At 35.8% G+C, this 72089-nt stretch overlaps 1 long non-coding RNA gene and 1 pseudogene across 5 annotated transcripts; both read right to left on the bottom strand.

Annotated features, from left to right (window-relative positions):
- Positions 1–14591: 14591 nt before the first annotated feature.
- On the bottom strand, positions 14592–69255 carry LOC141488310 (uncharacterized). Of its 5 annotated transcripts, XR_012468642.1 has the most exons (7): positions 69056–69252; positions 34107–34193; positions 32000–32243; positions 31517–31745; positions 18390–18512; positions 18015–18129; positions 14592–15727 (listed from the first exon to the last, which is right to left on the bottom strand). It is a non-coding gene; the product is annotated as an uncharacterized LOC141488310 (long non-coding RNA). The 5 variants fall into 5 exon arrangements; XR_012468641.1 differs by having other exon boundaries at positions 31517–32243; positions 69056–69255; XR_012468645.1 differs by lacking the exon at positions 18390–18512 and having other exon boundaries at positions 31517–32243; positions 69056–69255.
- Positions 69256–70133: 878 nt separating this feature from the next.
- LOC141490015 (V-type proton ATPase subunit d 1 pseudogene) lies at positions 70134–71275 on the bottom strand (annotated as a pseudogene).
- Positions 71276–72089: the final 814 nt, after the last annotated feature.

The raw sequence follows: 72089 nt of genomic DNA, 5'->3' as shown, positions 1-72089 counted from the left end.
AAAACAAATTTTGAGCCTTTCAATGACCAATATATTTTTATTCATAATGTTATCAAATCCTTTTGGTCATCTTTGCCACATCTATTCTTTATGAAATCATCAAAGTAAACATGATCTCAGCAATCCTGCAGATTGAAACCTCTGCATGTCTCAGTAGGAAGTTTTATTGAATAGTTGTGGCCAAAAACATTCATCACATAGTGGTCCACTTCTTACTCACGAGCCTTTTGTATGCTAGAGCCCAGTTAACAGATAAACAGTTCTTTAGCAGATAGATATCAAAAGTATTATCCTCACAGTATATCATGCCAGAGTTTGTACTCTAGTGCAGAGATTGAAGACCTCAGGATCATTTCCAACTTATGTCAGGTTAGCTTAAGAAAAATCCTTCATTTGCCTTTGCTAATATCTACAATTACAATTCTGTATCTCAAGCTAACAATCTTAAAATACAAACCTATAGCTCTTCTTTTCATAGCCAAATGCCTACTTTTATTATTATTTGATTATTTTGGTATTGTTTATTCTCCACATTTTAAGCCCAGGATTCTGGTTTCTGGATTTTAGTTAGTCACTTAAGAGACTAGTCTCTTAAAGACCACCAAAGATCTCTTAACAGCTGCTTCAATGACCTTGGTTTAAAATTTCATCTCCAATCACCTGGGCAGTTGATATCTCTGCCTCCATCTCCCTCTTCAATCTCCATCCTTTATATAGCTGCTCAAGGGGGTATCTAAAGAATAGATCTGACCATGTTAACTGAACTCAGTGACCTTCAGTGGTTCTATACTACTTCTAGGATCAAATCTACATTCCTGTATTCATCATTTAAAATCCTTTACCTGGCTCCAACTTCCCTTTTCAAACTTATTATAGACCACTCCCTTTCATGTACTTTGTTAGTCAAATTGGTCTTATTGAACTTAAAGTCCTATCATGCCTTGTATACTTACACAGGCTACCTTCATTACCTAGAATGTGCTCCTCCCTCCCCTCTATCTCTTAGAATCCTTTTTGTTTTTCAGTGATCCCATTTGTGATTTTCTTTGCAAAGATCCTGGAATGGTTTGTCATTTCCTTCTCCATCTAATTTTACAAATGAAGAAAGTGAGGCAAATAGGATTAAGTGACTTACCTAAGGTTACACAGCTCTTAAGCATCTGAGGCTGGATTTGAACTCAGGAAGATGAGCCTTTCTGATTCCAGACCTGACACTCTAACCACTGTACTACCTACCTAAGAATCCTTAGTTTCTCTCAAAGGTCAGCCCTGCCAGCATCTACATGAAGTCTTTCCTTGATCACTCTCCATCCCTCCAACCCACTTGGGTCTTTCGCATATGCCTATGTATTCATGTAGTCTGTCATTATAAAATGTAATTTATATGAGGGCAGGAATTGTTTCATTTCCCCAGAGCACATAGCAGATATATATATAAAATCCTTGTTTACTGGCTGGTTTGTTTTTTTGTAGATCATAGGATCAGAAATTTGAAATCAAAACAGATCACAGATTTCATTACTCTAATCCTCTCATTTTCACATGAGAAAACTGATTTTCAGAGAGTTTAAGTGATTTGACTAACAAAAGGCAAGCAAAATTAAAATTTAAAAGTAAATGTATGCACTGGTCTGTCTTTGATCCTTTTCAGTTTTCCTTTCTCTTCTATGACATAACAACTTCTCTGACCATATTACTCTCTAATTTAAAAGCCTTTCACTTTCCACATGTTTGCAGATAGAATTCTGGCTTCATTTTCATTTGTTTTAACTGTCTTAAACATTTTGACCCCAGTTCTTGCTAAGATTTATATCAGTTAGGAAATATCTTAATGCTGTATTCTGTTTCTATACAGAAGTATAGCTCTACTGGTTAGACTTCCAGGAATTTTGTCAAAGAGGTGAAATTTACTTGAAGCATCCAATTTCCCTTTTTTGCCTTAGTAGCATCTACTCCCAAAGGAGGTCTTAGGCCTGCCTGTTTTCCAATTCACTTCCTCTAAGAAAACAGCCAAAAATCTGCCATCACAAACAATTTGACTGAAATTCACTGAACCTGCTGGTTTGCTTTGCAGATTATTTACATCTTAAGTTCTTTAATCTTTTTTAAAAAAAAAAAACAGGCAGGATGAGGATGATGATGGTGAAGAGCTCACATTCATACATCATTTTAATATTGACAAAGCATTTTTCCCCATAACAACCAGTTAGGTAAGTAGTATTATTATCCATAGTATACAGATGAGGTTACCTAGAGCTTGAAAAATTTAAGGGATTAAGCCCAAATCCTACAGTTAATAAATTCCAGAGCCTAAATTTTAGCTTATATCTCTACCTCTAGCTTATACTTCTACCATGCCATACTTCTTTTATAAATAAAAGTTTATAACAAATCCAAAGAATTTCAGAACATAAAGGGGATAGAAGTCTCTTCTGGAATAGAAGAGGGCATAGAGTCACACTGTATTTAAAAACTGATCCTGAAGAAAGTCCTACTTTAGTAATTTCAAGTTACCTGAAAGAACCATGTCAAACAAGTGTTTTATAAATCTTAAAGAGATTTTAAAAAGTTAACTTTGATTCATATTATAAAAACTACAATATCTGGGTTGAAACCCATCCTTTATTTTCACTTAACCTAACTCTCACCCTCTAATCCCTCTACTCCTAAACTACCAGATTTTTTTTAAAGTTAGACATATTTATTTTCTTAAGATTTACCATAAAAATCTATAGATGGAGGCCATAATGGTAATGGCCATACTTGAACAGAGAGAGGAGAAAGTATTTTTACATAAATAAGGATAAGGAAAAGCATAAACCTACTTGCAGGCCTGTCTATTAAGTTGCACAATTTCTTGTCAAAGAATAATATCCTTATACAATACTATCTGGTCTAAAACCATGGTTGAACATTGGTCACTTGGTTCTGAGAGATAGGCCAGCACTATTCTGAATGGCTCTGTTGCACTCAGCTGATGGAAAGGGAATTGGGTTCAGATGCTGGAATCTGGAGTGGAGGAGACGGGTGCTACAAGGCATCCAGTGCAGAAATAGGACTGATCCTGGAGAAACCAATGGGAGCCCCACAGAAGAGATCTCTTTGCTTTTCTTTTTATTTATTTCTATTTTTTTAATCCATAAATACATGTATATTTTTGAGTTTCAAAATTTCATTCCACCACTCTCCACCCCTCAGGTATGAACAGTCAAGTTAGCATTGTATAAACAAATTTTTGATAAACATGTTTACAGATTGATCATTTTCAGTATAAGGAATTAGGATTAAGAGAGATACACATGTGATAATTTTTATAAAGTGGTCATCAGATTCTGAAGGGGTTTTTTTTGTTTTGTTTTATTTTTCTTCCTCTGGATAGGGATTACTTTGTCCATAGGTGGTCTAATACAGTTGTTTTAGCTCTCTGCTAGAGGAGCTCTGAGAGGAGCTGCTTCCATCAAGGTTGATCATCTCACAATGCTGTTGTTGATGTGTACATTGTTCTCTTGGCTCTACTCCCTTCGCTTAGCATCAGATCTTGTAAGTCATTTCATGCTTCCCTAGAGTCCAACCATTTATGCTTTCTTATAGAACAATAATATTCCATAGTATTCATGTACCATTATTTGTTTAGCCATTCCCCAACTGATAGGCATCCCCACAATTTCCAGTTATTTCCCACTACAAAAAGAGCTGCTATGAATATTTTGGAATGTAGGAATTTTCCTATTTTTCATGATTTCTTCTGGATATAGACCTAGAATTGGAATTGCTGGGTCAAAGGGTTGAACATTTTTATTGCTCTTTGGGCATAGTTTCATATTGCTCTCTAGAAAGGTTGGATATGATCAGAACTTCACCAGCAATGCATCAATGTCTCAATCCTCCCACAATCGCTCCAATATTGATCATTTTTCCTTTTTATCATCTTGGCCAATCTAATAGTTGTGAGGTGACACCTCATAGTTGTTTTAATTTGCATTTCTCTAATCAGTAATGATTGGAGTCTTTTTTCATATGACTATATAAAGTTTTAATTTATTCATTTGAAAACTATTTATTCATATTCTTTGACCATTTATCAATTGGGGAATGACTTGTAACCTCATATAAATTTGATGCAATTCTCTATATATTTTAGAAATAAGACCTTTATCAGAACTCCTAGTTGTGAAATTGTTTCCTAACTTTCTGCATTCCTTCTAATTTTGGTAGCATTGATTTTATTAGTGTAAAATCTTTTTAATTTAATATAATCAAAAGCATTCATTTTGAATTTTTTTACATTTTAACACTTTATTTGTTTTCCAATTATATACAATAGTAATATGTACCCATCATTTTTTGTAAGGCTCTGAATTCTACAATTTTCCCCCCCTTCCCCCCCCCACAGAAGGCTGTCTGATAGTCTCTACATTGTTTCCATGCCATACATTGATGTAAATTGAATGTGTTATGAGTAAACATAAACCCCCTCCCCCCCCCCCCCCAAGAAGATGAGAAACCTCAAAAATAGAGAGAGAGAGGAAAAAAAATTGTACTTCAGTCTGTGTTCAAATTTCAATGGCTCTGTCTCTGGTGTGAGTTGCTTTCTTTATCATAAGTCCACAAGAGAAGTTGCTTCAATATTTTTCCCACAGTTGCTATTACTAGCTGTACCTCCACTCTATTTCTCCCCACTCTCATTTATTCTATTGTCTTTCTCCTTTCATCATGGCCCTGTCCAAAAGTGTAATCTGGGTACCCTCTCCCTCATTCTTCCCTCTCTTCTATCACCTATTCCCCCCCTCTTCCCTCCCCCCATTCCCCCCATCTAGTACCTTTCCTCCTATCCTTCTCCAGGGCAAGATAGATTTCTTCACCTTATGAAGTGTGTTTGTGTGTGTGTGTGTGTGTGTGTGTGTGTGATTTCCTCTCTGAGCTATTTCTGATAAGAATGAAGGCTTACTCATAACCCCCTTGCCATTGAAAAAGCATTTTCTTGACTATTACGTGAAATCTCTCAGCTTCTTCTTCATCTTTTCCTTCCTCCCAGTACTTTCCCCCATCACCCATTGACTCCATCCCTTTACCACATCATACCATTATATTCTGGTCCTTCCTATGTCTTGTCTATAAATGTCCTTCTAACAGTTCTTATAAATAAGAAAGTTCATATGAGTTATCAATATCTTCTTCCCATGCAGGAATACAAACAGTTCAACATCATCAAGTTCCTCATAGTTAGTCCTTCTCTTTCACTCCCTCTATGGTTCACCAGAGTCCAGTACTTGGAGATCAAACTTTTTGTTCAGCTCTGGTCATCTCAATAGGAAAGTTTGAAAGTCTCCTGTTTCATTGAAAGTCCATCTTTTCCCCTGAAAGAGGATGTTCAGTTTTGCTGTGTAGTTGATTCTTGGTTGCAAATCAAGATCTTTTGCCTTCCAGAATATCATATTCCAATCCCTAAGAGTACTTAATGTAGATGCTGCCAAATCCTGTGTAATCCTGACTATGGAGCCTTGGTAGTTGAATTGTTTGTTTCTGGCAGCTTTTAGAATTTTCTCTTTGATTTTGGAGTTTTTGAATTTGGCTATAATATTCCTGGAAGTTTTTTTGGGGGGATCTCTTTCAGGGGGTGACTGGTGAATTCTCTTGATTTCTATTTTACCCTCAGCTTCTAGGATCTCAGGGAAATTTTGCTGTATTATTTCTTGAAAAATGAAGTCTAGGCTCTTCTCCTGGTCATGGCTTTCAGATAGCCCAATAATTTTTAAATTATTTCTTCTGGATCTGTTTTGGAGGTCAATTGTTTTTCCAATGAGCTATTTCACATTTTCTTCTATTTTTGGCTTTTTTGGAAGAGTTTTATTTCTTCCTGATTTCTTTTTTTCTCTTTTTTTTTTCTTCTTGATTTCTTGCAAAGTCATCAGCTTCCTTTAGTTCCATTCTGCATTTGAAGGAGTTATTTTCTTCAGAGAGCTTTTTTATCTCCTTTTTCAGCTGGCCAATTCTGCTTTTTAAGACATTCTTCTCATTTACCTTTTGTTTTGCTTTTTCCATTAGGCCTAAACTAGTTTTTAACATATTATTTTCTTCAGTATTTTTTTTTGTATATCTTTCACCAAGCTACTGATTTGGTTTTCATGATTTTTCTGCATTGCTCTCATTTCTCCTCCCAATTTTCCTCCACCTCCCTAAATTGCTTTTCAAATTCATCCATAGTCTGAGCCCATTTTCTATTTCTCTCGGAGGTTTTGGATATGGAAGTTTTGATTTTGTCATCAACTGAGTATGTGTTTTGATCTCCCATGGGACTAAAGTAATTCTCTATGGTCAGATTCTTCTTTTTCTGTTGTTTACTCATTTCCTCAGCCCAAGACTAATTTACAGCACTTCCAAGGCACTGGGGTTGGGTTTTTTTGGGGGGCACCACACTGGAACTTTTATTCCTCCAAGGTCTTATGCTCTCTAGCCTGTGCTTTGATATGTAAATGGACCCCATGCTTACCTCTCTGCCCAGGGGCTATAAGGAGGGATCCAGGTTGGTTATTTAGCATGGAAGCCCAAACTGCAATATCTGAGTGTAGGCAAACAGCAGAGTCCTACCCCAGGGACAGCAGAGAAATCTCTGCAGACTTACCCTACCATCTCTGGGGGGTGCAGACCACTTTCTCCAGATTCTGGCTGCAGATTCTGCAGCCTGTGCTCCTCACTCCACACTCATTCTGGAGTAGCGGAGTTCTCTCACCACCCCTTCAAGTTGTTGTGGGTGATCTCTGGGCTGGGCTGGATTTTACAGTTTATAATGTACTCTAATTCTTGTTTGGTCATAAATTTATTTCCTTTCGATAGATCTGATAGAGGATTTCTTAGTCTATTAATTTATCTATGGTGTCTAAATCCTGTACCCATTTAGACCTTATTTTGGTATAGGGTGTGAGATGTGGGTCTATGCCTAGTTTTTGCCATACTATTTTTCAGTTTTCCCAACAATTTTTGTCAAATAGTGAGTTCTTGTCCAAGAAGCTAATGTCTTTTGATTTGTCAAACAGTAGCCACACAGCTAGGTGATTATTAAGTGCCTGAGGCCAGATTTGAACTCAGGTACTCCTGACTCCAGGGCCAGTGCTCTATCCACTGCACCACCTAGCCACCCCCTATCCCTCTATTTCTTAACCAGTACCAGGTAGTTTTGATGAATGTTGCTTTTTAGTGTAGTTTTAGATTTGGTAGACCTAGATCATCTTTCTTTACTTTTTTTTTCCATTAGTTCTCTTGCTATTTTTGATCTTTTGTTGCTCCACATGAATTTTGTTACTATTTTTTCTAGTATAGTAAAATAGTTATTTGATAGTTTGATTGGTATGCCGCTGAATAAGTAATTTAATTTGGGTAGAATTGTCATTTTTATTACATTAGCTCAACCTCACAATAAACAATTAACATTTTTCCAATTATTTATATCTAACTTTATTTGGGTGAGAAGTGCTTATAATTTTGTTCATACAGTTTCTGGTTTTGTCTTGGGAGGTGGATTCCCAAGTATTTAATGCTATCTATAGTTACTTTAAAAAGAATTTCTCTTTCTATCTCTTGCTCTTGGGCTTTGTTGTTCATATATAGAAATGCTGATGATTTATTTGGGTTTATTTTATATCCTACTACTTTGCTAAATTTGTTAATTATTTCAAGGAGTTTTTTAGATTATTTTCTCAGATTCTTTAATTATATCATCATACTATCTACAAAGAGTGAGAGCTTTGCTTCCTCATTGCCAATTCTGATTCCTTCAATTTCTTTTTCTTCTCTTATTGCTACAACTAATATTTCTAATACTAAATTGAATAGTAATGGTGATAATGGGCATCCTTGTTTCACCCCTGATTTTATTAGAATTGCTTTGAGTTTATTCCCATTACATATATTTGTTGATGGTTTTAAATAGATATTATTTATTATTTTAAGGAAAACTTCACTTATCCTAAACTTTCTAGTGTTTTTTAATAGGAATGGATGTTGCAATTTATCAAAGATTTTTCAGCATCTATTGAAATAATCATATCATTTCTGTTGATTTTGCTATTGATATGTTCAATTATGTTGGGTTTTTTCCTAATGTTGAACCATCCCTGCCTACCTAATATGAATTCTACTGATCATGATATATTATCCTAGTAATGACTTGCTGTAGTCTCATTGCTAAAATTTTATTTAACATTTTTGCATCAATATTCATTAGGAAGATTGATCTATAATTTTCTTTGTCTGTTTTTGTTCTTCCTGATTTAGGTATTAGCACTGTATTAGTGTCATGAAAGCAGTTTGGTAGAACACCTAGTTTTTTAAATAGTTTAAGTAGAATAGGAATTAATTGTTCCTCTTTCTTTTTCTTTTTCTTTTTTTCCTTTTCTTAAAGAGTTTATTGATGGTTTCTTCAATTTCTTTTTCTGAAATGGGGTTGTTTAAGCAATTTATTTTCTCTTTTGACAATCTGGGCAGTTTGTATTTTTGTAAATATTCATCCATTTCACTCAGGTTATTCAATTCATTGACATAGAGTTCAGCAAAGTAGCTCTGAATTATCTCTTTAATTTCTTCCTCATTGTTGGTTAGTTCACCTTTTTCATTTTTTTTAAAGGTTTTTGCAAGGCAATGGAGTTAAGTGGCTTGCCCAAGGCCACACAGCTAGGTAATTATTAAGTGTCTGAGGCCGGATTTGAACTCAGGTACTCCTGACTCCAAGGCCAGTGCTCTATCCACTGTGCCACCTAGCTGCCCCCTCATCTTTTTCATTTATGATACTGGTAATTTGGTTATTTTCTTTCTTTGTTAACCAAAGGTTTTATTGGCTTTTTCATAAAACCAACTCTTAGTCTTATTTATGAGATCAATGGTTTTCTTGCTTTCAATTTTATTCATTTCTCCCTTGATTTTCAGAATTCTAATTTGGTATTCAATGGGGATCTTTAATTTGTTCTTTTTCCAGCTTTTTTTAGTTGCATACCCAATTCATTGATCTCTTCTTTCTCTATTTTACTCATATAGGCATTTAGAGATATAAAGTTTCCCCTTAGAACTGCCTTGCCTGCATTCCATAAATTTTGGCATGATATCTCATTAGTATGATTTTCTTTGATATAATTATCGATCATTTCTATTATTTGCTCTTTGATCCACCCATTATTTAGGATAAAGTTATTTGATTTCCAATTAGTTTTTGATTTATTTTTCCACAACCCTTTATTACATATAATTTTTATTGCATCATGGTCTGAGAAATGTGTATATATTATTTCTGCCTTTCTGCATTTGATTATAATATTTTTGTGCCCTAGTACATGATCAGTTTTGGTATAGGTGCCATGTATTGCTGAGAAAAAGGTATATTCTTTTCTATATCCATTAAGTTTTCTCCAGAGGTCTATCAATCTAAGTTTTCTAAGATTTCATTCATCTTTTTAACTTCCTTTATTTTGTGGTTAGATGTATCTAATTCTGATAGAGGGAGATTGAGGGAGACTATTCAAGTTTTGCTGTATATGTCTCCTTGTAATTCACTCAGCTTTCCTCTTGGAATTTGGATGCTATGCCACTAGCGTGTTTAGTAATGATATAGCTTCATTACCAATGATGCCTTTTAAGAAGATGTAGTTTCCTTAATTATCCCTTTTAATGAGATCAGTTTTGCTTTTTCTTTATTTGAGATCAGGTTTGCTATCCCTGATTTTTTTTTACTTCAGTTGAGACATAACATATTTTGCTCCAACCTTTTACCTTTACCCTATATATATCTCTCTGTTTCAAAGTATTTCTTGTAAACAACATATTCTAGTTTTTAGGATTCTGGTTTTTAATCCATTCTGCTGTTTCTGTTTTATAGGACAGTTCATCCCATTCACATTTATAGTAAAGATTACTAATTCTGTATTTCCCTCCATGCTATCTTTCTCCATTTATTTTTCGTTTATTTCCTCTTATTCCTCCTCACCAAAATTTTATTCTTTTCCCTTTGACTTTTCTTTTAAAATTTAACTTTCAGCTTTTTTTCACTTATACCTTTGCCTCTGCCTTCCCTTTTATCAATCTCTTCTTCCTTTATCTTTCCCTTCCCCCATCCCCCCCTCTCTATATATTAGGATAGATTTTTAAATCCAAGTGGAGATGTATTTTATTCCTTCTCTGGGTCAAATCTATTTAATAGAATTTACTCAGCATTCACACTCTCCCCTCTTTCTCTCTAAAAGTTTAAATATCCATGCCTCTTCACCTAGTGTTATTTATCATTCTAGTACTATTAATTAGGTATCATCAATCCCAATTTGATTATTCAATTGCTTGATAAGCTTACATTGTTATCAAAGTATCATCACAGATTGCTTGCTTGATTGCATGATAAGCAGCATTGACTCAAATTGCATCAGATTAATTGTAATCATTTTTTACCTTACCCCTTTTAAAGTATCTTTCAAGTACACAAATTATCCTCATGAGCCAAAGTATCATCCAAAGCCATATCATTTCTTGAACTATTTGTACCTCTCCCCCAGGCCTATTTTCTCTTACATTTTAAACTCCCAGATATTCTGGTTCCAATCCAGAGTTTTCTTTCCTGCCCTGGGCCATGACCCCTAGTCAGGATCTTTTTACCCAAGGCCTGTAGTAACATCCCAAATCCAATGCAGTTTCCAATATATCACCTCTCCCACCCACAATGGACAATCCACAGCTTCCAAAACTAGAATTCCTGTCTCTAGGCTACTAACATTCATCATGGCAGGATGTAGGGAGCCACTCCTCAAGGCTGGCTCTGGTGAGAGAAGTGCAGTTTGAGGGAAGAGACTGGTTGGATACTGGGACATGGGTGAATTAGGTATGGGGCATGAAGAAAAAGTAAGTTCAAGTTTTTATTGGTGAATCTATGTCAGTATCATCAATGTGAGATGACAATGGCTAAATAATATAATATAAGATTATCAAGTAAAACTATTGCTGATAAAAGATTACATTCAGATCCTGAAGAACAAATAAAGTAAAAATTAAAAAACTAATAGTTTGACTTTGTTTATAAAACAATGATTATAGTCTTTATGCACTACCTATCATGTATACATCATTATTCAGACAGAATGAATGAATGCATGCTAGGACAAACACTATTCATATATATTCAGTCTCTGGAGTTTACTGTCCCTATAGGATTGTTCATTAAGGATAATTGTCTGCTCACAACTTTAAATAAATTACAAGGAGATTTTCCTATAGACCTTTGTTTCTGCTTTTATTGTCTTGTTTTATTTTTTTCCAAAGGATACAGTATTTCTTTCTGGAACTCTTGTATTCAATGAGATTGATTCTAAACAGTTTTCCTATCTTTTATTACATTACTACCAACAAAAACCCTAGTGTATGGACTCAATTCTTATAAAAATCCTAATTCAAAATCATGCTCATCCTACTAAAATTAGTCCATCTTTCCAATGGATATAAATTATTACCTATAAATAGCCAACATCAACATTCCTGTTGTTATTGAATCCATTTCAGTATGTCTGACTCTTTGTAACACCATTTGAGGTTTTCTTGGCAAAAATACTAGAATGGTTTGCCATTTTCTTCTCCAGATCATTTGATAGAAGAGGAACTGAAGTTAAAAGGGTGAAATGACTTAGTCAGGTTCATACAACTGCTCATATGGGAGACTTCCTGACTCCAGGCCTAGTGCTTTATCCAATGTACTACCAAGCTGTCTTATGTTCCTAGTCTCAATCTAAAAACAGCTGATCAACTGTATGAGCACTAAGATTAAATCTGAGCTCAAGGCAAAAATATTTTTCAATAGGGCTGGTGCAGAGGATACAGAGCACTAGGCCTGAAATCAGGAAGACTCAATTTCCTGAGTTCAAATCCTGCCTCATATATTAACTAGCTTTATACTTAACCCTCTTGCTTCAGTTTCCTCACCTTAAAAATGAGCTGGAGAAGAAAATGGCAAACCACTCCATTAACTTTGCCAAGAAAAAACCCAAATGGGTTCATAAAGAGTTGGAAACAACTAATACAACTGAATAATAAGAACCATCAGAAGGGTAAAAACAAACAAAAACTGGCTTTTTTGTTATTTTTTAATGAAGATTTCCATTATCTTTAATTACTACAAACTATTTTGGTGAGGATAAAATAATAATATCCATAAAAGTAACAATATTAAGTGAGCAAGTTTTCATTTTAATAATAAGACAATTATTTTTGGCAAACAAAGGAATAATGATAACAACTCTATATGTCTTTCTTGGTTCTCATACAACTTTAAATATATTATTAGATTATATATAATATATATTAATAATAAATAAATATAATGCTTTGCTACATGAGTGAAGATAGGAAGAAAACAAAACAAAACAAATCTTAAGAATCTTAAGAAAATAATAGAATATAACACATAAAACTTCCTAAAGCTGACACATGTTCCAGTTCATACTTCAATCAAGATATTACTTCCTGTAAAGATAAGTCAATATAACTTGGTTTTTTCATGGCTTTGATTACCTTTCCTTATATGGATGCTGTGGTAACTATGTGGATTCTGGATGTCATGAACAAATTATAAGTTGTGAGTTGTATTTGCCTTGGCCACTTAACATTGGAATTTTGCCACCCAACAACCAGGATTTTCCTGTTAAACCTTTAATCTATTTCTCAACAGTTTTCTTGTAATAAAAGAGTCATATCTTTTTTGTTATATTTTGAAACAAATTTTAGCTTAGTTTGTGGGTAAATTGTACTAAGTCTTCTTGGAATTCACTAGTTACAAATTCCAATTCCTGCCAAAATGTACGAGTCTATGCTGCCAAGAGCTCAACTCTTCCCTCAGTCTCTTCATCCCTGATCAGAGAAAAAGTAAATATTCATGGAAATTACAAATCAAAAAGATTTAAGGCCTGTCCTAATCCTACTTCAAAAGAAAAAGGCATACTAATAACACAAAACAATATTCCAAAGAAAGATATGGTAAAGCTAACAACCAAATCAATGAATCACTTAAAAATATTATTCTTGAGTTGAAGTGAGTTGAAGTATATTTGAATCAACATTCTAAAACAATGCAAAAAATCCCAGCTGAAAGAATATTTTAGTTCTTATCAAGGTCCTTTAGAAATTCAAAAGAAAGTTTCATTAACTGATACACAACTTGCTTTTAAAAGCAGCCACATATTCATTTGTACTATTTCATGACCATCAACAGGCACAGAATGAGGGCCCTCATCATCATTGTGCTTCATTGCTTGGGTTTAGTCTTTGTATTAATCTATATGTGTGAGAAAAATCATCTGTTGATGATGGGGATCCTTGATTTACAGAAGGGGGAAAAAATCCCTCTGATTCCACCACCCCTTAAAGTTTCTCCTTCTTTTCCATCTACTGATAAGCTTTTGCTGCTTTCATTTTCAAACTAATGATTAAAAGTATCACAAAAAGCTCAGATTTGGATGAGATCCCAGAGGCTATTTGGTCTAAAACTTCACTGAACAAGACCCCCCACCCCCACCCTACATCATCCTGTAAGGTTGCTGTCCAACCTCTACCTGAAACCTTTAGTGAGAAGGAGCCCACCACTTTCCGAAGCAGCCCATTGCACTTTTGGTTGGCTCTTATTGTTAGAAAGTGTCTCCTTAACATCTTGTCTAAATCCATCTTTGTGTGACTTCAAGCCATTAATCCTAGTTCTGCTGTTTGGAGCCAAGCAAAATAAGTTCAATCTCTTCTCCATATGATAACTCATTTTATATTTGAAGATAACTATCATGCTCCTGTTAAGTTGCTCCTATTTCAGGTCAAAGGTATCTTAATTCTTTCAGTTTCAGTATGCAGTTTCCAATCCCCTCAACATCCTGATCACCATTCTCTGGGTGCTATCTGGTTTGTCAATGACTTTCCCACAATGTGGCACGGAAAACAGAACCTGATGGGGAAAACATTTATGTGATGATTACAATGTGCTTAGCATTAGTAAGCTTTTTACAAATATTTCATTTGATCCTCACAACAAACCATGAAGCAGGAACTATTTATCCCCATTTTATAGTTGAGAAAACTGAGGCAAACAGAGGTTAAATGATTTGCCCAGAGTCAAACACTAATGTCTAAGATAGGTCTTCCTGGCTCTTTACCCAATCTCTATCCACTGTGCTATCAACTGCCTCTAATACTCTAAAACTCCAGATGAGATCTGACTGAGAAGGGTATGCTGAGGTCACCTCCTTCATTCCAATCGATATGCCTTACTTAATATAGTCTAAAAATGTGTTAGCTTTTTTAGCGGCTTTGTCACAGTGCAGACTTTTATTGGGTTTGCAGTTAATGCAAGTTAGCATATTTTTTTTAGAGGAAATGGTATCTAACCATGCCTTCTCCATCTTGTATTTATTAAAGGATATCTCATTTCAAATTTTATGTTTATCTCAATCAAGTGGGATCCTGTTTGATTTAGTCCATCATTTGAGACTATTGACATCTTTTTGGATTCTGACTCTAACATCCCACATTCACTTCAACTACAAAGTTGGTAAGGGTACCTAATTTATCTCTTCATCCAAGTCTTTGATAAAAATCTTTAATTTCTTTTCTTCCTCCATTCCTTCCTCTCTTCTTTCTTCCTTTTTTTCTCCTTCCCTTCCTCCCTCCTCTCCCTTCCTTTTCTCCTTTCCCTTCCTTCCATCCTTTTTTCCTTCCTTCCTTTCGTTCTACTTAATCTCCCTTTAAGGATCAAGAAATTTTGTTTTGCTTGTGATTGTTACTTCCTGGCTAAATTCCCTATCAAGTTTGTTGTATTTCTAAATAAAATTATCTATGTATTTATGTATGTTCAACCCTCTTTTGTTCATTTCAAATAAAATTCCCCTCATTCTGTGTTTGTATAATCTAATATATCCCAAATATCAAGACCTACCTCTTTGTTCCTTTTTTCTACTCTAGCATATTTCTTCTTTTATTGTCCCTTCTATTTCGCCTCTTAAAACTCTCAGAATAAAACTAATATACACTAGATCCTCTGGTTTTCTTATTTAATTACCTCATTGCTCTTGGAAAACATTAAAGTTCTAAAGGGATGCTTATTTATCCTCTCCTTTTAAGACATTAATGTTCCATCATTATAGAGCTACACATAATTGTACATACATTTTTCTAGTTTCTCCACACTCTTCATGTTTGTATTTCAAATTTCCTATTCAGATCTGATTTTTCCATTAGAAATACTTGAAAATTCTTTTTTCTTTTACAGGCCTTTTCAGCATCTGTGTGATTTTTACTTAGTTTTATGGAGAAACATTCTAGGCTTTAAGTCTATGGATATGAGATTTTATGGGTGGAGGTAGAATCAATAAGATTTAGTAACTGATTCTATATGCAAGTTAAGTTAGAATAGGAAGTTAAACAGGACTGTAACATGGGAAACTTTAGTGATTGGGAAGATGGTGCCCTTCAAAAATAGCTGAGTTTAGAAGAGGAAACATGATGAATGAGAAATGAGGTAAATGCCTTTATCACCCTCCTTTGATGGTGGAGGATCTGGGAAGTATTCTCTGTTGTCAGACTTCCACCCCTTCTAACCAGAGGGAGAATAGAATCCCAGGGGCAATGGGTGCAGTGTAGGTGTGACTTTCAGAGTTAATTTAATCTTGCAGAACAATGAAGTCCACTGGAGCATCCATGTAGGAAATAATGGGGAACCAGAAAAGGCATCCTGCACAAAGTAAAATTTGAGAAAAGTTTTTATTAAAGAGAAACCAAGAGGCAGAAACAAAGAGGGAAAGTATTCTAAGAATGGTAGCTAATCAATGAAAAATTATGGAGTGGGGAAATGGAGGTCAGTCAAAAAAGGCTAATGTAGCTGGAATGTAGAGTACAAGGAGAGGACTAAATATAAAAAGAGAGGAAAAGTATGAAGGATCCAGGTTGTCACAAACAGGATTTCATATTTGATCCTGGAAGAAGAGGGACACATTGGAGTTTATTGAGAGGAGGAACAATATGGTCAGACTAGTGACTTAAGAGTCTGAGCAACCTCACTACCTTACCCCTGAATGATTCCAAGGTTATTAAAATCATTCAGGGTATAAAGTAATGAGGACCTTCCCCACTGGAGTCACTGTGTAAATGGAGCAGAGGACATAAGAGAAGTGTTTTGAGGTAGAGAAGAGAAAATTAAGAGAATAGGTTTTGATCTGAGAAGATGGAAGAAAATGGCTGAAGAGGTTTGTAGGGTATAGTTAAGTTTTTTGTATTTGTTTTTAAGGGCACTCTTTTTTTTTTTTAGGTTTTTGCAGGCAAATAGGGTTAAGTGGCTTGCCCAAGGCCACACAGCTAGGTAATTATTAAGTGTCTGAGACCAGATTTGAACCCAGGTACTCCTGACTCCAAGGCTGGTACTTTACCCACTATGCCACCTAGCTGCCCCTTAAGGGCACTCTTGAAGGCAACAGAGGAGGAAAAAGTAACTGGGGAGAGACTGAAAATTAGAGAGAAGGAATGATAGAGAGGGCAATCTAAAGAAATAAAGAAAATGAGATGGGAGATAATAGGGTCAAACATATCCCTAGAGGGGATGGTAAGGAGAAGGGTCATATTTGGAATATCGGGAGATCACACAAATAGAGTTAACTTAATAATTGAACTACATAAGAATGATAATGAATGTTTTAAGAGATTATTTTCTAGATGCTGAGAAAAGTGATCTCATCAGTTGCTCCCATTTAGTAATATCTTATAAAATGGGAAAAGTCATTTATACTTATTTCCTTAACTGACTATTTTACTGAGGAAGATCATTAACTATGCAGCTAAAGTGATTCTCATAGACAAATGAAAATTTAATATCAAAAAGAGAGAATAAAAGCTTCAATATATTAATCACTGATACTTTTTTTAAAAAGCTAAGTGGAGATAGGTTTCAAAGGGAGAGGGTGATTTTGAAAGTAGTTCTGATAATCTAACATATTTCCTGGGGGAAAAACAACCACAACTAGAAAAGCTTTTCTTACTAATAGATTATGCAAAAATTATATTAATGCTGTATAAATTGGGTGTCCTATATGTAAGAGACAGATTGCAGGCGAGTTTTTAAAAATCTAGAAAAGTTCAAACCAAGATACCAGACCACAGTTTGCAGATTTGGGGGGGGTGGTATTCAACTTTTTTAAAAGTGGCATAAATAGTGGCCTCTTCCAGTCCCTCCACTTATTATCCATGATCTTCCAAAAGAACATTGTTAATGACTCTGTAGTCATATCTATTAATTCTTTAAATACCTTGATCTGCGTTATGTGCTTGTCTATTAACTCATGCAAGCAAGTAAGGTGTTCTCTTACCCTAGGCAAAACATCAAAAATATTGCCAAGATTGGGCAATCATCTGGGAGTTTGGAAATGATCCTCTCAGCAGAAACAGAGAAGTTCAGAAGAGGAGTGAGTTTGAGAGGAAAAGTGATGAGGCAATTAAATGGCAGAGTGAACAAAGTACTTAGTTTAAAGGAAGACCCGAGTTCAAATCTTGCTGTAAATACTTGCTGGCTTTGTGATTTGAACAAATCACCCCTCCTTTTAGTACTCTGGCCAACCTTTTGTTTTTTTGTTTTGCTTTTGTTTTTTTGCAAGGCAATGGGGTTAAATGACTTGCTCAAGGTCATACAGCTAAGTAATTATTAAGTATCTGAGGTCAAATTTGAACTCAGGTCGTCCTGAGTCTAGGGCCGGTGTTGTCTCCACTGTGCCACCTAGCTGTCACTGACTAACTCTCAAGATTACAAACTGGAGAGAAGAAACTAATCTGCAATGGCTAGCAACTCCCTGTACTAATGATATCACAGATATAGTTCCTTTTATAATCCTTTGAAGATTCAGGGGAATTCATTGGCTAGAATAGACCTAGGATCATCCTTTGGATAGTATTTTCTGATCTTGTGATTGTTCTGTCAACTTGGTCTTGGAATACATTAAAAACTTGCAGCAGCCTCAGATAAAGGTGGCTCTTACCTGAGGAAGAATCCATGATAGGTGAGTTCTTATAATTAGCCAACATAAACAGTGATCTTCAGAGGTGGCTATTATCCTAGGGTTGGCATCCTCAGTTTAGGTCCTAACAATTATCCTGAGAATGACCATAAAAGAAGTTAATATTATTTTGGGGCAGGGAGAAATTTGCTCAGTTATTTGTTTTTATTTTTTTGGTAAAAATTACAAAAAATAAAAATCTATAGAATTTTTGTATATAAAGTATGAGGTTAGAAATAACTATATGTCAAAGAAAACTTAAACGCAATGAAAAAGGATTATAATAAATGATATTGAATTCAAATGTGTCTTTTAATTTTGATTCTTCTGAGGAAGGCAGTTCTTTTGGAGTAGTACCTGCTATGGTGTACATAGTATTGTAGAACTGGAAGAAGGAAATCCTGGGTTCAAATCTTGCTTCAGACACTTATAAGTCACCACATTGTGATTTTTAACCATTCTCAACCTCAGTTTCTTCATCTATTCAAAAAGAGGGTTGAACTCAATTACTTCTAAGGTACTTGTCAGCTCTAAATTGATGAGGCTTTATATTATTACCAGGAGGATATCGATATTAAAATATGAATTTTTATTATGGTGAGTAGCTTGATATCATTGAAATTGTTATGAAATATGCCAAATGCAATCAAGAATTCATTTCTCTAATCATTTTCTTTTTTATGCCCAGGTCAACCACAATTTCTTTACACACATACATATGCGTATGCATATCTATATCTATGTATTCCACTTATTCATATGTATATATGCAGTCCATCATTGTGGACATACACACAGAGAAGCATTTATATTGGTGGAGTAAGTCAAAGGGTTTCTCTTTTAATTGAATGCCATAATCTGAACAATATACATTTCTTTTTCATGCTTTGTTTTCTTCATTGTGGATAATTAGTCTGTGATTTCTTTAGAGAGATTATTAATTCAAATGACTAAGTTTTATAGTTTTTCAGGGCCTGGTACAACTAGTACAATGTCAACTATAGGACAAGCCTTTGGAAAACAATGACATCAATAAGGAATCCTTCTATTTAAGCCTTGAAGAGAATCAAAAAATTATGTAGCACTTTAAGATTTAAAGTACTCATATCAGCTCTAGGAGATAGTTACTATTATTATACACATTTAACAAGTGAAGAAATTGAGGTTGTTAGAGCTTAAGTGATTTGGACAATTATCATCTTTCTTGTTCTGTACTTTATGACTTTTTTAACTCAGACTAAAATTTGTTAGCTTTTTTGGTTGCTACAATGCACTGCTGTCCCATATTTGAGCCAGCTGTTCCTCTAAAATTTTTTACATGGATTTTCCACAAAATATGCTTTTATACCATGTATTTGGAAAGCTATTTTAAAAAGTTTAAGACTTCATATTTGTCCTCTGTTAAGATTTATCTCATTAGATGTGGTACATTTTCACTGGCAAGAAAATTTGGATTCTGCTTCTATCAATTAATGTATTAGCTGTGTCTCCTAATTAGGTCACTTGGAAATCTGCCAAACATGCAATCTTTAGGTTCTATCCAAGCTGTTGATAAGAACACTCATTAAAGCCAAGTACAGTCTCTTGGGATGTTCCAGATATAAGATATTGCCAATCCATTAACAGCTACTCATTGAATTCATTCAACCACTTTCAAATTCTTCCAAATATATATGTATAGCTGTTTATACATATATACATATTCATATATCCATCTTTTATTATTTAGTTGTTTCAGCAATGTCCAACACTTTATGACCCTCAAGGAGGTTTTCTGGCTAAAGATGCTCCAATGGTTTGCCATTTCCTTCTCTAGTTCATTTTACAAATGAGGAAACTGAGTCAAACAGGATTAAGTGGCTTATCTGGAATCACACAGCTAGTAAAGTGTCTAAGGCCAGATTTGAACTCAGGAAGATGAGTCTCTCTGACTCCAGGACTGGCACTCTATCCATTGTATCACCTAGTTGATTTTACATATATACTGTACATATAATATATATATATATATATATATATACATATATATATATAAATTCATGCATGCATACATATATATGTATACAATGCATACAAATAGATGTCAAACAAAACACATGTGTCTATATACAGAACAAACGTGTATATACACAGGTAAATATGCATATAAAAACATGGACATACATACACAAGATACAAGCATATGTATATTGTATAAGTTTGTATACCTAACCTCTTTCTTGAATTAGTAACCTTTTACCCATCTGTTCAACATTTCTACCCAGGTGAGCTATATTTATTTTAAATTCCACTTACTCATATAATAAAATGAAATTCAATAAGGACAAATATAATTTTATTCTTGAGTACCAAAATTTTTTTTTAAAAAACATCTCTACAAAGTAGAGGAGCCAAAGTTAAGCATCATTTTTTTTTTCTGAGAAAGATCTATGGTTTTTTATCAGACCAATCAGAGTCAGCAGGGTGATGTGGTTGTCAGAAAAGGGATAATGATGTTTTATGTTCCACTGGGAGAAAGATAACTTCCAGAAATAAAGATTGTGATAGTCCCTCTGCACTCTACCCTGTCAAACCTGAGATTAGGGTACTATAATTAAACAAATGTTGATAAACTGGAAAATATCCGAACAGAGTATCTAGGATAACAGAGTCTTGAGTCCTTGTCATATGAGGATTAGTTGAAGGAATTGGAGGTATTTACCCTGGAGAAGATTCAAGAAGACATAAATCCATGTTCCTATATTTAGAGGGGTATCAAATGGAAGGAGAATTCGATAGATTTTTTCTATTTGGCCCCAGTGGGTAAGAACACAAGCAATGGGTGGGTAGAAGTTGCAAAGAGGCAAATGTAGGGTAGATATCAAGATAAACTTCGCAACAACAAAATCTGACCAAAAATGGAAAGACTGCTAATTGGGGAGAGGGGTTAAGACTTCTTTTGAGAGCTTCAAGCCAGACCTGGATAACTACCTGTCTCAACTATTACAGCAGGGATTCCTTTTGAATATAAGGATAAGATAGATATTGAGGAATCTTCTAACTCTCAAATTTTGTGATTCTGTGATATGTTTAGAATAGAAAGCATATTTCCTCCAAAATTTCTATTTCTGCTGATAGCACCACTCTCCTTCCAGTCTACACATTCACAACCTTAGAGCAATCCTTGCCTCTGCCCTCTCTCTTGTTGCCAACATCTAAGCAATTGCCAACCTTTTTTTTTTATTCTACCTCCAAATCTCTTTCATCCTCCATAATCTCATACCAATCCTAGCTTCATTAAACCTCCTTGGACCTCAGACATGTTCGAAAAGAAGGGACTGAATTAGATGGCCTCTATGATGATTCTTTACTGGAGTTAAGCAACGACTGAATGAACAGTTGTTGGGGGTGTTATAGAGGAGATTCAGTCAGGTGTGCAGCAGATATCCTCTAATGTCACCTCTTCTTAAATTCTATGCTAGATAGTTCGAGGCTGAGAGAGAAGTAAAGGGTAGGGGGATTAGGGGCACCATAAAGAAGAGCTTGGCATGGGAATGCAAGGCTAAGGGAAAGGTAGAAAGGCAACAGACTGTAATCAGATAAGAGACTTTAGAATTTATAAACATACAAGTGGGGTGCTTGTGGGTGATTTCAAGATCAAGGGTGTGTCCACCTCTGAAACAGTATCAGTAAGTATATTATGAGAGAAGGAGGTAAGAAGGAGAGAGAAAATGTGAGTCAGACAGATCCTGATCTCATTGGAGAAAGAAAGACATGTTCTAGAGGTCAGTGGATAATAGCCATTAGAACCTTCCTTAGGTGATATATATATGGACTGAGGAAACATCAAAAAAAGGAGATGTCTTGATAGAGATAGAGGAAAAACCTGAAAGTGGCAGGGAGGAGGAAGGAGAATTCAAAGTCACCTCCTTGACTTGCTGGGAGAGGGAATCAATCCTATGAAAGTGTCCTCAAAACTGGAAAGGGTGGCCAAGGAAGTTGTGTAATCAGGAGGGAGCCAGGTCTCAGTGGCAAAGGATAAGATTAAAGATGGTATGAAAATTTTAATACATAGGAGTAGTAACTCTGGAAGTAGCAGATAGCTTTGGAGTGGGACATTGGGGAGGGGGTTTATGTGGAGGGGGGACAGAAATAAGTGAGTAGGTGGTGGATGAAGGAGAATAGATTATTCTCCTTCTGAAGGTTCAGAATCACTGAGATAGGGTTTGTAGGATGGAAGTTTGTTAACCACTGAGGAATAAGTTCAGGTGGGTTAACAACATCCTTAAGGGTTTGGTTTCATAGAATCCTCTCAAGGAATAAGATAGTGTGTAACTAGAAAACTGAAATTTCAGAAAGACAGATTCAGGTAACCGATGGAGGGAATGTGATGAAATGGTATTGCCCTCATTCCCTAGAATAATCCAGTTTATTAGGCGGCAAACTGTATGAGGACCACAGAATCTGTCTCTCTCCTTCCATTTGCCAGTCTATCATCTATAAATATAATAATAAATATGCTGACTCTCTAGCTATCTAACAAATTTTACAAGTCAGTGACCTGCCTACAAATAGAAGAGGCGTTGGCAGAAGGATGAGAAAAGTTGGTCTTATGTAGAGGGAGGAGACTTCAGTGGCTGGCCACAGCATCCTGGTTGATCACACTGATGGTTTTCTGGCTAGACTTGCTATTGTAGTTCACTCAGTACATTCAGAATGCCCAAGTACAGTCTGAAATTGGTGAAAATCAAGGTTTCTGCTTACTGACACCTTTAGTTTTTTAGTGAATGCTCCCTTCTTACTATGGAGTTAGAATTAAATAGGCTTAATGGGATCTTCTCCCCATTCTTTCAAATCCAGAAATATTTTCATATGTCTTTAACTCAAGCCCCTTCACATCTAGTTTAGAGGTAGCTAGGTAATTTAGTGGGTAGAATGCTGAGCCTGGAGTCAGGAAGACCCAAGTTGAAATCTAGCCTCATATACTTAGTTATGTGATGCTGGATAAGTAATTTAACCTGCCTCAGTTTCCTCAAAAAACTATATGAGGATAATACTAGCACCTGCCTTTCCAGGTTGTTGAAAGAAAATGGATCAAATAAAATATTTTAAAATCAATTAACATAGTTCCTGGCATGGTTATGGGCTTAATAAATACTTCCTTATTTCTCTTTCCTTCCCTTTTTCCCTCCCTCCCTCCCTCCCTCCCTCCCTCCCTTCCTTCCTTCCTTCCTTCCTTCCTTCCTTCCTTCCTTCCTTCCTTCCTTCCTTCCTTCCTTCCTTCCTTCCTTCCTTCCTCCCTTCCCTCCTTCCCTCCTTCCCTCCTTCCTTCCTCCCTTCCATCTTTCCTCTTTTCCTCCCCTTCTTCCTTCCTAGAACTGACCACCATATTCCAGAGCAGAGAATAGCAGAACTATCATCTCTTATCTTTTAAATACTATCCTACTCTTGATGTAGCCTAAGATGGTCCCAGATGCAATGACACTGATCTTTTAAAAGTCAGGTCTTTCCCCAGTCACAGTTTGACTGAAGAAACTCCCATTGGTCATTAAAGTTCAGTAAGAGTGAAATGAGGACAAAAGGTCAAGAAAAATCAATATGGGAGGGAAAGACCTTCAGGATTTCTAGTCAAAACAAAAACAATTACTATTTATATTCACTTTGAACCAATCAGGGTCTAAACAACCAAGAAATGATACCCATTGTGGGCCAATCAAGGAGAGCCAGAGGCTCTGAAGGAGAAAGTGAGGCTGAGGATTTTGCTCAGCACCAACCTCACACAAATCAATTTACTTGCTTGTCATGTCACCACCTCTCTGATGTCATGGTCTTCTTTGAGAATGAAGGATAAGCCTCACAATCAATCAATCATCAATCAAAATAGCAATAAATCTCTTGGCTACTTAGGCTACAATATTGAGCTTGCTAAAAAAGTCTTAGATGTTTTGCATATGAACTGTTCATGTTAATCTCTTTCCCCATCCTATATTTATAAAATGGGTCTTATTTGTAATAAGAGCCAATATTTATATAACTATTTATATATGTTTTCCCAATTCTTACAACTCTATGAAGTAGGTGCTATTTTTAATCACCATTTTATGGATGAAGAAACTGAGGCCAACTGACTTGCCCAGGCTCATACAACTACTATATGTCAGACAGGATTTGAACTCAGGTCTTCTGACTCCAAATTCAGTCTGTTACTCATTCATTATCTCATCTACCTGCCTTTATACTCACCTCTATTGGATTTTTTTCTTCAATTTTATATATTACTGTAGCCCTTTTGATTCCATCATTTGAAAATTGACTAAGATGCTAGTTTTGCCTTCATCGAGGTCATTTAGTTTATGTTGTTTGCAAGAATACCATGAAATATTGACAACATTTCTGGTGTAATTTTTTTAGTGCAGTTTAAGTAAATGATATCTATGGCTTATCTTGATTTATCCATCAGCCTGATAACCCTAGTCAGAAAAGGAAAGACCTGGCACAGTCTTGCTTCCTCAGGAAGTTTCCACAAAACAGCTTAGCAAATACTATGGATTCAGATTTTGCCAAGAATTGAAGTCAAGCTTACTGGCCAAGTTTTTATTCTTTTTACAAACTCAGTTCTCTAACCTTTTGTGAAAAGTTCTCTCAAAACATGTTAGTTAATTAAAATTTTCAAAATGTATCTATAAAGCATCTGTACAAGATATCTTAGTCTATTTGATGTGAAATTCTTAGGAAAGATCCTGACTTTTTAGCTTAAATTTGACCTGAACTAATATAGAAATCTCTCACCATCATAGAATCTCTCTCTCTCTCTCTCTCTCTCTCTCTCTCTCTCTCTCTCTCTCTCTCTCGCAAGGCAATAGGATTAAGTGGCTTGCCCAAGGCCACACAGCTAGGTAATTATGAAGTGTCTGAGGCCGGATTTGAACTCAGGTACTCCTGACTCCAGGGCCGATGCTCTATCTACTGCACCACCTAGCCACCCCTATCATAGAATCTCTTGCTAGATAATATTCATTTTCACTGAATTCATCTTGAAGAGTCCTTGCCTCAATCTGAATTAACTTTAGCTGGAAATGATAATTACAGAGTGAAGAGTTAGCATCAGGGTTCATTTTGCAGCATTCAATGATATGCCAGTTTAATGACCCTTTACCCTCAAAAATACCCCATCAAACTTCCAAAGCTAATACATCTATCAATGTTAAAATCTATAATAGACTCATAAACTTAGAGTCAAAATGAACCTTGAAGATAGTCTAGCCCAATCCCTCCAATTTACAGATAAGGAAATTGAGGTCTAGGGATGTTACATATCTTGCCCACAGGTGATAGAGTCAATATTTTAACCCAGATCTTCTGACTCCTGTACAAGTCATACTTCCTTTGGACCACACTGTCCCACAACCTAAGTTAATCTTGCCACAGAGTTATCAGAAGAAGACCACTTTACTTTTGCTATGTGTAGCATAAAAGAGTGATGACCATGATAATGATAGCTAATATTTACACAGCACTTGCTATTTCATTGCTTTGATCAGAGTTCTAAAGACTTTCAAGGTTGTTTTCTACACAATGTTGTCTTTGCATTTACATTTTGCTACCAGTTCCATTTATTTCCCTCTTATCAGTTCATACTGCCCAGGAGGTAGTCCTATTTTAAAAATATTTCTCAAATTCAACTGGAAATGTAACAAAAGTAAGTTGATTCTTTTACTAACTCCCATTAACTTTGAGACTTGTGTCACAATCAAAGGTAAACTGGGTTAAATGATGTAAATAGTTTAAAGTTTTAACAAACCAGTTTTTTTTAATCCAGAGATGAATTTACTAATGCAGTTTTAAATAGTTCTTATAAACAATAACCTTCAAAATGAAGAATGTGTTTTTCGCCCCTTCATCACATATTGACTTTATCTGATCAAAAGGGTGTGGTACAAGATCCACAATAACCACTAAACTGCTCATGAAGCAGTCTGGGTAGTAAGTGTATTTCAATGTCGTTGACACCCTAAAATTTGACTCTTTCTGTTAACTGTACATTAATGAGCTAATACAATAAGATATGAACCCTATTTTACAAATGACTATGATGGTTGTTTAAATTAAACAGTCAGCATTTAAATATGCCTTTAGGTGTGTCTATGGGGAAGGAAAAAAAAAACCCACCACCATCATAGATATACAGTACGTATGCTTTGTTCTGTTTTAGTTTCCACCACCACCCTCACCCCACTGGGGCACCAGACCTTTGAGTTCCCATCCAGTTTAAGACCTACTTTCCTCCTATCACATTTAAAAAATGGTCAGATTTCCTTTAACCCCGACAGTTGAGAATTCTAGGGCACCTCTGAAAAGAAGAATGGGTATCCTTCGAGGAAGGGAGGAACTGACCAAACCGACCTAAGTTGGGGAGCTCTGTGGTTATCTGTCAAAGGCAGCTGCCGTGTGTTTTGGGAACAATGCAGCTGAATACTGATAAAAAAAAACAAAAAACAAAGTCTGATGTATAGGAAAGGCAAGGTTAAGCATGTCAACATTTCACAAAGAAAATGAATGTGACCTATTGCATATTCCATTAGAGAGAAGGAAGATAGAGTGGTTATGTTTTTTTTCTTCTTCTATCCTACAGGAAAGAAAAAAAAATTCCTACCCAACCCAGGAATAGGAGAGAAAAGAAATATTCTCTTGAGAACTGAAATGTATCACTAAGAAAATGAAAAAAATAATTTATACATATATATGTATATATATATATATATATATATACATATACATATATAGGTTCAAGGCTTGCAGAACTTCCTCTAAAAGAAGTTATGAAGGTGTGGTTGACAATAGTATGAAGTCAGACTATTTCAGGAGTCTGGGATTGAAGAGGCAGGGAAGAGATAAGCATATGAAAGAGGAAGTATAACTTTGTTTTTACTTAAGCCAAGATAGATGCCATTTTTCAGAAGCCTGGTAATATCAAATCAGTCCTTCGGGGGGTTAAAAAATTCAATAGTTTTTCAAAGGTTCAAGGCAAATTTAATTTCCTTTCCCTTTGATCTTTTACCTATTTATTAATACTGTATCAAGGATAAATTATCTTCTTATGGAAGATAATTGCTTAGAGGTAGGACCTTAGAAATTATCTAATTTAATTCCCTAATTTAACAAATGACAAATTTAACAAAAGCCATTTCAGTGAGATCCATTGAAATGATTTTCACTGAAATGGCTTAACCAGACATCAACAGTTTGAAGGATAAAACTTTATTAAAATTCCTATTTAGCCAAGGTATTTTTCTTTTTAGGAAAACTTTTATTTCTGTTATGGGTCAGGAAAGATATCAATTTTTACACCTTAGTTTGACAATATACTTATATGTCACTTATCATTTCCATTAGAAACTATGGAATTTTAAATTCTAATCATAGACTAACAGGAAATGAAAGTTATGGTATAAATAAGAGTTGTATGAGATACAAAGCCATGATTGTATGGTTTGTATAATATATAAAACATGACTTAAATAAACTCAAAGCTACCCAATTGTGTATATGTATTTCACTAGTAAGTATCATTACCTATTAGAGCAGTGAGCAGGTTAGACACCATAAATAGAACTGGGAACTGAGATCTACCTGACTGTAAGGGTTTAGTTGAACTTCAGTTTCCTGAACCTATTATTCATTTTAATATTCTTCACTATTTTGAGATTTTTTTTGCCAGAGTCTAAAGCATCATACTATCATTTTTTTCTTTAAGATATCACAGAATATGATGCATGATGTAATAAATACTATAAAGGTAGCACCATTATCTATTACCCCAGAAAATCAAGAATTGTCTGTAACATCTCTCCTCTGGGACATTGCCACAAGTTGCTTTTGTTATGACATGGCAACCCTAAGTTAACCTTTATTAAAGAACTTATCTTTGTCACTGGGGAAGAGAAGACTGCAAAGTAGATGGAGAAGATGATGACATATCAATATAGTTAAATAACTAGACAGTAAGGGGATAAACTGTTTTATTGAAATGGACAGTTAAAAAGTCATACTATATTTTTAAGGCAGGCCAAGATAAATAATGTCAAAAAAACCTGAAATTAATAGGTGACAAAAATATAAATTTGTAGCTTTATTTTAGTTTAGGAAATTTTAAAATTGTAACTAAAAATTTGCTATGCTATTTAATCACTTGTTTTTCACTAAATTCCCATTCTGAAGTCTCATATCACAGGTATCATTATATTGAGAAAAGGTGTTAGTCCTGTGACTAAGGAATAGGACATGCTGATTAATTGTATTTTTAAAGTAATATTAGCAAGAAAATCCTTTTCTTTTTGTTGCAATATTTGTTCAAGTTATTTTCTTTAGTGTTTTTCACTTTCCTGCCTTATTACATATAATATCATAACAATAGATAGCATTTGTATAACTCTTTATGGTTTACATATGTTATTTGTTCTCATTATTTTATAACTTTTATTTCATTTGATCCTGCCAACAACACTGTGAAGTAAGTGCTAGTATTCCCAAATTTTCTGAGAAGGAAACTAAGTCAGAAGTTAAATGGTGTGCCATACAATTACCAAGGGCCTAAGGTAGTATTTGCACTCTTTACCCAAATGCAGGGCTCTCTTCAATGCATCACCTAGCTGCATTAATGATTCTGAATCTTATAGTGCCTCAAGGTCATTACTGACCAGTTCTCTGTACAAGAATGTAATTGAGTAGTATATAGGGTAGAAGGCAGTATAAAAATTGAACTGGTTCACTCTAAACTCAAGATTTGAAAGAATTTAAGGGAGGAAAGGGAGACTCATGGAAGGAAAATTTTGGAATGTTAATGCAAATGTTATATCCACATAGAGAGAGTTGTCTGAATCTTTTCCCAGTACCAGCACCTAGAATAGTGCTATGCTCATTGGAAGACTCATCTTACTGAGTTCAAATCTTAACTCAGATACTTCTAATCAATATCACTCTGGGCAAGTCACTTAACCCTTTTTTGCCTCAATTTCCTTATCAACAAAAATGAACTTGAGAAGGAAGTGGAAACTCCCAATGAGGTTATCAAGAGTCAGACACAACTGAAAAATGACTCAACAATAACAACAAATATTTGCTAAATGAATGAACAAGAGAAAGAAAGGCAAAAATACATTAAGAAGAAGAAGAAGAACCTCCACAAAAGGTCAAAGAATTGAGTGTTGGCAACCAGAGGAAGAATTGAAGGGGGCCCATTTCCTTGGCATCCAGTGTCTGGTATAATTACATCTTTTTTTGCCTCCTCCTGGACCCATCATTCAGGCTACCATCATTAGCTCTGAAACAGGGATTCCTATCCTAAAGTTTATGAACTTGTTAAAAAAAATTTGACAACTATATATCAATATTTGTCTATTTTTATATACTTTTTTATTCATTTAATGACATTATTCTGAGAAGAAATCTATAGGTTTCACCAGACTAACAAAAGAATCCATGACAAATCGTTGAGCACTACACAGACTCGTATGAAGAAACCATTGGTAAACTCAAAGAAAAGCAATCTATTGTTCTTTGTCTCCACTTATAATTCCTGTGATGGTCTAGAATATAACATCAAAAAAGTTCAAACAAATGAAAAGTACGTTATGGGCAGCTAGGTGGCACAGTAGATAGATCCCTGGCACTGGAGTCAAAAGAACCTGAGTTCAAATCTAGGCTCAGACACTTCCTGGCTATGTGATGCTGGCTAAGTCATTTAACTCTCTTTGCCTCAATTTCCTCATCTGTAAAATGAGCTGGAGAAGGAAATCACAAAACATCCCATTATTTTTGTCAAGAAAACCCCAAATGGGGTCACAGAAATTCAGATATGACTCAATAAATAATAACAAAGTATGATAATAAATAACAACATAAACCAAAATAGTTTCCTCTGGCCACCACACTCATGTGTTACATTGTTCTACTAGAATTAGAGCTCTTTGAGGACTCCTTTATCCCTGAGTAATGAGGCAAATCTTAGATGGAGATGAGCTGCATCAGCAGGATGCTTTGAAAAATGCATTATTACTACTACTGGAAAATTTTTCACTTGACATCTCCTTGGAAAGCAAGTAAATGTGCCATAAGTATCTCAGAACTAAGAGGTTGCAGGTCAGTCTGTTAACACAGTCATTTAGGTAAAAAGAGTATTAGGATAGTGACTGAAACGGTGATGTCATTGGTATAGGGAAACCTAAAGGGGGAAGTTCCATCAACCAATAAGTCAACATCTTCTCTGCCATGGATAGTCTCAGGTAGTTGCCTAGAAAGTGTAAGTTACTCACCTTGGGTCACACAGCCGGTAGATGTTGCAGTGGAAGAGAGTATTAAGAATAGTGAATATTTTTTAGTTTAGATATTCTATTTTCTCACCCAAATTAGAATTTAGAGATTAAAAATTCCATTACAAAAGGTTATATAATATTGAATCTGTGTTCTTAATTTATAAATTACATAATACAAACTATATATTAAGATACTATTTAGCAAGGGATACTCTAAGATATAGGTTATTCACACTGAAGACTTCTCATTTCTCATGTGATTACTAATTTAAACCACAACTTTCTGTTTAACAGGTATTTAAAAACACCACTGTGGCTTACCACAGGATCTAGGAGGGGACTTTTCAATAGTTATGAAGGCTGCCACCTATCTGATAGATTTTAAAGATTTCTTTTATTTCATTTAAAACATTCAGCTGGTCTGAAGTTCTAAATTTCAGTTAATTAGTAATTTATCTTCAGACAGGATGCAAGACTTTTTAGAAGAATTAGTGTTAAAAGAACCACTGATTTTATTTCTCTGAAGCAATTTTATTAGAAACATGATGTTTTGTTCTTTTGCTGTATGATACCACTTTCTCAAAAGAAGTTAATACTGAAATACTAAAAGAAAACATATATAATGTCAAACATTTTAAAGCAGTACTTGGTAATGGCTAGTAGATAATCTTGCAGCAAGGTTATTCTTTATTTCTCCTTAAATGATTCCCTATCCTATTCCTCTAAAAAGGTATTCCAGATGTGGCTAGGTGGTGCAGTGGATAAAACACCAGCCCTGGAGTCAGGAGTACCTGAGTTGAAATCCAGCCTCAGACACTTAATAATGACCTAGCTGTGTGGCCTTGGGCAAGCCACTTAATCCCACTGCCTTGCAAAAAAAAAAAAAAGGTATTCCAATCCTTATCTCCTCTCCTTTAGCCTCCCAGAGGTAGTTGCCTAGAAAGTGTAAGTTACTCTCCTTGCTCTCCATACTCTTATTTGAGGACTTCTTATTTCAATAAGAAAATTTGGGGATAAATAGGTGATGCAGTAGAAAAAGTACCAGCTCTAAGGTCAGGAGGAACTAAGAACAAATCTAACACTTGATGTTTATGAGCTGTGTGACCCTGGGCAAGTCACTTAATCCCAACTGCCTTGCCAAAAAGAAAACCAAGAAAGAAATCTGGACATTTTCCAATAGTTCTCCCTTCTTACCTTCATTTCATTTTGAAATCCTTTGACATAAATTCCAATTCTCTTTTCCTTTCCTCTAATCTTTGATAATGAAACGGTCCTTCTCCTTGTCAAGGTCATTCCCTCTATGTGTGCCCCTGATCTCAGAAGATTGTTCTTCAATTATCCCCTTTTACTCTTTAAAATTCAATACCTCTCCATCTACTTGTTCCTTTCCAACCACTTTCAAACATCTCCAGGCCTCTCTAATCTAAAAAAAAAAAAAAAGCTTCACTAGAATCTACCATTCCCTCAACCATGATCCTACATCTCTTATCTTCCTTAGTCAAACTTAGAGGGGAAAAATGTTAACAACACTTTACTTAAATTGCCTATGGGTTAAATGGGGGTGTTTAGGGAGTACTAGCACCTCTAGTTTGAGGGCTTGCTGAGTCCTTTGCAGGACTACTCATCCACCTTTTGTGTCCACCTTTCACCCAACCTGGTAAAAACCCTTTCACCTACACCTTGGTAAAACCATCTTGGTAGATGGGCTAAACCAAGTTGAGTTAACCAACAGGTCCCAAAGCTATTGGTGAGTTAAACTGAAGATTTTCCCTGGTGAAATGGAGGCCAGGAAGGTGATGGAAGCAGGCACTGGGGAATACATGGAGCTTGGTCAGACATCAAAAATGCCAAGATTATTCATTACAACTCAGGACATCACCAGTCATCCTTTCTTTTGTCTCACCACTGGACTTTGATGATTCTGGAAGAGAGAATGAGACTGATGACTTTGTGCAACTGTGCCTCACTTATATCTAATTCATACACATGTCAAGATATTATCCTTGGTTCTATTTGTCCTCTTTGAAACATAGAATGAACAGCAAATGGCTCTACTACTCTCTCCTCTTGCTCACTCCTCAACCATTTGGAATCTGGTTTCTGACCCATCAATGACTCAATAAAAGCTGTTTTCTGTATTTGCCAAAAATCTCAGAATTGAAAAAATTGGATGGTTTTTTCCCAAATCCATATGTTTCATCAAATAGCATATTCTCTGTAACTTTTTTTGACACTACTCTTTCCCAGTTTTTCTGTTTAATCGCACTCAGTCTCATTTATATGCTTATCATCCATATTTAACAAGATTGAATGAGACTACAAGAGCTATCTTAGAGAGAATGAGCCCAGAGCTTCTCTTGAACTTTTGAAGGCCTCTGATTTATTGATTCCTTTCTTCGTCCTTTGGAAATAAAGCTGCTTTTAGCCACATGTTAACCTATTGCTTGGTGTATAAGAAGTGACAAATTCTGAGTGGCCCTGTCTCAGGAAGTTATTAATTCTTTTCATTTTATTTCACCCTTTTTTTCAAATAGAGTTAGATCACTTTCACTGATGATTTCTTGAAATAGTTTCTATGATTTTTTAAATCATATTTTTCATTGATTTTTAAACTTTTTCTTCTTGTTCTTTCTTCCAAGTCAGTTGAATTTGATACCAGGGGTATATGAGAGGTTCAAGGAGGACCAGCATCTCTGCCAAATCCTTTTTTAGGGCTGTTCATTCACCTTTGGTATCTACCTGGCACCCAACTCTCAACTGTGGTTCCAAGTACCTGTAGCAATGCTCAGTGGCCATACCCCAGTAAGCCATCTTAGAAAACTGGCTAAACTGAGTTGAGGGCAATGAATAGGCCACAAACCCATTGGTAAGTTAGGAGGATGGCTACCCCAAGCAAGTGAAGATTTCCTTCAGTGAAATGGACAGATGAGAAAAATTTATTCTCAATAGCCAAGAAGACAGTTGAAGTAAGAATTATGGTTAGAACTTGATCTGACATCAAAGATGCCAAAGTCATCCAGGATGCCACTGCATCCTAGGTCATTGCTGTTCATCTTGGTGAGGAAACTGAAGCAAACAGGGTTAAGTGACTTGCCCAGAATCACAAAGTTAATGACTTCAGACCCAGTACTCTATCCAATGGCCTATCTAGCTGCCCCTAGCAACAAAGACTTTGAGGAAGGACTCATTGATGTACTATATTAGATAAGTATAAATTTATACTAACCTGGTTGTATTTTTAGAGTCTATTTATCCATTTGCTACAGGTTACTTGGATTCTTTATGAATTAATGTTTGCTTGTTTGTTTACTTTGCAAAGGCAACTCTCAAATACTATTTTTTTTGCAAGGCAAATGGGGTAAAGTGGCTTGCCCAAGGCCACACAGCTAGGTAATTATTAAGTGTCTGAGACTGGATTTGAACCCAGGTACTTCTGACTCCAGGGCCCATGCTTTATCCACTATGCTACCTAGCTGCCCCTCAAATACTATTATGTTGTTAAGTGTTTATGACCTTTATTTGTGTGGGACATTACTCACCATATCATCCACACATGGAACTATTGATTACAGCAATTTTGAGAAATTTTGAATACTGCAGATAAGTTTATATACCTTAGCAGTATGCTTTCCAGGGATGTACACATAGATGGTGAAGTTGATGCAAACATCACCAGAGTTAGTTCAGTGTTTGAGAGGCTTTGAAGAAAAGTATAGAAGAGGTATTGGATTGCTTACCAAACCAAAGCTCTATAGAACCATTGGATTGACTTCTTGTTGCATACCTCTGAAATCTGGATAGTCTTCTAGTGCCATGCCAGGAAACTGAATCACTTCTATTTAAATTGTCTAAGGAAGATTTTGAAGATCACCTGACAAGAGAAGGTACTAGAGACAGGTCTTTTCTTGACTTAAACTTCCAAGCATCCCAGCTCCACTGCAAAGAGTACAGTTCTGATGGACTTTTCATATTGTTTGAATGCCAAATGTATGTTTGCTGAAATGACTATTTTTCAAAGTGCTCACATAAGGCAAGCACTCCAATGGAAGTCAGAAGAAATGATACAAGGACACTCTCAAGATCTTCCTAAAGAACTTCGGAATTAATTGTGTGTCATAGGAGACACTGGTAAAGGACTGCCCAGCATGGCATGCCCACATCAAATAAGGGGTTATGCTTTATGAGCAAAGCAGAATTAGAAGCTCAAAAGAAATGTGAGATGCTTACATTTAGAGATTTCTCCACTCCAAGCTTTCATGTAGACTATTTGTACTTGATCAGTGGTAGAGCTTTCATGGCTCATATTGTTCTGATCAGCCTCAGTGAGACACACTATATCTTGATCCTGACATAGGAATGTCATTTTGGTCTTCTTCAAGAGTAAAGGACAAGAATCACCCCTCTGTCACTACAAACATCACAGATTTTTGATGTATTAAAGGATAGACATCTGAAGGAAGTCCAAATAAATGCTTAATGAATTAATTTCTAACTTTAAATCTTTTTCCATTTGTCTCCAGTTAGTAAATGAATATCTGTTGCTCATATAATTCTATAAGAAAACATAATAAACATAAAGAAAAACCTTCACTTCTAGGATGACTATAATCCATTTGAAATATATCTGCCACCAAAGTCTGAGGAATGGAAGGAGTTGAAATTCACTTTGTACAAAGGGAAGGTAATTTGACCAAGTTGTCATGTTCTTATGGTGTTTATTGTCTTGGACAATCAATTACCAAATGTATATTAAAAGTGTTTACTATGTACTAGTCACTGTGCTAGGTGTTAGACAATGAAGAATTTGCAAGTCATTTTTTTTTACTATTACTATGTTCCCCAGGTATTAATAGTTAACAATATAGCATCTTTTTGGAAACATAAGTAACTGAACTATACTATTATTGTAAGGCTGCTATGTAATAGCCAATGGCAAGTAACTATTATGCTGCTTTTAGAATCTTATTGACTTAAATATTCTTTCCACAATGTCAGAGATATGAAAAGTCAACCACAAAAATACTCTGACTATATAGTTACCTAGGAAAATAGATCTTTATACTTGGCAAAAAGAATCTCTATTTATTCCATATGTGAAGCACAGAGTCAAAATACTTTCTTTTTTCCCTTGGACAGGAAACCATAACTACACAATAGATGACATAAGGCTCATGTTATTTATAGTTTCCATAAAAATTTCAAGTTTTGGAATTTACTCCAGGATACCTTAGCATGCTTGCATGCATTGCACATACACACACACACACACACACACACACACACACACACACACAAAATCTTATATGTACTATTATTTTGAAAAAGTGGAAGTACTAAGAGCTATTTTTCTTCATCTTAACTTGTGGAGAAGAATAATATTTTTTTATTAATAAAATTCTATCTTTATCACCTTTAATAATATCTTTGGAGTACAATTCAGTGTAATGAAAACAATATAGATGGGAAATCAGAGGACAAATACAGTTCCTTCCATTTCTAAGATTCTGTGTATAGGGCTTCCTATATATCTTTCTAAGGTCCCTTTCATATCTTAATTTAAATCTATTATACTGTTTCTGTAAAATAAAAAAGTAAGTTTAATAGCTCATTTATAGTTGAGAAAGCAATGTTTATAAAACTTCTCAAGGTCACAAAATCCATCACTAGTTTCTAATCAATAAAAATTTCTGTAAAAAAGTACTTTTCTGGCTTCTCTTGATATTAGGTGATTCAGACTTGGCAATGAATGTAATAGGCAGCCAGTGAACATGCACAGCATGCCTGGCTCATGCATTCCCCTTTGGGGAGGGACCAGGAGAGCCTCTTTCAAGAAAAGCATGGTTGTATGTAATATGAAAGTTCTGCTATCCAATTCAGAGTACCCAGAGTGGTATTTTGACTATTTCTGGTCTCATTACCACATGAAGAAGAGGAATGTTGAGATTGGTTGCTGAGTCGAAACTGATAATGCATTCAACATTCAAGGTGTTTTCTTTCCCATTGGCCAGCACTGGGACAAAAAGGAGGTGATATGGTGGACCTCACTAGAAGAAAGTTGGAGGAAAGGCCTCAGAGAGTCTCTCACGCCCAGAGCTAGCATCAAGTCAAGTGTGCGCAACCTTATTATCATTGCTGTCTCTGTTTTATCCACTCTTCTGCTTTCAGGTAGAGACTGGAGGAACTTCAAAAGTTTAGAAGAACAAGACACCAGAAATCTAGGTGTCTTTACACCTGAAATTCATGTGAAATCTGTTAGAAAGTAGATGGGGATCTTTAATTATTTTGGATTTAAAAAAAAGAAAAAAGAAGTAGATGAGGAGGAATAAAGCCTGGTGAGGTCTGTTTGACCTAGCACAGCAACAGCAGAGATGTAGATTTAACAATCTATTTACTATGGACTGTGCTAAATCTGAGCCCAATCTCCTTGGGGACTGAGGTGGTGTAGGAGAAAATGTGTCCCCAAGTATTGGAGGGGTGAAATATTTGTACTTCTGTTCTTGCTATATCTTCATGGTAAGTATTCTTTTGCAAAAGCTAATTGATGTTAATTGGCTAAACTAACCAATTAACCATTGGCAGTTGACAGTGGAGACAAGAGAAGGAAAGGTAAGAACAACAGAATAGAGGCATCAGTGAATTCTACTAGAGAAGAGATGCCCTCAGTGACCCTCTAAGGGTACCCCTAGAACTTTGAGGGGAAGATGTAGTCAGCCTCAGTCTGTGAAAGTAAAACAATGGCAATGATGGTAGTATCTTTGTGCACAAATCTCTGTGATCTAACAATGAGAATAAAATATTATGGAAAACAAAGCAAAAATTACAAACTTATCAGACTATCTCAGGTGAATGTTTTATTGCAAACTATTAACTATTGCAATAGTTAATGAGATTTATCTCACCAAAGTGGGTGTTATTTCCAACATTTCAGAGACGAACCTATTAATGATTTCTCAATTTGTTCAGTTCTTATTCATTCCTTGTTCATTTCCCTTCCCACCCCCACCCCCACCCCCATCATTCATAGCATATATCAGTTTAACCATTTGGCTCTCTTTCCATTAGCTGTTACTCTTGGTTAAAGAATGCCTCACATTCTTTTCTGAAGGAAACATACATTTCCTAGATGATATCTTTTACGGGTTTTTTTGTTTTTAGGTTTTTGCAAGGCAATGGAGTTAAGTGGCTTGCCCAAGGCCACATGGTTAGGTAATTATTAAGTGTCTGAGGTTGGATTTGAACCCAGGTACTCCTGACTCCAGGGTCGGTGCTTTATCCACTGTGCCACCTACCCACCCTGATGATATGTTTTAAGTTACTTCTTACATGCAAATAACTATTGGTAATATCCTATAATTTGTTGATGTCCATCAATTGTCTTTTTCTGTTTTTTGTTTTTGCAAGGCAACAGGGTTAAGTGACTTGTCCAAGGGCAAACAACTAAGTAATTATTAAGTATATGAGGCCAGATTTGGACTCAGGTCCTTCTGATTCCAGGGCCGGTGCTCTATCCACTTCACCCCTTGGCTGCCCCCTATCAATTGTCTTTAAATATTTATCTTATTTTTAATGATATTTTAGCTCACATTTTTCTTTGTAATATAACTTTCTCTCCCCATTACCCAACAAATCATTTTTTATAACAAATACTTTAAAAGAAAAAAAGATTTCAGCAAAACAATTTTTCAATGAAGGAATGGAAGAATATTTTCTTTTGGGAGGGTCAAACCATCTTTATTCATTTTCATCCATTTTTAACATAGTTTTCTTGGTTATGCTTATCATATTTTGCATGAATTCATAATTTTACCATACTTCTCTTCATTCTTAAAATTCACTATTTCTTGTAGTATATTAATATTTCATTATATTAATTTATCATCTTCCAATCAATAGTCATTTACTTTGGTTTTAGGCTTACTCACACACAAGTGTGTGAGATCTTTCTATTTTTGACTTCCTAGTACTAGAAGTGGGATCTCTAGACAGGAGGACTCAGAGGGTCTCTCCTAAGTGACCACAAAGCCACAGGACAGGGTAAATTTAGTTACTTTTATTTTTAGCATAAACTTTCCTGAACAGTGGTACCAGTTCAGTTTTACCAACAATGATTCGTTTCTGTCTTTTCAAAACTGCTTCAGCATTGTCTATTTCATTTATTTATTTATTCTTATTTTGTACAAATAATTTTTTATACATTACTAAAATATTCTTGTTTAAGAGTAAACATAATACCCCCTCCCACCAAGAAAATATATACCCGCATAAGCAATAAATTAAAGTTCAGAGAAAAAAATTAAAATAAATAATAATAATAATAATTGTAGGTATGGCCAGGTGGCACAGTGGATGGAGCACCAGCCCTGGAGCCAGGAGTACCCGAGCCCAAATCTGCCCCCAGACACCCAACAATCAGGCATCTGTGTGACCCCATGCAAGTCACCCCAACCCCATTGCCCTACAAAAAAAAATAGACCCAAAATAAAATAAAATAGTAATAATAATAATAGTAGGGGAGGCTGGGTGGCAGACAGATCACTGGCCCTTGAGCCAGGAGTACCCAGGTCCAAATGTAACCTCAGACTCCCAACAATCACCCAGCTGTGCAGCCCCAGGCAGGCCACCCAGTCCCATTTGCCCTGCAACACACCCCATAAAATAATAATAATGAAAAATGTCTTTCAATCAGTGTTCCAACACCACCAGCTCTGTTGCGGGTGAATCACATTCTTTAGGATAAGTCCATCACAAAAGTTACTTCCATATTTTTTCACCATTGCCATTGCTGATTGCAACTCCTTCCATTCATACTTCTCTACTACCATGAACTATATTTTCTCTCTCCTTTCATTCTGTCTCTGCTGTAGTGTAGTTGAGTGGTGCAGCAGACAGATCCTCAGCCCTGGGGCCAAGAGGCCCCAAGCCCCCATTACCACCCCTTAGGCCTAGCATCTACCTGGCCCTATGGTCCCAGACAGGCCATCCAATCCCAGCCCCTTGCAAGAAGTAAAAAAGAAAATGTGTTATATCTGACCACTCTCCCCCCATGGTCCATCCTCTCCTCTATCACTCACATCCCCGCCTTTCCCCCTGTCCCCCTTCTCTCCTCACTACAGATGTCTATACCCCATTGAGTATATATGCTGTTTCCTCTCCTAGCCACCTCTGATGAAGGTAAAGATTCTCTCATTCCCCCTTGCTTTGCCCCCTTCCATATCATTGCAATAGCTCATTGTAATAAAGAAAAATATTATATGAAATATCTTGGCCTATTCCTCCTCTCCTTTTTCTTTCTCTCATTACATTTCCTTACATTTCCCTTTTATCTATTGACTCCATTTTTATACCACAATATATCTTCAAATTCAGTTTTCTCCTGTGCTTCATCTATAAAAGTTCCTTCTACCTGCTCTGTTAATTGAGAAGGTTCATGTGAGTATTATCAGTATCATTTTTCTATGCAGGAATACATGTAGTTCATCATCATTAAGTCCCTCATATTCTCCCCTTCTCCTCCACTCTCTATGCTTCACCTGAGTCCTGTATTTGAAGATCAAACCTTCTGTTCAGCTCTGGCCATTCCAACAGGAACATTTGAAATTCCCCTGGTTCATTGAAAGTCCATCTTTTTCCCTCTCAGAGGATGTTCAGTTTTGTTGGGTAGTTGATTCTCAGTTGCATTCTAAGCTCTTTTGCCTTCTGGAATATCATATTTCAAGCCCTACAAGCTTTTAATGTAGTTGCTGCTAAGTCCTGTGTGATCCTGACTACAGTTCCACGATATTTGAATTGTGTCCTTCTGGCTGCTTGTAATATTTTCTCTTTGACTTGGGAGTTCTGGAACTTGGCTATAATATTCCTAGAGGTTGGTTTTTTGGGATCTCTTTCTCAGGGAAATCAGTGGATTTTCTCCATTTCTATTTTGCCCTCTGCTTCTAGGATATCAGGGCAATTTTCCTGTAATAATTCTTAGAAAATGATGTCAAGGCTCCTTTCCTGGTCATGACTTTCAGGTATTCCAATAATTTTTAAATTATCTTTCCTAAATCTGTTTTCCAAATCAATTGTTTTTTCAAGGAGATGTTTCACATTTTCTTCTAATTTTTCATTCTTTTGTTTTTTGAAGTATTGAGTCCTGATTTCTAGTAAAATCAGCAGTCTCCCTGAGTTCTATTCTTTGTCTGAAGGATTTGTTTTCCTCAGAGAGTTTTCTTATCTCCTTTTCCATCTGGCCAGTTTTGCTTTTTAAAGCATTCTTCTCAATAACTTTTTGAACTGTTTTATCCATTTGACCTATGCTGGTTTTTAACATGTTATTTTCTTCAGCATTTTTTGGATCTCCTTGACTAAGCTGCTGACTTCATCTTCATGTTTTTCCTGATTCTCATTTCTTTTCCCAATTTTTCCTCTATCTCCTTCACTAGATTTTCAAAGTCTTTTTTGAGCTTTGTCATGGCCTGAACCCAGTTTCTGTTTTTCTTGGAGTCTTTAGATGCAGGAGCTTGTACCTCCTCATCTTCAGATTGAGTATTTTGATCCTTCTTGGGGTCACAGGCAAAGTATCTCTCAATCATGCTCCTCTTTTTTCTCTGCTTACTCATTTTCCCAGCCTGAGCCTGTTTTGGGGGTGCTTCCTGAGCTTTTGGGACACTCCCACAAGGATCTCAGTGTGTGAGGCTCTGTCCTTCCTCCTCATCTATGAATGACCATAAGCACCCCTCTCTGCCATGGGGCTGAGGTGGGGTGGCTGCTGTTCTATGGGGGGCCTAGACTACAATCAGGATCTGAATGTGGTCAGAACCCCAGAGTCCTGTTCCAGGGGCAGAGGACAGAGCTAGGCAGTCTCTCTTCACTCCCCTCCCTAGGTTCAATGGGCTCATGCTCTGGGGGCTCCTGCTTACCGGCTTCACCTGCTTATGTTTTCTGGATCTGGAATGCAGTGGATGCTCTCTGTGTGCCCTGAGGGCTTCCCCCACTATTCCCCCAAGTTTTGCCTGTGTTCCCCTGGGTGTAGGTCAGGAAACTGCCCCCACTGCTGTGAGCAGCGGCTCCCAGCACCCTGGGGCTGCCTCTGGGAGGCTGAAGTTCCTTCACCCTGGCAGGCCACCCCTCTGGTCCAATGGAGCTGAGCCTTTCTGCTCTTTTCCAGGTTACCTTGGGTTGGAGAATTGCCTTACTGGATCCCTCTGTGGGTTCTGTCTCTTGAAAATGTAGTTAGAGTCCTTAGTTTATAAATTTTGCTCCAGAGCAACTGAGAGAAGGTCCTCTCCTGTTGCCATCTTGGCTCCACCCCAGAATTGTCTATTTCCAACTTTTGTGATCTTTACCAATTTTCTGGGTATGAAATGAAACCACAGAGTTATTTTTGAATTACCTTTCTCTTGTTAGTTATTTGGAATAAACTTTAGCATTGTTCTTAATACTTTATAAATTCAACTTTTGAGGATTATTTTTTCTTACATTTTAAACTATTTATCCAGTGGGAAACAAATTCTAGTTTTATATATTTTGTGATTTTTTTCCAGTTCATAACTTCTTGTCCTTGTTGTGTTAATTTTGTTTCTGCAAAAGGTTTTTTATCCTTTTTGTATTGATTTTGTTTCTGCAAAAGATTTTTGAATTTCCTGAAATTTAAATGATCCAATTTCTATTTTGTTATTGTCTCTAACCCTTATTTGGTTAAGAATTCTTCTAGTCACATCTATGCAAGGTCTTTGATCTCATTTTCTTTTAATTTCTTTTTGTTTTGACCTTTTATATTCATTTCACATACACAGTTTTGATCTTATTCTTATATAAGATGTAAGATGCTAGGATAAACATAATTTCTGTCAAATCAATACCAAATAGTAGGTTTTATAAAGTAGAGAGTACTTCTTCAATTATTTTATGTTCTTAGGTTCTATAAGGTATCCTCCCATAGTTTTTTAGAGCAGATGAAATATTGATTCTTTAGAAATTATTGTCCATGACTCATAGAATATGGACAATATTAAGAGGACAAATTTTTGTTTCAAGGAATATTGCAGAATTGTAGAAAACACTGAAAATCTACTCTTTTCTTCCCATTCAATTCTGAGCCAAACTTACTAAACCTTCTTCAGAGCCTTTCTAATATTATTCTAGAGTGTGATATGATTAGCAACATGCTTATCAGGATTTCACTACCTACTAGGAACTCTTCCCTATTTTGACTCAGAACAGGTCATTCTTCACAACAGTGATAACAATTTCAGTAATGTCACAAAAAATAATGTTTAAAATTCTACCAAAATGACAATATGTGTTACAGATTACAAAGTTGACCATATGACTGAAGTTACTAAAACATATTAACTAAATGTTCTACATTCAAGATGATGTGTTATCAATGAAAAACTTCTTAAAATTCATTTCAGTCTTAAGCCAAAACCATACAGTTAACCATGCAAGTAAATTATTTATAAAATTTATCAAGGGTCACTGGTTTTAATCTTCCTGATGATTAATCTTATTTATCATTTTGATTCAATGGGATTCACTGATTTAAATATTCATGATTTAACTCTACATATCAGTTCAAAAAAGTAAATTTAGACAATAATGTCTTAACACAATTTTAGAACTTAACCATAATGGTATTTCAAAATATAGGATTAGAAATTTAGAGATGGAAAGGAATTTAAGAGATAAATTAATCCAATCCCCTAACATTTTCTAGATACCAAAACAGAAGAGGTGATGTCTTAAGGTTACCTAGATAGCAAATGATAAACCCAGTATTTTGATACCAGGACCAGGACCAGGATTTTTTCATTCCACACGTCACAGACATTTTAGAACAAAGATAAAATGATAATCTGGCATGATTTTATCCAACTCTTCATAATAAAATTCATTCATTATATTCCCTAAAATAAATGGAGGATCATAGATAAGAATCAGCAATACTACCAGAGTTCAAATAGAAACATTCTTTATTTTAAAAGGTACTTTTCCAAAAGGAAACTTTTCTCCCAAATAATCTGAGTAAAACAACACCAATCTAATGATCAACAGATAAGAATAATTATTGAAGTAACTATTAGGTAGGAAAAAAGGTTTTATACAGATTACTGTTAAATCATCTATTTTGTATCCAGTTTTCCCACCAAAAATGGTTCCAAGAGTAGAAATTAATAAGGTAGTGGAACCTAGATGATAGAATAGAAGAAACTCACAGCAGAACTCTCCCAACATTGCCTTCTAAACAACTTTAAAATAATGCCTCAAGTCAAATTCTGGAGTGACAGAGCTAACACAAAGATCAGTCCAAGATAACTTAGGAGGTCGGAAGGAAAGGTATGTGACAGAAGAATGGAGGTGGATGTAATACCAGTGGCAGGTGGTGACAAAAGCAGCCACAGCTTCAAGGGCTCTCAAGCCAGAGATGGTAAGGGGGCCTGGAAATTGGTCAAAACAAATTACAAAGAACCCCTGTTTCCGGGCACTGGTCATCGATCTCGATGCTGTTTAGCAACTCCACTGCCTATAACCATTTCTGAGGCAGAGTCCAAGGACAAAGAGGAACTAGGTCAAGAGGGAGCAGAGAGAGTGAGAAGCAGTACTGAAAGTAATTCTAAGAGATCAGGGGCCCTTCCTGGGTAAGAACCAGAGCACAGTCCATGAGAGTAGTGGCCACATCTTTTTTCAGATCACAGACCTTGGAAACAATGAAAATTTCCAACCTCCCCAGAACAAGCTCTACAAACAAGAGTGCAAAAAAAGCAAGAAGCTTGGGACAGTGCCCCACCTCATCCAACTTTAGCAGAAATTTCAAAGTCAAGAAATAGACTGGAAAAATGAACAAACAACAAAAATAGCATAAGAAGCTGACCATAAAATATTACTATGATGACAGAGAAGACAGACACAGTTCAGAAAAAGACAATAAGTCTATGTTCAACCTCCTCCAGGAATCAGCAACAAACTGATTAATGAGGCACCCAGGTGTTGTTATTATCTATTATGCATTCCATAAGGATGAAAGAGCTTTGAAGGAATGAAAATAAAGTTTAAGTGCAAATAAAAAAGTGATTGCTCCTGACTCAAGGAGATTACTTTCTAAATAAGAGAGAAACCACAAAGGGGAATGGTGACTAGAAAAGGTCGCTTTGGTCTGGGAAGTCATTGGGAGGAAGAGTGAAGCAATAGGTCAATTAATGGGTCTTCACAGTATTTATTTGATTGAGGGGCAATAATGAATATTGAGTAAATAAGAAAGTGGCAGCAGGATGGAAGATAGCTGGGGAGGACCAATATGGTCCTGGAAAGAGTTGAAACTCAATGTTTTAGCTCCTCTTGGGCATGGTCTCTAGACATCTGATTTAGAGAGTGGAACAGAAGCAGTAAATTACAAATGTCTGGGTATTTACCAATTTTAGTAATAATAATAATACATGAAATGCTAGAAAAATATGTATATGATTAAAATGAGGGAAAACTTTGAGAAGAATTGAAGTGAGTTGTGAATTTTCAGACCTGGTTTTATACAACACATGGAAAATGGGAAACTGGTTAAAATTAGCACATATGTCCATGACAATAGTTGTTATAAGAATTTCATAGGAAAAAAGGAAGGAAGGAAAGACAATATGGAACTATGCCCAATTTTAGTAATGTTAAGAATATATATAAAATATAAGATACTCAAAAAATTTACAAACATGATTAAATGAAAGAGTTTAAATGGGTTGCAATTTTCCAGATGTGGTCCTATAGCAGCTCCTCTGGAAGTGTCTAATTCCTTGAAACTGAGGGGAAGCCCTTCAATTGGATAATGGCTGAACAAGTTGTGCTACATAAACATGATGGAATGCTATTACAGTATAAGAAATGATGAACAAGTGGATTGCAGAAAAACCTGGAAAGGCTTACATGAGCTGATGCTGAAAGAAGAGAACCAAGATAACCTTGTACATAATAACAGCAATAATGTGTAAAAATCAACTTTGATTGCTATAACACTCTCAGCAATGCAATAATCCAAGACAATTCCAAAAGACTCATGATGGAAAATTATATCCATATCCAGAGAAAGAACTGATGGACTCTGCATATAAATTGAAGTATATTATTTTCACTTTTTCTCATGATTATTTTCTCTTTTGTTCTATTTCTTCTTTCACAACATGACTAATATAGAAATGTTTACATAATTGCACATGTATAACCTATAGCAGATTGTTTGATGTCTTGGAGAAGACAGAGGGGAAGGAGAAAAAGAGGAAAAGTTGGAACTCAAAATCTTATAAAAAACTGAATGTTGAAAATTATCTTTATGTGAAATTTGAAAAAATAAAATACTATTTATATTATTAAATACTATTTGCATTTAAAAATGATTTATATTTCTAAAATAAAATACTATTTACATTCCAGTGACATTGGCCTCCATAGATGTTTCTCAAACAAAATGCTATCTCTCATTTCTGTACATTTCCACTGACTGTTCCTCATGCCTGGAATCTTCTCAACCCAGCTTCTTAGCTTCTATGGCTTCTTTCAAGTCTAAAGTAACACAAGAAACCTCTCCTGATCCCACTTTAGGTTAGTGCCTTCCCATGGCTGATCATTCCCAATTTATCTCTTCTATGCCTTGTTTATACATAGTTGTTGGCATGTTTTCTCCCTCATTTGACTGAGTTCTTTGAGAAGCAAGGACTCCTTTTTCCCTTTCTTAATATTCCCAACACTTTCTTAGCACAATGTCTGCTCCAGAGTAGGTACCTTGTTGACTTGACTTGAAGACAGGAATTGATTGTTACATGTTTTGCTTTTCTTGACACCCTCATTACATAGAATTTGGTTATCAGAGTGTTTCAAGCATGCTAAAATAGAGGGATAAAGAATATGGTGGCATTTTTCTAAGTCTTAAAGAATGAATAGAATTTTTTAACAGGGGAGACAGGCAAATTGTGGAACATGTTTGTGGGATAGTTAATATGTTTTAGTCCAAGTCCATAGTGTTAGAGAGAAAATAGCCCTGCTACAAACCCATAAAAGTAGGTTCAGGCTAGATATAGCAGACTTGACAAGAAAGAAATTTTATTTTTACTTTATTTAGATGACAATACTTGCAATCATAAAGTTAGAGTTGGAAAGGATCTCTCAAGTCATGTAGTTCAAACTCTTTGTAAATCCTGAATTTTATCCATCCCCATTAAATCATTTACTATCTGCTTGAATATTTCCAGGAATAAGAAAATGATCTTTCATTATACAGCCCATTTTATTTTTTAATATTAATGTATGAGAAGGCTTGAAAAGGAAGGACTGGTTGTGAAGAGCTTTAAGTGGCAAATAAGGAGTTTACATTTGATTCTAGAGGAAATATGGAATACCTAGAACTTATCGATTAGTAATAACATGGTCACAAGTGTACTTTAGGAAAATCATCTTGGCATCTCTTAGAAGATAGATTAGAAAGAGGAGAAATTTGAGGCTAGGAGACCAAACAGGAGGTGATTGCAATAGTTTAGGTGAGAGACAATGAGGATTCAAACCAGGGTAGTGGCTGCAAGGACAAAGAGGATTGAGAATTGAGAAACTGCATGGAGAAAGAACTGACAAGACATGGCAACTGGTCATGCATGTGATATGGGAGAGAGTGAGGAGTTGAGGAAGACACCAGGTTTGAGAGTGGGTGTGACCTTGACAGAAATAAGGAAATTACTAAATGAAAAGACTCATGGGAAAAGAGAATATTCTAATTTGTACATGTTAAATTTGAGATACCTAGGAGTCACTGAGTGGCAAATACTAGAGAGGGTCTTGAATGCAATCCTGACTCAGAATCAATAAGATTTGAATTTAAATCCAGCCTCAGACACTTATGTGTCCTGGGCAAGTCTTCTAATCTCTGTTTGCCTCAATTTCCTCATCTGTTAAATGGGTATAATAATAGGACCTGCTTCTCAGCATTGTTGTGAAGATCAAATGAGATATTTGCAAATTACTCAACACAGTACCTGGGACACAATGACATGCTATATAGGCATGTTTCCTTCCTCCTTCCCTCCCTCCTTCCTTCCTTCCTTCCTTCCTTCTTGCTTCCTTCCTTCCTCCCTCCCTTTCTTCCTTCCTTCCTTCCTTCCTTCCTTCCTTCCTTCCTTCCTTCCTTCCTTCCTTCCTTCCTTCCTTCCTCCCTTCCTTCCTTCCTTCCTTCCTTCCCTCCTTGCCTCCTTCCTTCCATTCTTCGTTCTATCCTTTTTTCTTTATTTCCTTGCTTCCTTCCTGATATGAAGCTAGACTTCAGGCAAGGTATTAGGGCTGGATATAGAGAAATAGAATCAGTTGCACAGAGATGAAAAATTAAACCAGTAAGAGTTGATAAGGTTACTAAAAGAGTGACTGTAAAGAGAAGAAAAGAGGTCCCAGCACAGAACTTGGGGTATAAATCAAGTTAAGGGTTGAGATATGGAAAGTGAACTAGCAAAGAATACTAAGATAGCATAGTCAAACAGGTAGAAGGAGAATCAAGAAAAAACAGGAGAAAATAAAAATCTGGAGAAAAGAGAAATATAAAGGAGGAGATGTTAGTACAGAGGGTTCAAGAAAGGTGAGAACTGGAGACCAATTATGCCAGTCAGCTTTAAATTTACACTATCCTTTATATTATAAAACCATCAATCTTAACAACCACTTTTTGTCAACTATCTTTTCACAAGGAGTTCAAGGGAATTTATAAACTTTAAATTATTTCTACTACCAGCTTACTCTCTGATCTATTCTAGCACCTTAGCACTTCCTTGCCTACCTAAGGATGATGCTGTTCTAAGGCTGGCTCAGTGATTGGTGATTATCTGCTTGGGATTTCATATCATCACAATCCCCAGATCTGCTGCTCATTTTCTTTCCAGTTGACTCTTGAAGGGAGGTTCTTCTTCCTTTTTTGTGTTGTCTTCTCTGATTAGAATGGAAGCTCCTTGAGATCAAAAACTCTTTTCTAGTTTTTCTAATCTCAGTACTCAGCAGCACAGAGTCAGACATTATAGTAAATACTTGGGAAATCATCCATCCATCCATCCATCTAGCAGTTTTCTATCTCCATGCCATCATTAAACAATCACGATTAATACTGTTAGATAGAAGCAAGAATGTACTACTCATATTAAACATACATGGATACCAAAAGGCTAATATATCAAACTCAGAGACTGAGTTTGTAAAAAAATCAGATGAAAAATGCATTATTAATAAAATAATTAAATATTCAAGGAATATTTTGTCAGGAACAGACTATAAAAATAAAATGATCCTTAACCTAAAGGTAATCTTTGCTTTCTTGTTATTAAATATAGTTCCCAAACTCTAGATATAGCAAATCCAAATGAAAAATGTTAGATTCTAACATTAAAGCAAGTCCTGACCTTTTTCATATAGCAATTCCATAGCCCTCTGCTTCAGTTTTGTGGTTCTTTTTACCAGTAAATCTGTGTTCTAGGGCAATGAATCAAATAAAGATCTAAAAGTAATAAACACAACATTTAATATATGGACAAGATGCTTCGATCAAAAAAAGGGAGGGAAAGCAATTAAATTGCTCTCTATACAAAAAGATTATATTATTTGTCCCCTTCATTTCTTCATGAGAGCTAATCTACTACTTCATTTACTGCAAGCTTCTAGATATTTACATAAATGTTGTAAAGACTTGTTATTGCTCATTACTGAAGTCTGGGGATTAGAATGTGCAAGAACATGATAAAAATTCATCAGTCTCCCAGTTGTGCTTAATCACTTTAGAAAATGTGCTATGTAATATCATAGAGTAAATGTAATGTACAGTAATATTACATTTAGTAAATATTTATTTTTATTACTTTTGACAATCAATTTGACTAAAATGTAACTAAAATTTTAAATTATACTGCTAATTTGCAATAACACTATTGTTCTGTTTAATATTCAGCATTTCACAAAATGTCTAGCTATATATATATATATATATATATATAAAATAAGCATTTAATAAATAATTGACTTAAGAGTGAAATCAAATCCCATAGGAAAAAATAAAATTAATGAGAGTGGTGTTTAGACAAACTTTCACACACATTATAAAAAATATAACACTATATATATAGATATAAAACATAAAACTGTTATTATCATAGTGTAATAATTTAATATTTTATTTAATATAATTTAATATAATTTATATATAATTTAATAATATATTATATATAATATATAATAATAATATAATTTAATATAATAATTTAAAATTAGGAGAGAGGCAGTATAGCAGAGAGTGGCAAGACATTCAGTCTCATGAACCAAAAGAAATTGCATTAAAATCCTGCCATGGACATGGACTGGCTGTGTCACTCTGGTCAAATTAATTGATCTTTTGGTCCTCAAGGTAATGCTTTACTAGCATGTGCTCCATGACCCAGTAGAAAGAACACTCACTCTCCCTAAAGTAAAGGACTCCTGTTCAAAAATCTTTCTCTGATGCCTGCTACCTTTCCAAGTTTGGGCAGATCACTTCATCTCCCTAGGACTCCTCCCTAAGATGAATCCATCAAACTGACCTCTGGAAGTCCCTCTAGTCCCAGATCTATGATCCTATCAGTCACAGGACTGGCAGAGGTGTATCAGCGATGTCAAATCCTCTCCATGTCTATTGGGAATGGGAAGTGAAACCACACAATGTTTACAGAGGTTGCTTTTAGTGCTTCATCATTTAAATCCTTTGATCAATTGATGATCAGTGGAGGGATACAGTTAGAAGCAGCTTGGTGGTTCAGTAAATAGAGTTCCAGACCTGGAGGCAGGAAGATCTGAGTTCAAATCCAGACTTGGGTATTTACTAGTTGTGTGATCCTGGGAAAGTCACTTAACTCTGTTTGCTTCAGTTTCCTCATCTGTAAAATGAGTTGGAGAAGAACATGGAAAACCACCCCAATATCTTTGTCAAGAAAATCCCAAATTGTTAGATACCACTGAAACAAGTCAATAATAACAATAACGAGAGGCAGTTTTAAAGATTTTGGATTTGAAGCGGGATGACCTGGGTTCAGCTCTCACCTTCTAAACTTAGTACTGCTGGTGTCATTTCATATGTAAATCATTTAACTACTCAGAACCGCAGTTTTCTTATATGTAAAAAAATGGATACAGAAAGCACCTAATTTGTAGGATTGTTATTATGGCAGTTTTCCTCATTCTTGAAGAAGACCATGATGCCTTGCTGTGGAAGTGACTTGGGGGGGAAGTGAGGGAGGGCTGTGCAAAGTCACCAGTCTCACTCTCTCCTCCAGAGTCATTGGAGTCCAGTGGCAAGACACCAGGACAAGGGATGGTCCCAGAGGCAGTGGGAGACCTTAGCCTTTTAAACTAAGGTCCTTCTCTGGTCTCAGTGTGTCTGTGGCAATGCCCATTCAGTAATTTAGGTTAAAGTAAGAAATGAGGTAAAAGATGACCTTTTTTATCTAATTAAAAAAAAAACACCAAAAAACCTAGGGAGGTAAAGATTCTTAAGGTTTCTGACCATTGCTATTTACGTTCATTGGAGCCAATCAGGACCCAAGCAATGACCAAGTGGGGCATGGCTTGGGATCCATTATTGACTAATCAATGAGAGTCAGAAGTGATTTGAGGTCAATAAATCCCAAGATGTTTTGCCTGGTTTATTCACAGGATCTCTGCAAATTTTAAAGTGTTCTGTCATCTATCAACAATATTATAACAAATCAGTGCCTTAGTCCCTTAAACATCTTATTCTTTTTGTTTCAACTACATCTAAATCATTCTTTCTATCCAGAAGATCTGACACTGTAAATCCTTAATCTATTATTCTATTTTTGGTTATTATTAGTAGTAATAACATTATATCTACACAAACCTTAACTTCCTACCCTATCTATATACATAAGGATAAGATTATTTCATGAATATTGAGAGCTATCAGATAAGGAAACTCTCAGCTAATTCAGTTGAATTTTTCTGGAGTTTACAATCTAAGAGATTGGTTAAAGTAATGACAGGTTGGGTGATTTGCATTGTCTCAAAATGATTCATTTGTAAATATTCAAATTCACTAGATTTTCTTTCTTTTTGCTGGTGATAGACATGCAAGTTAGAGGGGAGTCATTTTTCAGAAGGTGCTGCAAATTGCTATCCCATTAAATCATTTACCACAAAGGGCCATACAGGTTAATCCCTTCCTTTAGCATTTTTGCCTGGTTCTGCCAGCAGGTTTAGTTGTGGTTTAATCTAAAACACACTTTCTCTTTGAACCATTAAGATTTTTGATCCAAAAGGACAAACTTCATGAGAAACTTTCTGAAAATTTGTAAACAACTTTCTGGAAATGAGCTTGCGTCACTGAACCACAAAGAGCTTGCCCAGTCATTTGTTTCCGGTTCCTGTTTTTGTCACTAAAGTAGCACAGGTATGGAATTGTAAAATGATTTACAAAGACCAGAAAACAGAATTCTTTATTATGGAAGCATTAAATTATTTCAGTTATGGTGGTTAGTGTCTAATACATTTGATCATGAAATTAAATGTAGAAGCTTTCTTAGATGTATTGTTCACTTAGATTTTCAAAAACTTTCCATATAAGATTGGACCTATCTACATGAACATGAAACAACTGATTGGTTTGGGCATGGGAAAAGAGGCTGTATGTTTTCACCTTATTTATTGAATTTATATGCAGAGTACATCATGCAAAAGTATCAGGCTGCATAAATCAAAAGCTCAAATTAAGGCTTTTGGGAGAAATATCAACAATCTAAGATAAGCTAGCTATACCACTCTGGTGACAGAAAGTGAAGATGAATGACAAAACTTCTTAATGAGGATGAAAGGGGAGAGTGTAAAAGTTGGCTTAAAGTTTAACATTAAAAAACAAACAAACCCCCCAAAAAACCCTACTAACATCTTGGCAACTGGTCCACTTCTTCTTGGGAAACAGAGGGAGAAGAAATGGAAGCAATGTCAGATTTTATTCTCATGGGCTCAAAGAGCAACTTTGAGTGATAATCGACTATGATGGTCTTGTACATTTCAGCAATATAATAATCAAAAACTCTAAAAGAGTTGTGATAGAAATGCCATCCATATCTAGAGAAAGAACTGTAAAGTTTAGCTATAGACCAAAGCTTTGTCTTAGTGTATTATGTCTTTTTTCTTTCTTACTTTTTTTTCCATTTGGATTTGATTGCTCTTTCATGACATGATTAAAATGGATCTATGTTTAGTAAGAATAGCTTAATATTAGATTGCTTTCTGTCAGGGGTGAGGGGAGGGAGAGAGGGAGGGAGAAAACTGTAAATAAATCTCAAAGCCTAGCCAAAAAATGATTGCTGAAAACTACCATTGCATGTAGTTGGAAAGAAAATTAAGTAAAATATTTAATCTTAAAAAAAATCACTGCCCTCAACTACTTACAGTTTTGGAGTTTAAAAATGCTTGCTTTGTGGAATGAAAAATGGCAAATCTGGACAGCATTCTAAAAGAAAGCATCACCTTGCAAACAAAGATTCATAAAATCAAAGTTATGGGGTTTGGATTTTTTTTGGTATTAATGTAAAGCTGTGAGGCTTGGATTAGAAGGAAAGATGAGAATCATAGAATCGATGTTTTCAAATTGTGATGCTGGAGATGACTTTTGAGTCTTTTGAGAGACAGCAAGGAGATCAAATTTGTCAATGCTTAAAGACTTCTGACTACGTTTATGATTTCCCTGACTTCCTTTCCAATTCCTGCTCTTTGTTCTCCTGGTAACTAGGGGATTTTAAGGAAAGTTGAGAATCATGGAATTTATGCTTTTGAATTGGGATATTGGGAAAAGAGTTTTGAGAAACAGCAAGGAAATAAAAGTATGCCATTCCATTTTGAAAAAATAATATTTTTCTGAAATTTTGACTTGACAGTCATCAACAAACATACAAAGCAAAGCAGGAAAAAAATGGCTCATGAAACCATGAAGTTACTATGTTTTTGGTATACAGCAACCTTAACACAGTTGTTCAAATTTTGCCCTTTTGTGTGTATGCTATTTTGAACTTCTATTCCATTTTTATTTTTCATTCAATTTTTTTCCAATTAAGAATTTTTTTTCTTCCCACTCTCCACATCCCTTCATTGGAGGTTGAGGAAAGACAAACAAAATTCTTATACCAATATGCATAGTCAAGTAATTTTCCACAGCAATTTTCCAAAGAATACAGCTCATTGTGTCCTCTGAGTCCATTGTTACTTTGTCAGAAGGTAGGTGTCATGTTTCATCATCAGTCCTCCGGAATTGGTCATTACATTGATCATCCTTGTTGTAGAAACTAATACACAATAGTCTATTAAAAGCATAAAATGCAGCAATTTATTGGGCAGCTCATCACTCTGATAAGCCATTTTGAGCTTGAAATGAACCAAATTCCTGGGGCTTTTCCCATATCATATCTCTTTACCTCTATATTTATGTTGTTGACTTTTTTAACCTAAGTGTAGAAATTTATAGTTATCTAATGAATGCAAAGCATTTAGCATAAACTCTAAATAAATGCTAGTTATTATTTATTGATATCCCTAGGAGGTTTTACCTAGTACAATTTACCCCTTCCTCTTAAATATCTTCATTTATCATTTGATTATGATTTTATTATTCTACATATTAGCTATCTCTTCCAGTCTCATATTTAAAATTTCACAAACATGCTATCAAACAAGCACATACAGAAGCAAACACAATTATTTTATGTTTGATAAATCTTAACTACTACAGTAAAGACTACTTGACAAAAACTTCTGAAAAAAACTGGAAAATAGAGAAAGGCATCTCACATAGTAGATAGAAACCAACATCTCATAATATACCCCCAGATAAACTCCAAATGGATATAACTTAGATAAAAGGATGACATCATAAAATAAAAAGTTAGAAGAGCAAGGAAAAACACAACTTTCAGATATACAGAAAGAGGAAGAGCTTATGAGCAAACAGGAGTCAAAGAGAATCTTAAAAGATAAAATGGATGATTTTGATTACATAGAATTTAAACATTTTCACAAAACAATATCAATGTTGGATTGTGATATAGATCTTCAAAGGTTTGGTTCTAAGTTTATTTTGATATTTGGTTTTAATGGTTGGAAAAACTGAAAAATATAACCCACAAAGATATAAAGATCTAGATGGAAGAAGTGCACTATTGATTATGTTTATTGAATAATGGAGCTCATTTTTTCAAAATAATCTACCAATTAGAGAAAGGTTTTTCCTGAAATTCAGATAATCAGTTTTCATTTTTCCTTGATGTCCATCAATTATCTTTTCAAACTAATCAAATGAAACTGAAAACACACAAAAATGTTTTGTTTCTAAGATTTTAAAATAAGTTATAAAACAACATTTCCAAGTTCTTTGAGTGTGTAAATACAAAATTTTTATTTTACAGTTGTTATCATTTGTCTCAGTAACAGAGAAAAATGTATCTTGGAGGAAGGAATGATCAACAGTGTCAAATTTTGCAGACAGGTCAAGATGGATGAAACTTAAGAAAAGGTCATCAAAATTGATAATGTACAGCTCATTGGTAACTTTGGTACTAATTTGAGTTTAATGAAGAATCAAAGATAATAAGGAAGTTTAGAACCTGAGAAACCAGAAGAAAAGTGTCAACTTTGAGGAAAATGGGGAAATTCAAAAGAACAGTCAGTTTGGTGGAAGAGAATTAAAGTAATTAGATCTAAATGGGGGCTCGTAAGTCATTTTGCCTGTTCAATCTGTCTTACTCACATTGAAAAATGAAAAAAGTGTTTGGAAAGTAGGACTAGGGGAGGGAATTGCATTCACAACCTGCTGCCCAGTCAATGTGCTAACCATTGTGCCCAGGACGACCCATTTGGTGGAAGCCTCCAGTAGCCATATTATAATTAGGGAGAGAAAATATAGTAAAACTAAAAGTTCATTTTTGCAAATGTTGAGTTTAAAATGTCTGTCGGACATCTAGTTCAAGTTGTCCAAAAACCAGTTTGGAGATGTAAAGAATGAGAAGAAACACTAGTGTTAAATAGATTTGAAAATCATTAGCTTAGAAATGATAATTGAATCCATTGGTTCAGATGAGATCACCGAGTGAAATAGTACAGAGGAATAAGAGAAGTGGTCTCAGGTCAGAATTTTGGGGTCATCCATGGTTAGTTGGAATGACCTGGATGGAAAATAGAGAAGGGACAGATAGGTTAGAAAAAGAACTAGAAAGACGAGTGTCACAAAAAACTCAGAAAAGGGTGTGGAAATTTCCAAGAGTCAAGAATGATAAGGACTGGAAAAAAGGCCATTAGATGTGAAAATAAAGAAAGCATTAGTAACTTTGGATAAAGTTTCAGTTGAATAATGAAGTCAGAAGCTAGGTAGTAGAAATTACAAAGTAAGTGAGAAGAAAGGAAATGAAGGCATTCATTGTAGAAAGACGTTTCAAGAAGTTTGATGGATGGAACATGTGAGCATTTTTTTTTGAGGATGGGAGAGACACGGGCATATTTATAAACAGTAGGGAAACAACCAGTAATTTTCAATTAGTGAGAGCGGGGAAGATAGAAGAGAAGTCAACCTCAATGGAAATAAGAAGCTTGGAGGTAGGTCTAAGAGGGAATATGTAAGATTGAAATATCTATGAAATATTCAGTTGAAGAAGCAGCTGGCAAGTTGGAACTGGATCTTAGGAATACAAATAGGAGTCCAATGATCTCACACAAACAAATGCACACACATGCACACAAATATATATTTGGTCACACAATGCTAACCTGCCCTGGACTACTTTTCTGATTTCCCTGACTTCCTTTCCATTAGGAAGCCGAGCCCTGATTTTCTTCCATTTGTTCTCCTGGTAACTAGGGAACAAATACCTAGTTATCTGACCATTCTGATTACTTTGCTCAGTCTCTTGCCTAAAAATGGATAAACGGTCTGACTGAGTGTCCAATTTTGAGACTTCCCTTGGCATGCTTCCAACCAGAGTCCTTTGTTGTTATTCATGGTACACTATGATTTAAACTACCTGACTGATTCCACTGATGCTAGTCTTTTATCACCTAAGTTGATTTGCTTAGTCCTATGACCAGTGACCAAAACACTTACCTCACCTTGGACACACATGTAAAATAAAAACTAATCCTTTAATTCACCTAACAATATAAAAATGTAATATAAAAATAATATAAGCAACATTGAAAGGGAGAAGCACTTTAGAGATAAAGGCAGGGCAGGGAAGAAGACTATGAAAGAAAAGGAAGAGGTGGTCAGAGTCATTAAATGCCTATCACCTATGTTCAGAGGGAATACATTAGTTGGCAAGAAAATAATTTAATTGGATAGTATCAAAAACATGACAATGGTGGTTCTTTCAAGGATCCTTTCTTGGTTTGGAGTAGTACCTCTAGGGTCCCATTCTGCTCTCAGATATTAAGATGCTGTGGCCAGCCATCTCTTAAGGATAGCTATCATATACTCTATTACTATCCATCTCACCACTAACACCTGTCTACCATGTGATATTGGTTTTGAAGATTCTAATCTCACTTCCTGTCTCTAGAAAAACTATCCAGAAGATGCATTTCCCAGCTCATCTTTTAAGATTCACTCAAACCAATAGATTCAAATAATGCCAATCTGCATCCTTGTAGGTGGTTTGGGAGAAGGATGAGGGAACAGAATCCCTGGAGGTTCGACGTGAGGAAAGAAGAGGAGGGGGTTGGCCAACTCCTTTAAATTGATGACTGAACCATGGGTTGGGTTACCTTTCCTATGGACTTTTGCTCCCTATCCCCATTAAACTTCTTGGGATCACAGGGTAGATTTTCCAGAGATAATCTCCCCCTTTTAATTGAATTTATCACTGATTGGGCCCCAGATATCTCACAATAACGTGAAAACTGTATCCTTTGATTCTCTTCATTGTAAACTTGGTCTTGTGGTATCTCTGTTCCTTTATATAACACACTGGTGACTATAATATCAGAGTGAAAATCTGATGAGTCCAGTGTGAGTGATGGAGAAAACAGTTGGTTACAGCAATGTTGACAAAACTTTCTTCATCTTTCATTTCTTTGTTGTACTAATATTTTTATCCTCAAATGCCTTTGGTATAATCTGGTTTAATTGAACTTCAGATCACATTCCACATTGGCATCTAGTCATTCATTCTAGTTATCTTGCCATCTTCCTTGTTGCTTATTCTCTGCTTCTCCTGTCTTGAACCAGTGCTTCCAGGTCAGACCACCAGAAAAATGTCCCCAGTTCCTGAAAAAGGGACTCCTTCCTGAACCCTACTTTGACTGACAACTGAGTGTCTGCACAATTAGACAACTACACAAAACAATCTCAGATCACCAGGAAAGAACATGCTTCATTTTACATATAGCTATCTACCCCACCATGCATAATCCAATTCTATGTCTACCTCTTGCTCTAAACTCAGTAAATAAATACTACATTACCATTGTTCCTGGAAAAAACCATGTTAAAGACTGCCTTATAAATCAACTCACCATACCTAGGTGAGCTGAGATATATCAAATCAACTGTGTGTGTTTGTCTGTGTGTGTGTGTGTGTGTGTGTGTGTGTGTGTGTGTGTGTGTGTGTGTGTGTGTGTGTGTGTGTGTGTGTGTGTGTGTGTGTGTGTGTGTGTGTGTAGTCATTCCTGGGACTGGGATATAAACCACTTGAGGGCAAAGTTTGTCTCATTTTAGTATCTATATCCCTAGAGTTTAGCTGAAGGCCCCAGGGCACAACAAATACATAATAAATGCTTCTCATGCTGATCTTTCCATACACTGTTTCCCACCACCCCAACCATCCCCTTTCATTGCTTCTGTTTTCCGCCTCTAGGCAGTATTGCTCATAATTTACCACTATGCTTTTGCATGTGATTTTGCATTTGTATATTCTAAATCAGTTTTGCCTCTTGCAGTCATATCTCTTCAGTTGGTCAGGAGCTTAAGTCTTTGTTGGCTGTGGCAGTTTCTGGGTCTTCTTACCCTTGTCATGGTAACTGCTTTAGACATATTAAACTTCCACAAGTCTATGAACCATCTAGACCAGTTGTGCCTAACTTATGGACCATGGGCTACATCAACCCTAAAATCCATAAATAAATATGAAATTCTATATGCAGCCCTTGACAAGTTTTTGTTGGACACTGTGACCCAGAAGAGCTAAAAGCTTGGACACTCAGGATCTAGACAGTAGGTGTGATTTCTGGTTTCAATTATAGTAAGACATTATTTTGACACTCTTTGGCTTCTTCAGAAGTTATCATATTCACTGGTCAAATTAAGGGAAACACTAAGTTAAGTGAAAATTTGTATATTGTGTTATAAATCTATTATTCTTACACTCTTTGTTCTTTAATCAGTCTGACACTATTACACTATTAGACCTCACAGGACTGAGTGCCAATTTATATTCTTTAGGGCTTGTTCTCATAAAAAAATAATAATCAGTGACCTTCCTATTGGCTATGTCTGTCTATTCTACTAGACTTCATTTCCCACCCAGCTGATCTCTTTCACTTTATCTTTGTCTCCAATCATTCATCTTCCTGAAGATGGTATCATCTCAGAAACTCATACCTCATCAATATTCCCTGACCTGGGAACCTCTTGCCTTCCTCTATTTGGAGAAGGTGGAGGATAGCCATCAGAGAGCTCCTCCCAGATCCTCCATTTAAGGATGGGACCTAGGGAATTCTCCCATCATTTCTTACCTGCAGCTCTTCATCACAATCTCATAACAGACACCATCTCCTATCCCTACTTTTCAGTTTCTTTTTGTGTATTATCTCCCCATTAGATTGAGAGTTCCTCAGGGCAAGTACTTTTGTCTTTTGCCTTTCTTTGTTTTCCCAGCACTTCACACAATAATACATATTTATTGGCTAACTAGACTTATCCTCAGAAAGCAGATATAGTCTGTCATGAGGATGATACTTGAAACCTTCTTACTTCACTTGACCTTCTATAGCTTGTGCTTCACTGGGATAAACAATGAGAATATAGGATCACCCCAAGACCAAAGTAAGGCATCACAGATTAGGGCTCTTGGAAAGGAAAAAAATTAAAGAAATAAATGCAAAACATTACATTTGGGTTAAAAAAATTCATAAATACAGATGGAACTGGACGATGGTTCACATGGAAAACAGATCTAGGAATTCTGATGAATTGCAGACAGTTCAATAAAGTCAATATTGTAGCATGTCATTCCCAAAAGTTAGTGTAATCTTAGGCTTCATTTAGAGGGACCTAGCATCCAAAAATTAAAAGTGATACTACAAATGTATTCTTTCCTGCTCAAACCTCATTTGGAACATTATCTTTTGCCATGGGTACCTTATCTTTAGGAAGGACATTCAGAAGGGCATAAGACAGAATGCTAGATTTGGAATCTAAGGACTTAGATTAGAAAATCACATTTTAACTATGCATTATGTCACCTTAGGCAAGTCAATTAACTAGGTCTCAGTTTTTAATCAATAAAATTAGGAGGTCAGAATAAATAAACTCTAAGATATCTTTCAACTCTAACTATAAGATCCTAAATATTCAATGAACTAGGTGTTCTTTAGAGGTTCCTTACAATTTTGTGACTTTTCAGGTCAAAAGCATGAGACCAAGACAACTAAAACAAAAGCACTTTTAAGACAGATTAAGTGAAGAAGAAATCATTAGTCACATTAAAAATGCTCTAAATCACTACTAATTAGAAAAATTCAAATTCAAATAACTCCCACCCACATCCATCAGATTGGTTAATATGACGGGAAAAAATGATAAAGGCTAAATCAGATGTGTAAAAATAAGTGCATTGATGCACTGTTATTGGAGTTGTGAACTGATCCTTTCAGAAGAATAATTTGGAACTATGCCCAAAGGATTATCAAACTGTACAAACTTTGATCTAGCAATACTACTACTACTGGACCTTTATCCCAAAGAGATCCCACCCCCCCCAAAAAGGGAAAAGGACCTATGTATATTGAAAATGTTTATAGCATCTCTTTTTATGGTAGTAAAGAATTATAAATTGAAGGGTTGGTCATCATTTGGTGAATGGATGAATAAATTGTGGTATAGGATTGTAATGAGATATAATTGTACTATAAGAAATGATGAGCATGATGGTTTCAGAAACACCTGGGAAGACATATATGAATCTATGCAAATTAAAGTGAGACAAATCAGGAAATATTGTACACAATAATAGCAATATTGTAACAATACTACTTTGATCAAGAAAATAATCCAAGATAATTCTAAAGAAGCCATGATGAAAAATGCTATCTACCTCCAAAGATGAACTCTGAGTATAGATGGAACCATACTTTCATTAAAAAAAATTGTTTTTAGTTTTTTTTTGCATTATGGCTAAGATAGACTTCACATGACTTTGCCTGTATAATTGATACCAGATTGTTTGTATTCTAAATGGGTTCCAATGGAATGGGATAGAAAAGAGGGAGAGAATTTGAAACTAAAAATTTTTAAAAAGAATGTTAAAAAATTTTTTAAAAAAAATATTGAAACAATTGGGAACATTTGGACTGCAAAATAGAAAAATGTGAGAGTGCCAGATAAGTATTTCAAGAAAGGTCTGTTAAGTGAAAGAAAGATTAATCCTTGTTCTCTTTTGGTTCAGAAGCTATAAGATTTAAAGACAATTCATTCATTAGCATGTATTTAGTAAGCACCTATTATGTATTAGGCACTGTGCTAGATGTTAATAAAACAAGAATAAAATAATGACTAGAAAACTGAGAGAAACAGATTTTGGTTTGATCTTAACAATAAGGTCTATTCAAAAACAGAATTTGCATGGGAATGGCATTTATAGGTTTCCCCATTTATCTTCTACAAAAGACTGGACAACCTTTTGTTGATGTAAAAATAATTCCTGTTCTGATATTTAATGGATAAATGGCTTCTGATGTCATTTTTTTTCAATTCTGAGAAACTATGATTCTGAGTGGATAAGATCTCAAAAAAGAGGAGAGAATTGATTTTTGAGATACATTCATTTTTAAGGAGTATCAAAAGCAATCATTGCAAATGTGCCCTTAAAAATTAAAACTGACCTTGGAAGAAAAGATTTAGACAAACAACCATCAATTGAGTTTGATCATTCAGCTTAATATCAAATTCCTACTGGTGCCTAAGTTCCTGAGCTCTTTGTCACCATTTCCATAGCAGAGAAAAGCTGACCAAAGAACACAAATAAGGTTACCTTATCAGCATTTCTTCTAACCAAGAGATAAATGCAAGTGTTAAATGGATACAAAACAATGGCACAATTAGCACAATCCGTGGAATCCTAGAATGTTGTCACCAGACTGTATTCAAAAATCATCACTTGCTTGTTCGTATTTACATCCCACTGTTCACCTTCCTCCCATAATCTGATATAACCAGTCTAGGATCCCCATCAACTGACTTATCTGTTCTCTCTTTTTAAAAAATTCAATTAATTATAGCCTTGTAATTATTTTACTTACTAATAATCTGATCACCAATAATGATTTTATGATTTGAACTACTCCACACTAAGGTATGATAAGCTTCCTAATGTATTATTATGATCATATAACTCTTTTACAAACAACCATCACAATTATAACAACAACCTTAATACAACCTTCTGTATAACAGAATCAATAAAATAAAAACTTATCCTCTTGATTTTTAGGGCCCTTCAAAATCTAACTCAAGTCCAACTAGTCTTATTTCATATTCCTCTGCAGGTACTCTACATGCCAGACAAAACTGGTCTCCTGACTCTACTTTTGCTCGTGCCTCCCAGAATCCTCTGCTGTTATGTCCTTTTTCCTTCAATGTTCATCTTCAATGCTATCTCCTCCAAGATTTTTTTGACTCTCTTCCCTAATTTCTCATAGAATTGTGTGTCTGAATTTCCTCTTTGCACTTACCTCACTCTTCCTTGTAACAAATTCAATAACATGTAAAATGTTTTGCAAAATTTAAAGAATTATATAAATTTTGGCTATTATTTTTTCATTTTGTATGAAAATAATTTGTTTCACACAGTTTGAAACAATTATAGTTTCATCATTTCCATTGTTTATCGTGGATTTTCATCTATTTGTCCTTCTTCTCATTAAATTGTAAGTTCTCTAAGATCATGACCTGATCCATATCTAGTTTTGTTTCCTGGCATAGTGCCTGGCATAATGCCATAGGATAAGTGCTTTATAGATGTTCCTTGAATTGAATTTTGTTTATTGTGAACTGTATGTTAATGGGCAGTCCATTATGTCCAAGTGGCTGTTCTGGCCAGAGTCCTTGTACTGAAAACTGAAAAATACTCATTTTAATTCAAAATCCTTTGTGGCCAGTTCAGTGGGGTCCTTAGCAACAAATAATAAAAGCTTGCTGATGGATTGAATGATTAGCTTCTCAAAAGCTAGGATTAAATGTTTAAATGGTATAAAAGCTTAGTTATTTCATTAAGATAAGCCAAACCCTAAAAACAATATAACTAGCAGAACTCAAAGAGAAAAAAATTCCTCTTCTAAAACTCACAAGACATACTTTTAAATTATTTTGGTTCTAGTAATAGTATTAAGAATGAGAGTAGAATTTTCTTCCATAGTCAAGTTTATATTATTTGCAGAACTGGTATGAAACTTTTTCTTCCTCTTTCTTTTTTATTTTTTGATAGAAAGTACAAAGGAAAACATCTTTACTAGAAATGTAAAAAATTATTAACTTTTCTCAATGCAATTGCTGGAGTACTTTTTTAACCACTGTCCACAAATCACGTATATATATTTCCTACTTTTTCAGAGATATGTAATCCACTGACTTAAAAGGGGAGAATAAACAAATGGATACTGGTATAATTAAATAACATTTTCCAACATGTGTTTTTTATTGTTTTAAAAAGCCAACCACAGTTTCTTTTTCTTTTTTATAGTAATAATTATTATTATTATTATTATATAATTCAGCAGTGTCACTTTTTCCTCCTGACCATCTGGGTCCCAGTAGTCAGATGCAAATCAGACAACTGGAGATAGCCCTGGATGCGAGGTAATCAGGGTTAAATGACTTTCCCAAGGTCATACAGCTAGTATATGTCTGAAATCAGATTTGAATTCAGGTCCTCCTGACTCCAGGGCAGGAGCTCTAGCCATTGCACCAACTTTAGTTCATCCTAATAGAATATCCAGGATTGTTTTTAAGCATCTTTCCATTATATCTTTTTTACTAACACACAACTATCCTCATGACACAAAAATTCTGGCAATGATCATTTTATTCTTATAAAAAGCAAAGTGTGCAACACCTTTGGTATCAAAGATAATCTAAAGCTTTGTAAATATGCTCAAAGTCAAATTAATCAGAATTGTAAAGGATCAAGACCTACCAAGCTACTCATTTGAAAGTAATAAATCAACCTGAGCAAACTGAATACATACAGTTTTTTATGTGGTTTTATTCCCCCCCCCAGTTCCATGTAATTGTTTTCAACATTCATTTTTTTGTAAGATTTTGCCAAATTTTTCTCCCTACCTCACTCCTTTCCCTCCCCTGATCCCTTTGGCAGCAAGTAATCTGATAGAGGTTATATATGTACAATGGTGTTAAACATCTTTCCATATTAGTCTACAAATAGCCTTAAATCACTTTCCTCATTGACTATAATTTTCTTTTTCATCACCAATATTTTCTACCCAGGAGAATGGAGCAACAGAACTGGATATAGATGTTATAAAGTGCAGGTGCTTATCCAAGAACTGAAACCAATTTCACATGTCTAATTTTAGATTTGACAACCAAGACTTGAAATAACCTTTCAGGGTCACTAAAAGCAGCGTGAGAACCTTTAAGTGTGAAAAAAAATTACATTTTTATAAATATCCATTCTGTAGTTGGTAAATCTCACCATCTGCCATCTTGACGGCTGCAGAACACTACTAGAGAAAAGTCATAAAATTATATTGCTTTGGTACATGTCAAATTCATGCTATGAAACATCAGTTTATCACTCACTGTTATTTGCCTTTGACTGACTTTCTATCATATTTCCCACTGAGATTCTTCCAAAACCATCCCCCCCCCTTCTCTCAGGAGATGCCAAGACTCCAAGACTTTACTGAGAAGAATGAAGTCATTTGTGGTGACTTCCTTCATTGTTCCTCTTCTATACTTTAGCATTTCTCCAGTTCCATCCTTTTATTCCCATAAATCTCAGAAAATGAAGTAGTCTTCCTTACTGAAGAGTAATCCCTCTGCTCATGACTTTGATCATAATAACTCCTCTATTCTCTGGGATCTTGCTTTATTGATCATTCCTTCTCTTTCATCTTCAGTTTCTTTCAGATCTGCTCATATCTCTACCATTACAAAAACAAAACAAACAATGCATCCTTAATTTTTCTGACAGCCTACTCTTCATCATACTCAAACCCCCACAATTTCTGAACCTGTACAATTTTTTTCTGTTTTTAATGCAAATTTTCTGTAAAGGATCCACCCACAACATCTTCTGCTTCTTTTAATATTTTGTAGGTGCCAATGCTATCGATATTCAACATGTTTTTTTACTTTTTATATACTTCTCCATTTGTAAAAGTTTTAGTAATATGTTCCAGCCTTCTTGAAAATCATTCAAGACTGTATTATCCTTTTGGTCAGTTTCAAATCTTATTTGTGAGAATTCTTGGAGTTCCATAAGTCCAGGTCATATAATTGTGAATATTAGTATTCAAAACATGAGGTACTATGGTACTGAACAGTTTTGGATCACTAAAAGCAAAATGAAATCTCTCAAATGTGAATCATCTAAATATTCCCATCCCATTTTTGCCAGGTTCATTGTCTATACAAAGTTTATTAAAGACATTGTCTTTCTCCATTGGGTATCTCTATGTTCATATGTGTTAATTAGAGAAAATAAATACTTTTAACTAACACTTTTGTAGATAGGAATATAAAACCAACATAAAATAAGGTTAATGACAAGAGACACTGAGCAATTTTAATAAATGCAACCTTACTACTCAAACCAGGTGCCAATGTTGAAAATTAGGAAATGGAAAAAAGTCGAGACATTCTTTACCACCATCTCCTACTTTACCTATGTAAAGTGATTGCTAGAGAAAAAATGGTCAAATGTGACCAGAAATCCCCTTAGTCAAAAAATAACCTTCTTACCAAGTAGAGAGGGACCAATATCACTTCAGAATGCAAATTCATTTGTAGAATATTAGAGAAGAAAATGACAAAAGATTATGGACTCTCATAAGATAGTGAAAAGCAGTAGAGAAAAAACCCACATCTATGGAAGGTTTATCAAGAGACCCAATTAAACAATGTCCCGACAACATTCAAAGATGAAACTAACAGTAGACCAGTAATCAAAAGAATAAACTTGTCAGGTCAATAAATACTTAATGGTTTGAGCTGTTATGCTATATTGCAACAATTTTCATCATCAATGGCAATACAACCACTACATTTAGACCCTCCGTATCTAAGTTTCCTGTCTTTTAATCCTGGCTAATTTCTAGGTTTTCAAATGGACAGTTTGTTGACAAAGTTAAAACTGTTGTACTCACACAACATACTTTCTTATCTTTATTTGTAAGGGAAGGATCAGAACCACCCACTCTATTTTGGCCTTGATACTTTAAGTAGGTGAGAACATGACTCAAGCAGGCAATCTTGAAAAGGTCCTAGACTAAGTAAATGTTAAAAGGCTTTTCACTTTGCCCCAGAATTGTGAAAGAAGAAGTTTAAGGAAATTGGGTCACACACCAGGGATCATCTGTAAATTATCAAACCAGTTAAGGAGGGATTGATTTGGAGAAATTGGATTAAGCATAGAGAAGACACTATCTAAGAGGGAGGAGAGGACTTGGTATCCAGGCTTGGCCAGGGGTGTTTCTCTTCCCTACTCTTTTTGACTAGGGGAGGATTTTCAGCCTTGAATGGATCCAAAGGATGTTTGATTTCCCATCTTTGCCATCCTTACAGCTGTTAGCAGTTTTGTATCATCAGCATTCAAGGACAGACTGGAGCCACTGCTCTAAAAGGAGCCCATAAATAGTTTTCACTATGTGTAAAAGGAAACTTTCTGAACATCCCATGAATGGAAGAAAAGGAATTATAGTAGCAAGAATTTGCTGTAAATTATCCCTTTGATACATATGATCTCTAAACTTGAAGACATTTTCTGCTGCATTCAGTAGAGAATGTCACAAGTTTTTAGTAAGACATTTTATACCAACTTGGTAAATACATTTTTTTTCTAAATAAAAAAATATTTAAGGTAGTCTGAGTAAATGATTCTCAACTGATAATCTTGGAAAGAAGTACACTGTAAATAAAGGCTAGAGCCAACGACATTACAGAATTGTGACGCCCCCCAAAAATGTTACCTTTAGAACCCTGAAATATAGATGGAGCTAACCAAATGGGTTCTAGGGACTCAGTGTTAGGAATGAGTGTTAAGGTATTTATGCCTCAGAGTTTATATGGAGCACATTAGTTTTCTCCTTCTTTGTATGTACTTTGACATTTGTTCTAACCAGTCAGTCAGAATACATAGAAGAAGTCTATACTGAAAGGACTACCACATGGATAATCAGTCATTTCCTTTCCTTTAACATATAAACAATCTCTCTCTCTCAGTCTCTCTCTCTCTCTCTCTCTCTCTCTCTCTCTCTCTGTCTCTCTCTGTCTCTCTCTCTGTCTCTCTCTCTCTGTCTCTCTCTCTCTCTCTCTCTCTCTCTCTCTCTCTGTCTCTGTCTCTGTCTCTGTCTCTCTCTCTCCCTCTCTGTCTCTCTCTCTCTCTCCCTCTCTGTCTCTCTCTCTCTCTCCCTCTCTCTCTCTCTCTCTCTCTCTCTCTCTCTCTCTCTCTCTCTCTCTCTCTCTCTCCCTCTCTGTCTCTCTCTCTCTCTCTCTCTCTCTCTCTCTCTCTCTCTCTCTCTCTCTCTCTCTCTCTCTCTCTCTCTCTCTCTCTGTGTGTGTGTGTGTGTGTGTGTGTGTGTGTGTGTTATCATCAAGTGTTTTTTTCCAGAGCTTTATTCTTGATGTGTAAATGGGAGGTTCTGAGAAGCCAACAAATATTTGATCTCTTACATTTTTGAACCTGAACAGTTTTTTCCAAAATACTTTTTATGTTTCTTTCCTGTAACTGCCTTTGCAGTAAAAGGAAGCTATATTTTAACCAAGTTTAGAGAATTTTCATTAAATTTTTAAAATTAATTAAACTTTTACTTCATTATCTACAATAACCATTGGAGCAAAATCTGAAAGTCTCTTTATGGAGATTGTCTGCTTGGGATCATTTTGATTTATGATAAATCATTGCAAGATGAGATGGCCAAATCTCATTATTAATATTTTTTGCTTTTGCTCACATAAAGAAACAAGCTCCTCTATTTGCAGGAATTCCCTGTGGGAAAAACCTGTAAGCTGCTTCTTCATTTGTACTATTTTTTTATGACAAGGCAATCAAGGTTAAATGACTTGCCCAGGGTCACACAGATAGTAAATGTCAAGTATCTGAAGTCAGATTTGAATTCAATTCCTCCTGATTTCAGGGCCAGAGCTCTCTATCTACTTCATCATCTAGCTGCCCCTCATCTGCATATTTTTGTTCAATTCAACAGTTATTAATCATTTTGTCTTCTGTCTTGATTTATAACAAAATGGCAAGATAGATCAACTTCCTCTACAGCACAAAGATCACTAAAAATGCACATTAAAGGACTCAAAAGTTTAAAATTTTGAACAATCTATGAACTTTGAATGTTAGCACTTTCTTACAATCACTCAAGGGGTCTGTTTTATGACCCTCCTGAATCAGGCTATTCACCAAGGATAGTAAAATCCAACCTAGAATTGTTACCATCATCCTCTTTCCTCTTCTCCCTGACCCTAATAAAACTTGAACAATAACACAGATTCAAAATGCTTCCCAGAAAATGAATATTTAAAATTTACCCTTTGATTATGCAGTAGATAATTAACGAATACTAAGCACCTACCTACCATATTATGCCTATCATTCATTCTTTGATGGATATAGGGATCCAGAAAAGATTAAGACAATGCTAGCCTTCAATTTATCAATTTGTTTAGTCTTCAGGTAAAACAAAGGCTAATTCATGGCTAAAACTGATTCCAGGTAATCCAATAGATAACGAATCTGAAGCTCTAAAGAATTCATGATATATTTAGAGTTTCTATGCTAAAAAAACAAACTTCAGCAGCATATATAAGCAATAAAATTTTCATTTTGAAATATATTGTAACAGTGAAATATATCCCTCATTAATATGCAGAAAAATATTTTTGAAAAATATAAAGCACCATAGTAGGCAGTGTGGCAGAGTATATAAAAAGCTGACCCTGATCAAGAAATCTAAGTTTCTCATCATTCTGCTACAAGTCAAATTCGCTGCTCCCTGCCATGCCTTGTCAAACCTTAACCTTATATTTCTCTCACAATCCTCTGACTGTGGTCTTATTCATGTGATGCTGAAAAGGACTGGAGGAAATTGGGAAACTGAGGCAACTAGTTCTCCTACAAATTCATGTTTACATAATCTGAAGTGGGCCTTTACCGCAGTAAGGAAATTCTTTCATGCCTCCGTAATCAATTCATTCTCCCACTTAGCACAGCAGCTTCCCCTTCTCATACCTCCTCAGGGCCCCTTCTCCTTCTTCCTTACCTGAGAACTTCACCTCATGCTTCATTAAAAAAACGGAGACCATTCGCAAGAATTCCCTCTTCTCCCCTTCTTCCCTCCCCAACTATCTCCTTTCTTCAAGGAGATGAATATAGATACAGGCAGACAGATATGGATATCCATCTGTCTGCATTTATGTTTGTATTCACAATCTATATGTGTGTATGTATATACATATATATCCTCAGTCCTCTCCTGTCTTCTCTAGATTGCCAATCTATCATCAACACTCTTTCTAATCTTCTACCCCTCCCCACCTACTTGCTCCTTTCTTGTCACTAAAAAACATCCCATGTAACCCATCATTTAAAAAAAAAAACCTCATTTGATTCTACCATCTTTTCTAGCTTTATTTTTTTCCCCACAGAATGGGCAACTTTATTGTTAGGAAAAATACAAAACCTCAGGGTGAGCTGGAGAGAAGAGAGACACCCCATTCGTGGAGGAGGGCCTGTACAGCCCTGCCTTGTGTACCAAAGCCTCCTGGCTGAGGGTGGTAAGGAGAGGAAAGGTTCCTTAGTTTCCAGAGCCAGAGCCCTGGCTCGTGCTGGTGGGGAAGGCCTAGATATGTGTGCATATAGTGTATCTGGGTGGAGAGAGGACTCTGCAGGGTATTCCCCTGCCTCTAATACCTGCAGATCACTTTTCCACTGGGGTGAGGGCCCTGGGGTAGCTGAGATGAAGGGGTCTGGCAGGAGTCAGGTGAGTCAAGCTGACTTTCCTGAAGGAGGGAGGAGGAAAGGGGATCAAAGTGACCACATGCTTTTCTCAGATGCCTTTAACAGCTAGAAACATCAGGATAGGGTCACCCCTCTATTCCTCCCTCTTAGGGCAGGGGTTTTAACAACACAGAAATTACAGAGGCTACTTGGGGGGGGGGTTGGGGCTCAGTTCTGACACCAGGATCTTAGACCCCTACCACTCCAGCCTTGACAGCTCAGGAGGACAAAGTCCAGGGTGGGGAAGGAAGGGGGAGCCTGCTCCATCAGCATGAAGTGCATATGGAACAGACTAGAAGATTGACGGGGTTCCAAATATACACATGCCTAGTACCAAGGGCTCCCAAGGACCCATACACACATGGAGTCCCACTGTCCTTCCCCAGGGGGCCTCATGGAATTGTGGCCAAAGGATAGTAATCAGGGGATCAGCAGAGAGAGGAGAGCTAGAAGATGGGGATATAGTTGCTGCTCTTGGCCCCATGGCATGGGGTGATACACTCTGCAATCCATACAGTGTTATGGAACTCCTGCTCCTTGAGCTTCATGAAAGCATAGAGGACACCAAAGTGGAACTGGTTGAGGAAAGCCAGCTTGTTGAGTTTTATCTCATGCTCAAAGAATCGATCCTCCAAAGTCTTATCTCTAGGATCGCTGCCAGTCCTTTCAAAGCAGTTTATATCCTGGGTAGTAGTCAGCACAGTCTTGACCTGTTCATAGTCATCAGCCCAGCCAGCTGGGCCAAGCCCTCAGGGTAGAGCTTCCCACAATGTGGGAACAGCTTAACCCAGTCCTCCTTGGAGAACTCAGTGCCAAATGAGTTGATGGTGAGGCTCTGCGGTCAGCCTCAAACTCCAGGATAGGACACATAGCATCTGTAGTGGTGCCCCCCAGCAAAGCGCAGAATTTGTAGAAAGATTCTAGGTAGGTCTTGTACAGAGTGTTGCGGATGATCTCATCGATGTGCTGCTCAGAGATGCAGTCTTGGAAGAATGCAGCAAGTGGGGTATCCACTAAGATGGCACTATATAATTCTGCCAGAGTCTGAGCAATGTTCACAGCCTCCATTTGCTCAAAGCTGCCAAGCAGGTGGCACTTGGGCACAAGTTCAGCAATGGAACACTGATGCAAGGTCCCTGTTATCAGCAGAATAACACCGTCAATCATGTAACTGTAGGTGATGAAGTCCAGGAAGCTTGCCAGTGGTTCATAGGCATGATTCCTCATGCGGCGAAACTTTGCCACCATCTCCTTGAGTTTGTCATCATCAGCAATGACTGACCACAGTGAGTGGGGATGCTTCATTCGCCAGGAAGTTCCCATACTCTGTGCTCTGAAGGTGTAGTTTCAGATCCTTGAGTGTCTTACACTGCACCAAGTTGACATAATCCGAGTAGCTCAGCACCTGGGCCTTGAGGCCCCGGACCAAGACCTCCAAGTAGCCATTGTCTACATTGAAGTAGAGCTCGGGGAAAGCAGACATCATGGCAGCAGTGGTTCTGGGGACTGGAGGAGTTTAAAAGCTCTAGCTTTAAGTTAAAAAAAAAACCTCAAGAAAGTCATTAACACAGGTTGCCTCCAATTATATATATATATATATATATATATATATATATATATATATATATATATAAATCCTCTGACCTCAAACTGCTCTCCTCCAAAGTTATGTCTTAATCACCAAACCCATTTGCCTCTTTGTCCATCCTTATCCTCTCAATCTCTTTTTATTCTTTGATGCTGTTAGTCCACTCCTGGGTGCCATCCTCCTCTCTAGGTTTTCATGACATTCTCTCCCAGTTCTCCTGATTCTCCTTACTGTGTGATTGTTCCTACTCTCTTCTTTGCTAAATCTTCGTCCAAATAGTACCCTTAATTGTGGTGTGTCCCAAGACTTTATCCTGGGGTCCATTCTTTCATCCCTGAAAAATACTAACGATATTCAGAAAAGAGAAAGAGGATTATGATCTATAAGAGTAAGGAAAGGCTTAATCAGTAAGTTGGGATCTGCTAGATAGGAAAATATAAAAATCATAATGATGCAGAGGACATTCTAGATAAGGTGTGAAAAAATTCATGGTATAGTGAGAACCTCTTAGCTTTATGCAAATTATTCCTAAAAATAACCTCCAACTTCTGTCTAAGCAAGAAACTTTGAATTTTTTCTGGAGATATTTCATTGATCACTACTCTCTTAAGTTCTCTCATAGTCTTTGATGAGGGCAGGAGAAGGAAGCAAATTTGTTGCTTTTATCTATTTCATGACTTGCCTCATGACTTCATGACTTACTCAGCAA

Source organism: Macrotis lagotis, chromosome 5 (genome assembly GCF_037893015.1).
Source record: "Macrotis lagotis isolate mMagLag1 chromosome 5, bilby.v1.9.chrom.fasta, whole genome shotgun sequence".
Taxonomy (NCBI): domain Eukaryota; kingdom Metazoa; phylum Chordata; class Mammalia; order Peramelemorphia; family Peramelidae; genus Macrotis; species Macrotis lagotis.
The sequence above is the reverse complement of the archived record's forward strand: the minus strand, read 5'-3'. Positions and strand labels throughout refer to the sequence as shown.